Genomic DNA, 72,089 nt, shown 5'->3' with positions numbered 1-72,089 from the left:
GACTATGCATAAACTCTCTGCTGGATGCTAAAAGCTTTGTTGTGACAAAAGTCTTTCACTGTGTGACAATTAAGGCATGCATCTATCTTCCTAGTTTCCAAATTTTTCCATGAACTGATATGCCCCTTTGTCATCAGAGCCTCCACAGAAAATGTGCAATATCTTGTCACAGACACCTGCCCAGTTCAACTCAAACAAAAGGCTATATGAAAAGAGATGTTCCTCAAACACTGTTTCAAAAATGTGAGTGCCTTTAAACCAATTTAAGCACAATAAAGGGGAGAATTTAGAATTAGAATTAAACCCTCTGTCTAATATTAATTTGCCTAAGTTTTAACTGGTTTTGGTCTTCATGAATTAGATGATCTTACTCCGTACGCAACTTTCTCCTGTATGCAGTCAGTGCTGAACACAGACAGAAGAAAACATTAGGCAATGATGATATTCTCCATACCCAGCCATGGCTGACCTGAATTTTGCCCTGAGTTTAGTGAATGGGCTAAAAGGTAGAGCTGATTTTTCATAAAATAGTTACTTAGGCCCACATGTCAAGAAGGTTCAAATTGCTCTAGTTCTTAATTTGGAAAACAATCTTTTATTTAGCTTAGAGTCCCTTTCTTACAACAATGAAATCTAAGCAGGTATTTCCTTTTTCTTATATCTCTAGAAGAGCGAGAGAAAAGACATATGGAAAATTTGTAGGTATTTCAAAACTGTTAGGAAATCAACATTCAGAAAAAAATCATACAAGTTCCCAAAGTTAAAATGTTTTTTCTTCTTTAGTATCCTCTTTAAAAAATGTTGACTGTACCATTTCTTCTCAAGCTCCCAGAATAATTGAATTTTAAAATTGCCCCAAGAAAGAGGACAGCGTAATATTCAATTCTCACCATTACTAGCTTTCAGGTTCCTTCTGGCTTCATTAAAATTCTCCTAAATTAGTCAGTAAAAATTTTGCTACAAGGCCACAGACCCACATCACAAGCAAAGTTTCAAGCATTCCTAATATAAAGAGCTTGAGATAAAATCCAGATCTTGAAACAAGAATTCTGCAAAATCTTTTTTTACATCTCGGGTACTTTGCTAATGAAAAAGGTGAAACATGCCCTTTTTATTAGAATTCCTAGTGCTTTCAATTAAACTTGAAAATTCTAAAATTTCTGGGATAAATTTAAAACAAAAAAAAAAAAATACCCAGCAGCCACATGATCACAGTAGCCACAAGGTGGGTCAGGTATTGTGTATCAGGTCATTGACCAGTATTGATCTATTTTGTCTTGATATCCCACCAAGTAACCCAGTATTTTTTGTATCTGTGCCAGTTTACAACTCCTGTGCATGGTCCTGTCCCTGTTCCTGTTGGTCTCTCCCATCATAGAAGAAGAATCACTGAGGCAAGAGAGGTAATCATATTAAGATGATTTAGGTAAATCCCAGAAGAAAAATGTGAGATGAAAATTGCTAATACCTCATAAAAATATTATCATTTGACAGACAGAAATAACATTTTAATACACTTAGTACTAGGTTTTCACATTTTTTTTCATTGGGAGAAAAAATAAACATTATCGGTTGACTGATGCTTTCCTAATTATCTGCATTACAGGCATCCAAGTTTTTTATACCTCACTGTTGCTGCCAAATTAAAAAGGAAAGTGTATATATATAGATAGATATATCTATATACATACATACATACTTTATTATGTATATGTATGTATATGTATATGATTATATGTATAAAATACAATAAATGGTATGTATAAAATTATATTATAAAATTACAATAAAATAACTTATTGTATATGTTATGTATAAAATTACAATAAAATTGAGGCAAGTACACACAGAACAGTTTTAATATAATGTTTGTGAGCAAATTGGAAATGAGGAGACAGTGACATGCTTCAATACAAGATTACAAACTTGGTTCTTATCCAGGATCCTCCTTTTTCAGGGAACAAAAAAGGCTACTGAGTGTGTCCCAACACAAAGACTTGTACAGGGCATGGTTGAAATTTCCTTTGATAAATCTGTCAGAAAGAGGTGGAAGGTTGGTCTTTAAAATGTTTGTTTATTTTTTTTTTGAGACAGCAAAGAAAAATATTTCTTTTTCTCTAATAGTAAGGTCAAAGAATTTGTTTTCTTCCCAGCTAGAGACAAAAACAATAATGGGAAGCTCTTCAAACTAATGTTCAAAAGAGGAAAAGAGAGCCAACAGATGATTAACTTCTTAGCAGGGAAGATGTTATTACAGTCAAAAGACTTCAAAATCCCTTTTCTTATGTGATTCATTAACAGATTTCCAGACCTCTTTGCCCTCAGAAGTGGAGAGTATATTTTTCTCCAGTGGTGTGTCTTTTGGGGACTTGAGATTATCAGTGCAAATCCAGTTGTCCAATGATTTGTCTGGAAATGTCAGTGCTAGATGGGTATTAAAGTCATTCATCTGTGCATTCCTCTGAGTTTTATTAAACCATAAAAGAAAATTATACCACTGCACTCTGGAAAAACAACAAAACAAAAGGTAGCATCTTTGTTATTTCCTCACTACCCACCACATTAACCAAATATCTCAGGCATATTGTACATATTAATGAAACTTCTAACACAGTTAATGACAACACTGAAAATGGGGGGAAAATCCATCTGGTTTCACAAAAAAATCTCTCTTGAAAAAATATACTGTAGTTCCTATTGTGGAGCATTATTTTAGGGAGAAAGGGGTGGATGCATTTAATTTGCAGGTAAAAACACATTTCAAAAACCAACTTAGATTCTAAACTCTTCATAAGATTACCTGAATTTGTTTGTCAGGCAATAATAAGCCTATTGGTGTCACTTAATAAAGATATCCCATTCTCATAATTAATAACTATGTTATACTAGTCTTGAGCATTCTAAAAAAGAGTTTACTAGCTAAAACATTCATGGAATTTATGTTCTGAGACAACAAATACCTTTCCAATATTTACAAAAAGCTCACAACTATGAAGATTTTTACCAGGACTTTATTGTAAGTTACACTGATCCAAAAGGAAAAAATAAGTGGGTAAAGTATGCTATAAACAAAATCCAGATATAAATTTCACATAGGAATACACATAAATCACAGGCATGAAGAAACTATAATTAATATATTCAAAGGAATCATGATGTGATTAAAATCACACAGAAAGGCTGATTACATTCACGCAAATTGGTATAGACATTTGCTGTATTTGTGATATGCTTAAAAATAGCAGATTGGTTACCTCAAACACAATGATGAAAAAATGTCCCCTAGAGCTGACTCACTCTTTAAACCATCAATGGCGTCATTGTTTGCCTGATGCTGTATAAACTGACTAACAAGACATTTAAAATACGTGGATGCTTTACAAAGAAAAGGGAATTAAAGTAGAAAACAAGTGAATTTTGAGTGAGTGCACAGTACAAACAAATCATTCCTCCTGCTATCCAGTGTAGCATGCAATGGTAGCACATTCTGTAATGGTCAGATATGTCCCCTGGTTTTGTTTCCTACAATAATTCCTCCCAGAAACCAAGTCTGATGTATAATTTATGATTCTCAAATTTAAAAAAAAATTAAATGTGTAAACTGAAATCATAGACAAATACCTTTTTCAGTTCAAAAAGTATAATTCTACATTAACAATATAAAAGACTCTATCTTAAAAGTCTTAATTTAACTTTAATAATATTGCAGAACAAGGACTTTGCCTGTCACACAAACTTTCTAAGAATGGCACCACATACAGTATTTTAGTATAACTATGTGGCAGACCATAATAATTGGATCATAACAAGTCCATTTTTGCTTTGTGAGGGTGCACAAAGCTAACCCTTTTTTTATACCATCTCTGTAAATATTTTTAAACCTTTCAGGTTTAAAATACAGACAAAAAATGCAACGCTTTAGAGAAAAATCCTTTCGTTGAGAATTTTGAAATTTCTGAGACAGAGATAAATTTGAAGGCTTAAACCTTCCCACTGGAAAATTTTAGAGGCAAAAGTTGATTTCTGATCTGTGGAAATCTGTGAAATGCTTTATTTCAACTTCCTTTGTGTTTGGCCTCCTGAACTTCATGTGTAATATATTAAAATTCACTCAAGAAATCACTTCAAAGTCAAAAATTTTTCTCATTTACTTCTTGCTTAGAAACTAAAATACTCACAGAGCAGCTTCAACTCAAATGTACAATTGGATCCTCTTCTGTATCAAGGCAAACTGCATAGCCCCATTCAGTAACCCCTTCAATCCTGTATATTTGAATACAGCTGGGTTTATTCTCACTTCTGATTATCCCTGCTCCTCACTTTTCCCTATCTGTGTGCTCACCCTGCTTGAAGCTAAACCCATCAGCCAGCCCTGCCCCAAAGCTTAGTTTAGACCCAGGTCTTGCCTGTTTTACAGCTTGCTCCCTGCTCTTGCCACCCTGTGTGAGGTTTATTTCCCATCTGAGATCAAAGTCATGAAAAGAGAGCAGTTCTGCCTTTTATTCCCTGAGCCCTGAATTTCAAGCCCTGTGTTTCAAAACAGCCATATATTGCCAGCATTTTGTTCCCAAACACGGGATGGCTAGTGAGTGAGTGGCATTGGCTGCTGGGGCCCTTACAGATGGAGGAGTCACAGGGAAATAACATGGTTTCATGAGACAGTCTTCTGCCTGTCTGCCCATCTTCTTCTTCATACTATATGATGCCTGTTATGACTACATAGAAATCCAGAAGCCAAATGGACAATTATTGATATTTGTTTTGCATTTCCCTTGAATAAAAAAAATAATTCGATCACCTCAATTTTTAGAAATCAGCATTATCAAGCATGTTCCTAAAACTGCTAATCAGTTATTAATCAAGTGTTTGGGAAATCATGAAAAGAGAAGAAGACACTTTCTAAAGAAAAATAAAATTAAAATTCACCTTAGCAACAGCCTTCCTGAGCCCCCACAATGCCACTCACTGCGTGCTCCCTCTTGACAAACAGGCTTCAGGGTTTGTCACCAAAGTGGGCATTTATGGGAAAAAAGCAAGCTAGAATTTTAAAACACTATAAACTCCATGCTGGTTAGACCTTTCCAGCCCCCATTACTCATCTCTGGCTCCTCTTTGTTGCAGAGAGACAAGAGGCTCAGGAAGGGCACGTGGCAGAATGAGCAGGGAGTGGGAAGCCTCCTCTCCAGCACTGCACAGAGTTCAGAGACCTCTTTACATGGAATTGCAAGAGTACTGTAATCCAAAATCTGTCAAATAATTGATCAAAAAAGCCTCATAATTACTCTCTAACTATGGGTAGACCTGTGCAGAGTAGATACCCTCAGAGATGGGAGCTAAGAGGGCTCATGCTGGCATTTGTCTTGGAGGTAAATGTGCTCCCCTTATGGGATAAGACTACGGCTGTGTGGCTGCAGTTCTCTACCCTGCTGTCAGCCTAGGTCACATAAAATCACTAAATAGATGCAAAAGAATGTTAGAAAATGGAGGATTAAATTGCAGGGGACACAATAATACGGATTCAGCACCTGTCAGTGTTTCATCTTGTCATAGTTTAGGAGCTTTAGCAACAGATCATACTTAAGCCTGAATTCCTAGTCCTATTACTGTATTCATACAAAAAATACATAAATAATTTCTAATACAGCCTTGAGTTTTCCCATGTCTCTGCTAACAGGACATTGTACTGGGCTATTTCAAAGACATGTTCAGGGCTCAGAGAGAAGCAAACAGCCTCTTGGAAGAAAAAGCACCAGGAGCAAAAACAATTCATCCAGCTGAGCACTGGAGGAATGGAAGATATTTGAGGCTGGAAATAAAACAGTTAAAAAAATAGACTTTTATATGAAAAAATTGTCTAAATCAGTACCTAAAGCAACTAACTTTCTTTCTTTCTTTTCTTTCTTTTTCTTTCTTTCTTTCTTTCTTTCTTTCTTTCTTTCTTTCTTTCTTTCTTTCTTTCTTTCTTTCTTTCTTTCTTTCTTTCTTTCTTTCTTTCTTTCTTTCTTTCTTTTCTTTCTTTCTTTTCTTTCTTTCTTTCTTTCTTTCTTTTCTTTCTTTCTTTCTTTTTTTCTTTCTTTCTTTTCTTTCTTTCTTTCTTTCTTTCTTTCTTTCTTTCTTTCTTTCTTTCTTTCTTTCTTTCTTTCTTTCTTTCTTTCTTTTCTTTCTTTCTTTTCTTTTTTCTTTCTTTCTTTCTTTCTTTCTTTCTTTCTTTCTTTCTTTCTTTCTTTCTTTCTTTCTTTCTTTCTTTTCTTCCTTTCTTCCTTTCTTTTTCTTTCTTCCTTCCTTCCTTCCTTCCTTCCTTCCTTCCTTCCTTCCTTCCTTCCTTCCTTCCTTCCTTCCTTCCTTCCTTCCTTCCTTCCTTCTCATGGTTGTCTTCCCCTACAATGACAAAACAGCAGTAAAAATTCCCACCTCTGAATAATTATACATGCTGATGTGCTGTCAATTAAATCAAAAGGTCCTAAATGTCCAAGTAGGTGAGCATGCTGTCCTCAACCCTTGATGGCAGCTGCCTCTTGCTGCTGCTAACACCAGCCAGGTTGGGTCCAGTTGGGTTGAATGTGGAGGGAAGAAGAGATCTGTGGTATGGATGTCAGACTGCTAGGCTTTGGCAGAGCAGAACTGGTTTCCTCCAGCTCCCTCTTCAATTCCTTTCACCCCTCACAGTGTGAGCAGTTTCTCTGTATTTGCCTCACAAATTCACTCTGAGCAGCAGTGATGGACACACATCAATTTCTACCATTCCAGCACTACCCTGCTGCAGAAGGCTGAAGCAGACAGACTGCAACACATTTAGATTAGGATGCAGCAAATTAATTTTGCAAAATTCAGGGGACCTGGAATTGTGGCTCCTGTAAAATTATAAATGAAAATGTGATGGATTACAGGCATGGATGTGATGAGGTACAGGCACTATGCAAGTGAATGTACATTTACATTATGTACATTAATATTCACCAAACAGCACTTATCACTGGGTATACAGACTGTGTCTTCAGTTGTTCACAAAAGCTTACAGGAGGATATAAAATCTACCAACTACTGATTATCATAAAAATAAACAATAATTTCTAGAAAGTCTCAAGGCAAACTGAAAAGTGTGTGTGTCTTTCTCAACTAAGACACAGAGAATAGTCACAACAAAAAAGCAAACTCGTGGGCCCATTTAATATTTGAACTCAGGCTAAGTGTAAAGGAGCAAATAGATTTATATATACAAGGCATAAAATGATGAAATTGAAAGCAATGGCACAGAAAGTATGCCAGAGAAAGAAGAATTATTGGGGCGTTACATTTTATTCTCCTGTTTTCATAAAAGTTGTGCAATAAAGGACAACTTGAAAAATACAGAGTAAAAACAATCAATGTGATAATATATATAAGGGAAAGTTTATAGTTTATCAAGGTATTAAAGAGAAAATAGCCTCCTATCAGCTTTGAAATATCCCCTTTCAATTTCAATACCAATATTCATTATTAAAATCTCTGCTCCCCAAATCCAGGTATTCAAACTGTTCTGAAATCCTTGTATTTGTTTGATCTGTCAAGCCTCTCTGCATTAATCCATTTTTATGGGCTGACTAAGCATTGAAATTGATAAGAAAGCTGTTTTCAGGGAGTTTCACAGTGTCAAAAGTGACATGAACAGTGAGGGATGCTGCAACATATGGTCACAGTATGCCTGGGAGCTTGAGGTTGTAGCTGATGCTTCCTCCCCCTGAACAGGTGACAGATAAACAGACTACAAAGGATTTTTAACCCAAAGTTCATCAAATAGCAGTTTTGTACTTGTGGGTCCATCAGCTCCTCCTCTTCCACAACAAAGGTTTCCATAATCATGCCTCTCTGAGTCAGGATGTTGAAAATCACTACTCCACAAGCAGCATATTCATGTAACTGATGCTCTTTTCTTGTTCTGGCTGGTTGCTCTTTGTCTTCTAAACACCATCACAAAAATAATCTCTGTCCACATATGCTCCAGCACTTCACCTCCACAGCAGTGCTCATGCTGGCTGGCCAGTGCCCCAGAGATGACTGCCAGCTGGCTGATAAAAACCAGGGCTTTCACAGCTGCCCCTGCTTTTTTCCCTTTTTTTTTTCCAGTAATCTCATTCCCTGTTCAATATGCATTCACCAGCCTGCACAGAAATAGTGAACACATGGTTTGCAAACTTACTCAAAACAAATAAATAATCATTTCTCCTTCCTTTATTTAGAGAGAAACCCAGGCTAACACTGCTAGAAGTGAATTTATTTTTTTTTTCTGTCATTGAGCACAATTATTCTGACATTTACTTTTCAGGTTCTCTTCTTTGGCATTAAGACAGCCAAGCAATACACTCCTTTGTGTTGTAGGTAAGTTGGAAAACTCACCTTTACATGTCTGCCACAAGCCAGAGCATTAGCAACCAGCACTGTGAGTGGTGTTTCAATGGCACAGGCTGGCAACACCACTGTGCTGCACCTCCTCGTGTCCTGAAAAGTACTTTCATGGAGAATGGCAATTTTAGTGATGCTGGGGACTGTGAAGAGTGTAAAATATCAATGTGTGATGCGCGGAATGAGCTAGAGGGAAATTGAATATGCATTTATGTAAGCAGTTGTAAAAGTAACTATTTTATGCAAATAAATGCAAACTATGCAGCAGGGGCAAAATCTGACAGAAATTGAGAAGCAGAGAGAGACTGTAAAGATTTCAGACTAGAAAAGCTGGAGAACTGTGCCACAGAGCACAGAGCTGGAGGCCTTCAGTGTGTGTGGCTCAGCCTGGGAGCACAGCTGGTGATCTGACACAGCAGCTGCCCTTGCAAAGGACCAGCTGCCTGCAGGTGAAAGAGGAAAAGTAAACAGTGTTAGGAACATTGGCACTTCCACTGACGCTCATGTGCCAGGTAGCACTGGGAATGTGTGAAAGCAGTGGGCTCACAAAGCAAACACTTGAGTATGGGCAACTGGAACGCACACTGTGGTACCTGAAAATATGACCATACATTTATCTTTTCTCCTTGGTAGGGCACATATGACTTCATACTCAGTGAATAACCTGGGAAAATATATGCAGGGGTGATGCAAATAATTTTTACTTGCCTCTTCTGAAAAAAATGTATCTATTGTATAGTTACCCCAGCGCAATCCTTGCTCTCCAGCAGACTGGTAATTCAAGTTTTAGGAGACAGTCATAGAATCATGGAATGGCATGGGTTAGAAGGGACCTTCAAGGTCATCTAGCTCCAACCTTCTTGCCATGGGACACCTAGACCAGGTTGCTGGTCTTAAACATTTCCAGGACTGGAACATCAGCAACTTCTCTGGCAACCTATGCTAGTGTCTCACTGCTCTCACAGGAAAGAATTTCTTATTAATATCTACTCTAAATCTGTCCTAATTCAGCTCATCCTTTCACTACATGCCCTTGCATAAAGGGCATCATCATCAGGAAAAAAAACCAATTATTTGAATTATCAAAAGCAAAAATTGTTCATCAAAGTTGAGATCACTTGTACAACCTGAAACCTCCTCTAAGTCACTTCAAGAGACAGACTACACTTCAAATCTGTCCTTCAGCTATAGCCTATTTCATCTACAGGCTAATAGACCTATAGAAAGTAATCTTTAGAACAGAAAAGTTGCAATAAACAGGTAGAAATGGATCATCCGACAGGCAGTGGAGCTAGGCTCAGATGGTACTTCGCACTTACGCTTTTTAATTCCTTTTCTCACAGGTACTGGAATGATCAGTCTTGCTGGTAGGAGGTAGCCAGCATTTGCATTTCCTTGCGTGTCTTTTTCAGGAGGTTGGGGTTTTTTTCGTTTGTTTGTTTTCATTTAACGTTTCTTTAAGAACTAAGACAAACAAAGACATAGGAGCACAGGTGAATGTTTTCAAATGCACCTGGACAGAAACGGTGGTGCTGCCATCTTGTTTTGCTGCTGTGTGTGCAGGAACGCTTTCTTTGTGCAACTCACTTCTCAGTTCTCTTCTTTTACTTCACATATTTGGATTATGTTTTGTGAAAGAGATTCCTAGAAATTTATGCAAATATTGAAAACCTGGGATGTAAAAACTGAATCTTGCCATTACTGTTAGCAGAGTTTCCCATCTCTGTACACCTTCAAACAGTACTATAACCAAAGGTGTCGTTCATTCAAGATATGCCTCATAAGAAGGATTAAAACACTGTTACAGAAACAAATATCACTAAACAGAGACACTCCAGGGAAATCCTTCATCACTGAATCCTTCCTACAGGGAGTTAAGATTTGTCTTCGTGTTCATTAAAGGTGTTTTGGCTTGTGTTAGATAATTACTACTGGAAAGATCCAGAGACAATTCTACTTATATAAAAGAGGGGATAAGAATAAATGCATAGACATTTGTTTCCTTTTTCCACAATGGAATTAACCCTTCTCACAGTGCAAAATAGTCCCCAGAGTGCCTAAAATGATGGGAAGAGAAGAGGCTGTGCTGAGCTCAGTGGGAAGAGGAGGGAGCAGCCACTCAGCACAAGAGCACACGATGTACCAGGCAGGGTTTGAGTGAGAAGTTAAACATTCTCTACCTTTCCAGTCAGCCTTGGGCCTGGAAGACTGTGCAGCAGCCTTTCATTGCAGCTTTTAAAGCAAAGTATGAGAACTCGTGACTTCCTCTTCAGCATACCTACAGAGACAGCAGAGCTGTGGAGAGCCAGTCCTGCATTTATGTGTTCTCAGCACTACAGCCTGCACCAATTGCCTTCTAAAGGATCATCAGCAAAAGCAGATCCACCACTGTGGACAAGAGCCAAACCGTGAGTGAAGTCCAGCTTGTGGGGGGAACCTGCAGGCTGGACTAGACCTGGACCCCAAACACTGCCTGGTCACAACAGGCACTGATTTTAATCAGGGTACAGGTGTTATCACATGATGAAGACTTTCACACAAGGACATGCCCACACTCACAGCTGAAGTTAGCACCAGCTGGCATCACTCTGACTGTGGAGCACGTGAACGAAGAATTCACTTATGAGGAAACTGAGGTCAGGCACATGGCTGAGACAATGAGGCAAAATATTGGGATGCAATGTGCTGAGGACCAGCAGAAAGCAAAGGAGAGCTCACCATCATTGTGACAAAATGCTGGATCAGCAGATATCCACAGCTTTTCCCGTCTAATATCTCCTTCTAAAGTGACCTGAGCAATGGATTGAGTGGACGGGAGGAGATCCAGAGAGGCACAGCAGCTGCTCTCAGTAAGACAGGTGGGCTTGGAAAAGGCAAATCCAACATTGGAAAGTAGCTCCAAGGCCCAACTGCCTCTCTTGTGTGAATTATAAAAGGAATGAAGGGTTTGAAACAAACTGAAATACAGATTTTTGCTATGCTTATGTATTTGCTTAATCCATTCAAACATCCTGCATAAGATAGGTTATGTCATTTCTCAGCAGAGAAAATGTGAACTACTGCATTTGGTAACAGGAGAGAAAAAGGGATTTATATTGAGCTTTCCTAGGCCTCAAATTGCTGAGGTACTGAAAAATCTGAATGCATCTTAAAAAAAGATGATAGCATATCTCTCGATTCATAAATAATTAATATTTCACTGAAGATTTAATACAGATCAAAAGAGTTTAATGCAGATCAAAAGGATTTAATATAGATCCTGGAGGTGTTCAAGGCCAGGTTGGTTGTGGCCTTGAGCAACCTGATTTAGTGAGTGCCATCCCAGCCCATGGCAGGGAGGTTGAAACTAGATGGTCTTTAAGGTCCCTTCCAACCCAAACCATTCTGTGATTCTGTGATTCTAAAACAAAAATTCACAATGTAGAAATGGGAAAATTCAGTGTAAGTGTGCAATACAAACTGTATATGACCTTTCCAGAGTTATTAAAAAGAAAAACTGATAAACCTAACATGACAATGGCAATAGTCATATTGAATTTCAAGCAAATACCAGGTCACTCTGTGTGTGGGTGTTGAGTTTCACAGGCCATTCACTCTGCAGATTTTCCCACATTGCACTATAGTGTACAATCAAGTGATAGATAATGCCATGTAACCACAAAGCCTCAGGGAACCTCTGGTTATGATTGCCAGTGTCCACATCCCCAAAACCACAAAACTTTTCAATTATACAGCTTTGTATTAAACGTGCAATTGTCTTCTCACTGCACTCAAAGGAGAATTTGCCCACAGTCTGTGGGGAGCAGGCTGACCTTCATTTTCTCCAGCTGCTAAACTGCATTAATGGATTAAAAAACATACACAAGAGACATTCTTGAAAATACTTGTCAGTAAACAGCAGCAGCCCTGCCACAGAGACATTATGCAACAGAAAGTGTACAAGCCACAATATAGTTTCTGTATTAACAGGAGGCCAACACACTTAAGTGCCCCAAAAGCACCAAACAAAGTGGAAAGGTTAGTTAGCTAGCCTTGGTTATCCACACTTGCTCCACATTCTTCCTTTTGTTCATACCCTAGACAAATTACCCTGTTTCCTCTCTGCCCACACTGGTATAGACACACCTTCTTTGCAGCAGCTCAAATATCTGAACTTTCAGTAATTGCCAACCTGGAGTCATACCCTCTGCTCTCACAGGTCAGCTAGTTCTTTCTAAGGACAATTTATGTCCAGACAAAGATTTATTTTGCACATTGGTTTTCCCTATTTATTTCAGCTTTCTCAGGGGAGTAATCATAATATTTCCTCCCCTCTGCAGAGCCAGTCCCTGTATTCATGAAACCCCTGGGGTAAGATTTGCCATCAACATAATTTCTTCTCTAATGTTTTCAGGCTGGACTGAATGAAGCACAAATATACCTCAAATCCTCTTTCCCTACAGTTACCCAAGATACATGACTTTGACTGGAGAATCATCCCACTTCGTCCAAAACAGAGTGCTGCTTTAGACTCCATTAGGGTCCATCATCATTAATTGCTCTGCTCTCTCCTCTTCTGCGGATGCAGGTCAAGAGATTGACAAAAATTTGAGGCTCCATCAAAACTACTCCAAAGTCTCATTTGTGCATTCTCGTACAAAATGCTCCAGTGTCATCCCATGCATATTTAGCTACTAAAGCTGAAATGCCTGGAAATGATGCTAAAGGAAAGCTCCTTCAGCGTTCTGAGTCACCAAAACCCTCTGGGAATTATTACTAGTTTGTGACTGTGACCAGTCCACCAAGGTAATTTTTCTAGCTGCAAGGTCTAAGCAACAACAGCACCTCAAGAAACACATGATTTTATCTCTAGAGATCTTTGTTCAAGCTCCTGCACAATCTCCCAGTGCGAAATCACCCACCATAAGCATGGAGACCAGCAAAGAAGGAGAATTGGGAATGAATATGAGCATTTAAGTAAAAATCCTTCATGAAAAGACCACAACTGGAGTAGTTGACCCAGAAAGGTTGTGGCAATTCCACCCTGAAGAGTTTAAAAATTTGAGTCAACAAGGTCCTGGAGTGCCTTATCCTGCTTTGAGCAGAAGTCTGAACCAAACATGCAGAGATCCATTCCAGCCTTCCTTTTGCTGTGATTCTTTATTCTCATGTGCACTATTGTGCCTGGAATGGAGCCTACCTGCACAGCAGCAGATGTGCCACAGTAAGATCCAACAGGATTGTCTTGCCAGCCACTAGAAAACCACTTCCAGTTTTATACAAGGAGAGGGCACCATGAGCAGCACGGGAAGACACTTGGATTCCTGAAAGGTTCTGATTCCAGTCCCAAATACAATGTAGCGTTGAAGCTGTTGAGTACACCAACTTCTGCAATTTGTTGTAAGTCTGAGAGAGGAGCTTTGAAACGAAATGTTTCTAACTTCTGTCTCAACAAAGAGGCAGTAATGACCAATTTTTTTTCTGTGATGTTCAGGAGGGATACAGAAGGTATTAATAGTCTGTTAGACTCAAGTGAGAGACATCTACTTCATATCTATGGAGGGGTTTTTTACATTCAATCATAGAACAGTGTTAAGTCTACAGCCATAACATGACAGCATGTCAGGTGTGATGCTCTCTTCTTGAAAGCACTGACATGTTTTAACTAAAAAATTATTTTAAATACTTTTGGTGTTTCATTTCATTAGGTTCGTGTATGTGTTCTCCTGGAGGCTTCCTTTCCTCCCTCTTCTATATAATTATCCCATAAACTATGACACAACGTTGAATAATAATATGCAATGCTGAATTCACACAAATCAGCAGAGGAATGTATAAGTTATGTGGGTCACTATAATTTAGTCATTGTGCAGGAGCCTGTTTTTTCTGTTGAAAGTAAGCATTGTAAAAACTGTAAAGGATTAAAAATCTTTGAAGTGACAGCACTGCAAAATTTTCTAAAGACAATCAATTTGATAAAGGGCAGAGCTAATGAAACTTAAATTTGGGGTTTCTCTGACTTTCCTCTGTGCATTCTGATGCCTCGTAAGAGGTGAACCTCTCAGCACTTCTATCTACAAGGAGACATGTTCTCCTAAGACTTGTAGGAATTTAAGAGCTAAGAGGTTTCCTAAATTTTGTTGAGGGTGTTGAAATTGAGCAAGTTCAAAGCTTGCTATGGGTAGTCTGATACAAGTACATGCACACACAATAGGACTACAGAGATCTAATTTCCTTCAGAAATCTAGGTATAAAAAACAGGATATGAAAGTAAAACACACCTTTGGAAGAAAGGTGGAAAATTATGAGGAGAAACTCAACATCTTAATTCTGGGAAAAAAAAAACATAACTTAAAAAGGGAAAAAAGCAAAACCAAACAAAAATAAAAATTAAACAGAAGAAACCATTCTTGTCCCCAGAGTGACTTCAACCATACCATGACAGTGTGGTAAAAGAGAGTTATCTACACATGTTGAAAGTTGATGTGCTTTAAACTACACTTTGTCTAAGTGCCTGATAAGCAATCTGGGAAGAAGGGAATGGGGAATTTACAGCACCCCTTGGGGTTTCCTTTACCTGGAACGACTTTGTTACATCCCATTTGGTTTTGCTTTGTTTTGAAACAATGAAAGCTCTTGAAGACCTACTAAGAAATGCAGTCATCAGAGTATTTATTGTATGCCATGAGTGCTATTGAGTATGTTTCAAGATAACAATAGCAAAAAGTATCTCTCACCGTGACAGGCATTCATGGAATGCAGAAATAAGTGAGACAGCACACTATCAGCAATTACAAATACGCAAATGTGCCGTGTTGTACTGTGATACAAAGGGTCAGGGATCAATAGAAGTCATAAAAATTCTTGTTGATTTTGTCAATTTAGTGGTAGATGACAAAGCAAATAGAAAAAATAATTTGGGGTGGGGTAATAGATACATGTATATAACTGTATATCTAGCACGTCACACCAAAATGTAACATTACATCTCTATTTTACTCTCCACAATAAATTAGAATTTCACTTTCTGAAGAAAAGTAGTGGTTTTTACAGAAATAGAAGTGTGAGTGGCACACAAAAAAGAAAAAGAAAAAATAGGGTTAAGTGATGAATACACACAATAGGTTTATGTGATGAAATACACACAAGTTTTAAGGAATGTGAATCAGGGCAATAGCTCATTTTTCTTGCCATTACTTTTACACATTAGTCACTGCCACAAGATTTTCAACCCCAGGCATTACATCCCCCAAAATGAGTACACTGAATCACAGATCTTTCTGATTAGTTGCTCTTATTTAGCTGCCCCATAATGGTTTGATTTTCTCCATTCAAGTAAAAAACAGGTCTGTGACCCATCTGTTAAGTTATAGACCATAAGTTCCCATCTGTCATCCATGGGCCAGTGGTAGTCCCCAGACACTCTCTGTCTGTCTGTAGAGAGCTGGCTGCTCTTCTGGTGCTGCCATCTCCTCATCTCCAGCTGTTCAATCACATTAAAAGATGGGTTAAAAAATGCAGAAATAAAAAAAATTGAGTAACATTACTTTTCCCTCTAAACAACTGTTGTAACTGCCAAAGGGATGTTATACAATTGTGAGTAACACAGGAGAAAACCTCAGAGAGAACCTCTGCCTTTCTCAGGGAGAGATTTTGCACCCAGGTCCCTGCCAGAACCTGCAGCAAGGGCTGTAAGGGGCTCCTCCAGAAACTCAGAGCCCACATTCAAGGGCCACACCATTAACTGGTTCATTGCTGATTGCTTCCACAGAAATATCTACCACTTTAGGGAAGAAAGAGCTGGCTTCCCTTGAATAGGCTGGATCAGTTGCTTCCCCCCACAGCTGCTCATCTGGTCCTGCACCCGAAGCACCAGCCCAGACCACAGCTGAGCAGTCTTGTGACAATTCTGCCATTTGCACAGTTTACAGCCTGGGGTGCAAAACATCATTTTTGTTTACTTCAATCTGTTAAACTGACGTAGTTCAGTAATTGCTACAGATTACACTCCTGGAAATGAGGAACTAGTGGTGCATTTCAGTCATTCTAGTTCACTCTGACCTCACACACGAGGTGACTTTGCCAAGTACCTACTCCTCATTCTGACAGGCCACAGTGTGGCCACAGCAGCTGTGGTTTCTGTCCCCTCATCCCTAACCCCACTGCCCAAGGCTCCCAATCCCACCCACAGCACAGCTGAAGGTGCTCTCCAGCCCCCTCACTCACAGCCCAGCATGAGTCACTGTGCCATCAGTTCTGCTTTGCTTAAAAATCACTCAGGCCTTTGCATGCCCAATCCCCAGCAGATGATCTGACAGGGTAACTTCTTCAGCTATCACACTGAAATCTGACTGAGACCCTGAAAGCAATCATACAATCCCATTCTGTCTCACAGATCCTTGAGCCCATCCTGTCCTTCAGCCAGCACCCTCCAGGCTCTGCACACAATATTGCCATTACAGGTCAGGTTGGAAACTCAGGATGCAACCTCTTAACCAATCAATATTTAATTTCACCTAAGAGTACCTGAAGGGAAGATGGGTGTGGCAGTGGATCTGTTGTCAGATTTTACTCACATTTAACTCAGTGACGTTTCCCATTTCAATGTGTGCCAAAATACCTTAAAGAGTTCCTGTGCACCATGCCAAAGAGATACAGGCAAGAGCCGCTGGAAAAGGCAAGATTTAGGTGTTTGTTGAGCTGGTACATGATATTTTTTCTCCTCTGCACAAGAGAGACTGAACAACCTGCAGCCTGTTGCCTGCCTGAATCCATTTGGTACAGCAAACGTATTTCTGTGGCCAACAGCACACCACAGAGTAGTGCTGCTGACATCCATCATGACCAATGTACTGCTGGGTCTGCTGGGAGCACCCTTGCACACACAGCTGGGACAGGCTTCAGCTCATGCATGTGGGTTAACACAGAGCTCTGCTGCCAGTCCTCACAGCAGCAATGTGTCTAGACACAGGCTGTGGGAATACTCCGAGACAAAGTAAAATATCCCTTACTTAACTACTCCCAAAAGTGCTGCTTCAAACCTGACCTTCTCATTCTTGGAGCACACAAGCATCCACTTACTGCCTAGTAAAACCAGACCTACTGACTGTATTTGAATTACAGCATGAGTGAAGAGGAATAGACTGTTATAAGCATACACAGCAGTGTTTTCCTGGGGTCCACTGTGCCAGGCTCAAGGTTCTTTGGCCACTTCAAATTCAGCATGTGCTTTAGCACTTTATACAGATTAATTCTGGATTTTTAGGCGCCCGGAATATTCCACACACTAAATATGTTGAGCAACTGACAGGCGGTGCCCTCAGTGTCTCTCAGTTATTCTCTTGGAACAAAAGACTGTGCTTTTCCTGGGCTTTATGCTTTGCTAGCCTGGAATTAGCTTTTGCCAGCCCCTAAAGCCCAAATCTGACCTCATCCAAACTTTGGGAAAGATGGATCTGGCTCCAAGCCCTGTATTTCAAGGCCATCTTTAATCTAGAGCTAGCAAAGGGTTGGGAGGTTTTATGCCAATTCCCTGCTTTCTCATCAACTAATGGAACAAAAAGAAGGAAAAACTACCTGGGTCCTAGGAATATCATCTTCACTTTCTTTTGGAAATAGAGGATGAAGCAATCAGGCTGTGAATGATAAACAACTGTTTCAAATAGATAAGAAGCAAATAGGCAAAGAGAAAATAAGGTTATTAAGGGCTAATACTGGGAAACTGAGTGACAGATTATTATCTGAACTTCATTTGATTTCAAATTTAGCATTTATTTTATGCTCATTCCTATAATTTTTCTTTTCCATTTTGTTCACATGCACTTTCGGTGGAGGGGGGGGAAGGTAGAGTCAAAATACAGAATTTGTCATCATCTAAAGCAAAAATTTAATGACTCACAAAAAAATTAGCACCTTGCCACAGGTCTCTAGGATTACATGTCGGGACTCATGGAGAAGCCAGCAGTGGCTGATACAGGAACAGTTCAGTGCAGTTGGTAAATCCTGCCTTGTCTGCCTACTTTTCTACTTTTGAGACTTGCTCTGACTCTGTTCTCTGCTGCCCTGGAGCATGGGCAGAGCTAACATGTGGCTTTCTATCCCAATAATGCAGGCATCACTTCAGAAACTTTTGCTTGAACACACAAATGTAAAGATAAAAAGTCTCACCTCGATTTTTTTTAAATTAATCAGATGAACCTCACTCGTGAGACACATCGGTTCATTTTGCTGTTCATTTCCCCAAGAATAAAGAGGAAATTTGGTTAACTGAGATTGTCTTACCTTCATGGGCCTGGTTAGTGAGATCCTCTTTTTTCCACATACAGGGGAAGGGCTAAATGCTCTTCAAAATGGCTTTTGCCTCTCATGTGGAAGTTGTCTATTTTAAAAGTGCTGACCTGCAGCTCCATAACTCTGTCATACACTGCTCCTAAAAGAGCTGACACCAAACCTTCACTCAGCTCTCTCCTCTACATTTGGAGAATCCAAAAGCATCAGGTAGCCTCCATGCAAAAGTACAGAGCACCCCTTGCTCTAAATTTTGTCACCCTGAGAAAAAAGAAATCCTCATTCTCTCATCCTCCCCACTACCCTCACCTTACTCCATAGTGTTTGTCTGTTCAGGGATGAGTAGCTCACAACCTCTTTCAATAAAGTATTCATCAGTTTCCCTATGCATGGTTTCATTCACTTGGCAGTTTTACAGCTGCTAATGCTACTGTGGATACCATCCTTTTAAATAATGCCTGAAACTATTGTCAGTTTACCCTCAGAAAGTAGCAAGGTTATGTAGTTCTATTGGTTTGTACATGAACATGCCATTCTTTAACAAAAAAGGGTCATTATATTGTCTTAAATAGCTTTTAATCCCAGCAACAAGAAAAGTAAAAAAAAATCCTGCTTTTATACTAAATTAAGGCAAAAGACTCCTGCAATAGTATCTATGATTTTATGTGCATAGGGCATACAAAGTGATAAAATAAGCATCACTTCAGTGCTGATACTTTTCATCTAAAGAATAATTCAGTATGGAATGACATCAGCATTCCAACTAAGACTTCTTCATTGGTTTTTGGCAAAACATCAAAGAAATGCTGTGAACTGATTTTTCATTCTATTTAGTTGAGGTACCCAAGAAGCATCTTATGACTTTTCAGATAAGATATTAGCTAGTAGGAAATGTAGGACAGACATAGATAAACTTAACAATCATTGACCAGCACCATGGAAAACAACTTTTTCTTTCTGGAAAATTCACACTCCTAACAATCCTTACAAGGATTCAGCCAATCAGGTTGTAAAGAACATCAGCAGGGTTTTATTGAAATTAACCCAAAAACTCAGTACTTTTTGGTTTTTTGAGGGCGCTACTGTTTTCTCCTCATTCAGAGGAGATATTTTGCTAAATGTTATTTGATTTTTTTAACTGTGTAACTGTTCTCAAATTCAGCTAAATTCCACATGACTGTAGGCAAATAGTCCCTACTGTAATACAGAACACAGAAAAAAGCAGGAGAGGAGGGAACACTGCTGCACACTAGGGGAAATACATGTACCTTGCCGTAAGTTAAACTCTGTGGATTTATGTACTAAACGTACTCCAGCTCAACCACAACTCTGCAGATAAGATTGCAATATGGACCCTTTCTAGTTAAAAATTGCTTCATCCTAGCATCTCTTGGGAGTAACACTTACAAGCAAGTCCCCTAGCATTATTTCACTGGAAAAGCTTTACTGAGTTAGCTCATGGAAATACAAAACAGGCTAAATATAACCTCATTTGCCTTCTGGAAATTGTAGCACTTGTGTTCTTTGGGGAACCTTTTATATTTTCATCAAATTCTTTGGAAGTTAGAGCAAGAGAGAGATCCCATGTCCTCAGAGTGGAACTATAGAATAGAATTGAACCTGGATTTGAGCTTACACCTTTCTACAGTGAGAAAAATAAATGGGCCACCACCATGTCTTTCAGAACCCATCAAGTGGAAAGAAGCGCCAATGTAAAGCAGAACAGCTGCTGCTGACAAACAGCAGCACAGAAATTCTGTTGTGAGGGTAAAGTAAACCAAAAAAAAAAAAAAAAGGCAAGCAAGCTGATGTGAACAGACTGCTGTTCATTATCCTCTTGAGAAATAGGTTCAGAGCATCATACTGCCAGAGATATTGAAGAATCAGTAATGCTTTGACATGCCTCTACATTATCCTGCTTATAAAACAAGCACTGTTCTTACTGCCAGTGAAGCTTGGAATTTCATTTCCAATTATTCACTTTGCCTACCAGAGAACAATAAGGTAAAAGCTTATTACTATAAAGCTTGTGCAGGACTAGTGCCTAGTGTAAATCTAAATCATGTAACTACACTATCAGTTGTGCTATGGTGCTACATTGTCTGTCAAGTACAGCTACAGTAATGCAAAGAAAATCAATCCATCTACTCTCTTTATTTAACACAGCAAAAAGTCTATTCTGCACATTTTAGTATGCATTTTACTTTTTCCATAGAATGTCTTTGTAAAACAAGCATACATCTGAGCTGATATGAAAAACAAGTTTGCATTAATTTGCAAACTTGTTAACAATATTAATTTGTGCCAATGTATGGAGCAGAAGCACTGCTCATACACCTCTCCACGTGGCTGGAAGCAATGGGGATGATGGTGGCAGTAGCACAGAGCAGAGGGAACCTTACTGAGCCTGAGTGATGCTTTCTTGTACACATAAAATGTGCTCAGCAGTCTTTAAAAATATCTCAGCCAAAAGAAGGAAAAGATGTCTTCATCTTCTTTCTAAGCATATAACCAAGTACTTCATAAACTGGATAAAGGGTTGCATGAGTATATGCTGTTAGACACATGCACGATTTCCCCCTGGACTCCTGAAACAGCAATTGTGTATCCTCTCAACGTTCACATCCACGATTTCTTAAGGCAAATAGGAAAGCCAAAACAAATAAAGACATCCCTATAAATGTTGTAGGAGGAAAACTTTGCTATATAAATCTATGGTCCATCCACATCATGAACAAAACACAGTTCTGATCTCCTCATCTTTAAGAAATATACAGAACTAGAAAACTTTCAGAGCAGGGCAGGAAGGGGATTCAGGTTCAAGACGAGCTCCTCTGTGAGGATCTACTTTGTAAACCAATGTGTTTCCATTTGGGAAAGGAAATATTGATGGAGATACAAAAGAAAGCTGCAAAATCATCAGTGATCTGGAAACAGTGGATAGGATTCAACTGTTCACTGCCTCTTCTCATATCAGAACTGAAAATGAAGCTACTAGGAATCATTTTAAAAAAGGATTTGTGTTAGGGGAAGCTGGTGGTCCCTCATATATGGAATAGCAGATCTGCAGAGCTCCTGAGAGATGACCCTGTGAACACTAAAAACTGATGAAGTTGCCACGGAAGCTGCTCATGTGAGAGGAGTCATTTGCTATGGGACACACAGGCACCAATCCAGCTCAGGAGGTGCCCAAGCTGAAATAACTAAATGCTAAGAAAATATAAGAGGGAAGCATTACAAATGCTTGGCCTGCTTTTGCACTTTCCTAGAAAGTGATGTAACTGAGTACTTATGGACACAGTGGGATACTGGATTTTGAACTAAATGGGTTGTTGGTCTAAGCCAGGATGGCTCATTTTATTAGGATGAGAAAAGGAAAATGGATTTCTTCAACAGGAAAAAAATATCAAAAAAATTAGCTTGATTCATGATCATGAATTCTTGTGCTTTACTTTAAAGACGAGAAAATGCATCAGTATCTATCCAAACTCCTGCTCTTTTTAAAAATCTTTTTCCATCAAAATTTCACCAGTATTCAGGTTAAACACACTTCTAGTTCAGAAAACCAACATTTCACAACCACAGCTTCTCTTTAGCTCCTATTGATTTCAAGGGCTCAGCAGTTTTGAAATTCTGACTACAGGATTGCAGCGGTAGGGAGGCAATCAAGCAATTTTCTACAAATGTGCTAGAAAAAGAATAATTATAAAGATTGTCACAAAATAGGAGTTATTTCATCATGAATCTCTACAAACTTCAAGTGTTTTCTGGCTACCCTCCTTCAAAGAGTATGTTGTGATCTTGCGCTTTGAGAGCTGTTCTCAAACCATCCTCCAGGATTGTTTCCTTTCTGTCAGAGGGGTGGCTAGGGACCACACAGGACTCTGCACGTCCCGGGCAATGAGACAGATACAGTGCTCAGATCAGTGAAGTTCATTTCCTGAGAGGGTTTTGTTCAATATAAAGAAGCATCGATAAGCTTTGTGCCTTTTTCAGCTCTCGATAAATGCTATAAAGATTGGTTTTTTGTAGTATTTAAGTAGCAGAAACTGTGCTTAGCATCTTTCAGTCTGCCAATTGTGTAAAATGATTGTGTAGAATATAAACTACTTGGAATAAAATCATTAATTGTCTTGTTAAAAAGATAGCCATCAGCTACCTGGACATGGTGCCAGTGGATTGGCATAAAAGAGAGTTTTCAATGGGCTGGGGAGAAAGAAAGAGGAGAAATAGTCATGCTCTGTTCTAATTGCTTCAGTATTAAAATAACTGCAAAGGGAGATGAGCATGAGTCATTTTCTTTGGGGCCAAATTTTTCTAATTTTGAGTCACGTTGAGCAATTCCATTCTGCATGTGTAGTTCTGCAGAAATCAATGCAATTCTCATCAAATATTATTCAATGTTAATCAGAATACCTGCAGCTGGCTTGTAGGGTTTGAGAGTGAATTTTGAAATGAGCTTCAGATGAAGAAATAGATCATGGCATGGACAGAAAACTTTTCTCCTTTCAGTGGCATCTCCTGGCATCATAGAGGGCTCATATCTCATTCCTATCTTTGTGCTTTCTTTCTAAACTTGCAGATTATCTCCCAAGTTTTCACATTATTTAAATTACCTTTCACAATGAACAATCCCTCCTCCTTCCCTAAGGAAGAGGGTTTGACACACTTGATTTTAAGACATTTTGGGAGAGGTGAACTGTTGAAGGGGGAAGCTAACCACTATTTAAGGGAAGCTTGGAATCTGTTAGCTGGCAAGCATTTGCAATTCCAAGGATGTTAGAGGGGGGGGGAAAAATTGGTTATTTGATTTATCATAAATATTTGTTGGCATTCCTGTTTGTGCTAGAGACAGGGAGACTGTTTCTTCAAGTATGAGCCAAAATAATTGCAGATTCAATAGAAAACTAAGGAGAATTTACCAATAGAATAGCAGCTAACATTTGTCAATATGACAAAAAAATTATGTCAAAATGGTCTGATTTCCTTCTTTAAGATAACAACATTGATAAAGATCAGTGCTGGAATGATGTGTCCACTTCTGGGATCAATGTTCTCTAAAGGCATTAGGAAAACAGAGAGACTGCAAAACTATTTGAGAGTTAGACAAAATCCTTTACTGTGACAGGCCAGACAAGACAGACTTTAATAACTCATTTGAAAAAGTACATTTAGAAAAGATCTGATTATAGTGCATAAACACTGTCCTGGAAAGAAAACATCAGACAGGAAAGGCTGTGTAATATGCAGAAGGAAGATTACAAGGATCAAGAGCTGAATCCTAAGCAAAATTAATCTAAATTAAAAAGTAGACATCACTACTTAATTATGGGGAAAGAGGTTAATTATTGGAAAAAAAAACTTTGAAAATAATCTGAGCACTCTACCCCACTGGATACCATTAAAACAACATGCTTCTTCTAAAGCCAAGGTGTTGCCTTGTAACAGGGTACCTGGATGGAGTTGACTGACCTAGGAAGACAAGAAGGTAGGATTAGCCTTACTAGTCAATTTTGGTCTTAAAATCAGCAGTAAATAGCAAAAATAAAAATTTAGAAAGCTGAAAAATGTACTTAATAATTACTCTGTAGACTTCATGGAATCTCTACTCACCTGCTACTGAAATACCACAGCACTTAGGTGCAAAGTCACAGCCTAAAGGGAATCTGATGTAGTAATGCAAGAGAGAAAAAAACAAACAAAAAATGTTTCGGTTGTCTTTATGCTTGAAAAAAATGTAAACAAGTTCCCAGATATTTTGCAGTGCTCACCTTCAGGATAAGAGAATAACAAATTAAAAAATTAAATAACTTGCATCTTAAAGTCCTTTCAATGAATTGATGCATCCAGCTGATGGTTCTTGATGGATGTACACAGGAATGGAAAGTACTTCAAATAGAATCTGAGTCTTCCTATAACTCAGGGAATTGAAAGAGGAAATTTAAATAGACAGTTGTGACCTCACGTGACAAGATGTAAAAAGAAATGGTAAGGAAAGTTATTTCTCAAATCCAAGATTTAACACTTGAGGTTTTTAATGAAGTTGTGTCCAATTTCAATCTAACAAGACAACTAATATGCACTATTTTCATGGAATTTATTGGAGGGAAGTGATTCGAGAAGATACTTATTAGACCTCACCATTGATTTATATGATTATCTGAAAATAATAATTCCTACGTTTCTGATAGCTTTAAATGTCATAAATGGGACCTTTTTATTATTGGTAAAATTAATCCTTCCTGATATCTATGACAAGAAGACATTAGGTGTTTTTCTTCTTTTATTGCTATCATACTTCATTTTAAAAAAATATCACTCCTCATCATCTGGCAACAAAAAATAGGATACCTTTGCTTTTCAGGGCAGAAGAATGAGGTTGAACTTAAAAGAGAAGCTAACATTTCTATCTGTTATTTCATAATGAAAAGGACTTATTGAGAATAGCTTTAGCCCCATTTATTTAGCAGCTGCAAAGGCTTTGTCTCTTTAAAAACCAGCTAGTATGAACTCATTCTTGGGGATTCAAATAAAAATGTAAGAACTAAGTCCTTGGTTTAATACCTCTTTCATTAAAAAGTAATGTTAAATATCTTTATGTATATTGAACAAAGATAATGAGGGGAAAAAGCATTAGCAGAACACAGGGACATGTGCGCTGCATCCTCAGGGAGCAGTACAGGACAGACAGACACAAACTGCTCGCACACAAAAGCACCACTTCACCCACAGACTGCATTTCAGAGGGAGGAAGTAACTGCAATGTCTGCAACACTACATAGCACAGAACTGGACTGGAATTTCTGGTGTATTCATCATAAACTACTAAAATCTATGAAAAAGTTGGACGAAACCTAAATCCTTCACATGTTAGAGATGATAAAGATGTTCCTCAGCCGCAGAACTCCTCAAAAGTGTAATAATGACCATTCAAAATGCTTTAATCTCTGGGTGTTTCTGCCCTTTGTTTGTGCCTGCCAGCTGCTGTGCATAGATCAACACTTTGGCTACCATTTCCTTCTGAGCTTCCTGCTAAGTCATAGAGAGAATCTTCTGCCATTTCAGCCCTCCAACTTACAAGAAGGTTCTCTGCTCAATAGTGGCTTGTTTCACTAAACAGCCTGAGCAAGTTGGGGCTCTTGTAACTTTGTCAGTGGCCCATTTATTCCAGCACTTTTCCATGCCAGCAGGACTGAAGAGCTGCTCTTTCCTACATCTTTAGATGAGACAGGCAATGCTATGTTGCAGACTTCCAGGACTGCATTTCATTTGAAGACCCACACATAATAAATAAACATAGATTTTATACCTTGAAACTCAACTTTAAAATAAGAATAATCAACATATTTCTATGACCGAGATTTTTATTGTTAGGCAAGACTTAGCAAAATAATGCACTGCATAAATCTAGGTTACTTCCCAAAGTTTGTTTCCATATTGACCAATTTACTATACAAAATTTGCTTTCCAGTTTAAGGAGTACATACAACAGGCTGTGATGTGCAGTCTGAAATGGAGGAAAGCTATCCCTTGTGCAAGTAATGCTACCTTATCAAATCTGTCTTGCAATAAACCAAGATGCAGAGAGTGATGGATGAGAAATAATTTACTGCCCAGAAAACCTTAGCCCGACTGAGCCTTGCAAACTACAGCTTCAAATTATTTATCAGACTTTACAGAGTTTGTCTTGGATTTGACAAATGTAGACACATTAGGCAAAGGTCTAACTATTATAACTGAAATCTGTAATCACATATATTTATTTTTTGCTTCATTTGTTTCGCATCCTGCTGCCTCTCTGCTGCTTCTGCTAAAATGGAAAAGTTTAAAAATTGTGTTATGAAAAGTTTATATTTTCTGTTTCCTGTGCCTGAGTAGTAAAAGACATCATTGTCTAATCAATGGAAACAAAATTTTATATCCATGATGCTACCAACATTTTCTTAAATATAGCTCTCTTTTATTCATAAACAATTCCAGTGACAGACAGTTAACATTCTCTGATCATTATCTGCCATTACCTACATTTTTGAAACTTGTTTACACAATTGCTTTTGAAACTTCAAGAAATTGAAATAAGTTTTTTCCCTATCAACACAAAGCACGAGGAATCATCTGTAAGAGAAGCAGTAAAGCTGGAGCGTGACAGAGTGAAACTCAAGCAGCTGAGGGCTATAGATGACTTTAAAATAAACGTAAGTACCTATTTGAATATGAAGAATTGCTTTGCTTGTTTATATATATTTATAATAAATATGCAACTGCAATTTAGCTGAATTAAAATTCAGCAGAATCCGTAGCACATGTATTTTGTGTACAATACAATACAAGTCCTTGAAATCTATGCACATCAACACTTAGAAATGTGGCCACATAAACTGGGTTCTGTCAGCAAAGGAAATCATTGTCTATTCTATTATGCTGTCTGAGATGCAGCAATGTGAATGTTAAATGGGAAATGTCATCCAAGAGGATACAGAAATAGGAATCACAAAGTTCTGATCTTCTCACTACTCATGAAGGCACAAACCTGAGATAACCAAAAAATGTCAAATTTTTGCAAATGTCACTCTTGAAAGGTTTAGTAATCTGTAGTCACTCTTCAGGTAAAGGCTTCACCTCCCCCATATTTTAAGGACATTAGAGAAAATTGACAAAGTAACATCAGAAAAGTTCAAAGCATATAGGAGCACACAGAAGAAATTAATGCTATATGAAGACAATTCTAAATAGTTGATTCAGGAGGAAGCAATTCAGGTTCATGGCATCAATAGGAATTCCATTCATCCCTAAACCACATAGAGAGTAATGCCATTGCAAGAAGGAGACTGACTAAATCAAAGGCTTTAGATTCTTGGATGGGAAGAGTACAGATTTTAAAAAAATTATCAAAATTGTACCGAATTTTAAAATAAATATTTTTTTATTCTGTTAGGTTTGCCTTTGCCAATAGTAACAGAATTAAGTTTTTCAAGACTTCTCTTCGATGTTTTGGGTTTATGGGTACATTCTTTTACCTATATTTATGGGTTTATAGGTACACTCTTGTTGAAATAAACTGCGCATCAAAGCATCAAAATAAGAATCAAAGTGACCTTTCCTAAACATCAATACTGCACTGATAAATTGTCCCCCACTGCATAATTAAATCAACTGGATGAAACTAAATCAAGCCATAGGGGTGCCTCTACTTACCTCATATGCAGTTTAATTTGGGGGAAAAATCATTATCTTAAAAGGTTTTCCTGAAAAGTACATCAGATGTTAGCTCAGTTTAATGTCAGTGCTCACCATCCCACATCCCTCTTCTTCTTTTCTGGTGTTTTTTTCTTTATAATAAAGCAGTTATAAATCATTGTCTGCAATGGAATTAAATCAAATGATGCATAACAAGTAAAAAGATCAGTGCCATAAAAACTGGCAGACTGGAAAAATATTAACATGAGTACATGACACATAGACAAGAAAAAGTAGGTTTGAACTTCATCAAGAATACAAAATATGGCATCACAGTAGCTACATGAATTTGGACCAGCCAAGATATTGGCAGTAATTTCTAAAGGGTGACACTTTGTACTCCTCAGCCATGAAAGATTCCTCATGGGACTGAGACAACAGATCTTAATTGTTAGGTAGAGATTAAGTAAGATTAGCCAAGAAGATTGGTATGAACAGGCAGGGAAGGGTGGAGTACTGAAAATCTCTCATTGTTTCATGGACTATTTTATTAAAGAGTGAGTTAAATGCTGATATTTGGGGTCCACTCAAGATAGCCAGTAGATTACCTGTAACCCTTCCCCTTACACTCAAAAAAAAAAACCCAAAAAAAAACCCCAGAACAAAAAGGAGCGAGAGTAATATTTACCTGGAGAGTAAATATAGCAGGAGTAGTATTTCCATGAGTTTCTTTTCAGTACTGTAATTTCCATCTATTGTAATATGATGTTTGAGAAGCAATGATCCATAAAAGTAGCAGTTATTTAATACTTAGATCACTGCTCTTCAGACACTATTCCCCCACAGCTTCCTCACGTTCTGATTTGTAACTCAGGTAACTGCACAAAAGACATTAATCACAACTCCAACAAAGTGAAGAGTTTCTTTGCACGAGATCAAGGAAGGAGTACATGATTAAAACCAAACCTCTGTTTTTATCTGCCTCCTGGAACTAAATATCATACAGCCCCATAGAAAATAGCCATAAACCTCTGCAAAAATTAAATGCGGAGTTTTACAGAATGACATTAATTGTCTAAAGCATTTGCAAAATGCTTTAGAAAATACCAGATTCAGTTTGATTACAGTTTTCTTTCAGATGAAAATGTTTACAGGAATATTCTCATCCTGTAAAAATATGTGTGTTACTCTCTTCTGTGTGTGCATCATGGACATTATTGGATTCTGCACATTCATAGTGGTAACCTTGTAAGAAATTCCAATTTATAATTTAATTAAACTCTACTGAAAACATTACTGAGAGGTAAAGTCACCACCTTTCTTTGAACTTCATATCACTCCATATTACTTAAATTTAATTCAGCATTTTATTACCATAAACAAAAACTAATTAATCCATATCTGATTAATTTAAAATGTACTTACCCTTTAAAGAATTAAAACTTACTTCCCTCTTCAGTCTTCTCAACCCATTTTGTATAGTATTTGGAATGCCTCAGATTACAGTTTCTTACTTTGAAGATATGCAATAAGATTACTGTATTGTACTATGAAATATTCTCATAAATCACACCTAAGACACAGATGTCAAATAAATTAACACTGAATTGCCCTGCCTTTTGCTTTCATTTTTTTCCTTATTAACATAATGACCATAATAGCCTATAAAGGGTCCCTAAATCATAAGTTTTCAATTAGAATTTTGTTGGCTAAATTTTTGATGAAAAGCTTTGCAGGTGTAAAAAGGAAAGTGCACACTCCTGTAAATCCTAGCAGAGCAGGCAGGTAGCATGTGGGAGAAAGGAAGATGTGATTTGAACTCAAAACAGTGAGACTCAGAAATAAGTGTAGTTCATCACAGTTAAACAGCCAAGCCAGGCTCAAAACACCAACCTTGGATTTCAAACTTTGGTAATCTCCACGCAGAGCACATTTTTATTAAAAGGGATTGGTAATTATTTTCTTGGTCTCAAGTGCACATTTAGACTATAGAATTGCTTCTTTCCTCCAAAGCACCTTTCAACAGCCCATGAAAAGGGTAACACAAATACAGATATCAGACTAAACCTCATAATGTGTGGAAGATTTTCATAATAAGATTAAATAATTGGCAAAATTTGAAAATATTATGAGCCTTAGAATTTCTCTCATCTCTTTTTTCTATTGCTACAGCTATATTTTTAATGAGAAGTGTTTGGAGGAGATTTTCATTTGGTCATGGCACACCACACCACACTCCCTGGAGACAGGGAGCTCCACCTGGGACATAGAGAACCTGGAGGTCATCAGACATCCAAAAGACTAAAGGAAACAGCAGACAAGATAAAGCAGAAGTCACTGGAACTGTATGTGTCTAGCAGACCCACACAAAAATTACATTTTGAAAGACTTGGAAATTACATAAATGAAGCCTTTTCTCTGACATTCTTCCTCATGAGCTCTACCTTTGTTACATTTTACTGATTCATAATTATGGTTTGCTGATTTATAGTTATTTTACTTCACCAGGCCTTTCACTAGGCTTGCATGCATGCAAGTCATGTTGGGCATCCCATCTGCAACTCTGTTCTGAGTTCATTTAGGGTCTGAACAGAAGAACCAGAGGCTCAGCTTCTGAGTGCTGTCAGAGGCTCCATCATTCTCCTAAAAAAACCAGAAATCTACCATGGAGAAAAAAATTTGACATCTCACACATGTTTAGAAGGCAAGTGGCCTGCATTTTCTGTCAGTGGTAAAATCTGTTCCCCTGTCAGGAACCCCCTCCACTTTCAGGTAATTCTATATGCTTCTGCACTGAAATGGCACCAATGGCTTTGCCTAGCAAAATGCTGCCAAGCTAGTCACTATCAGGTCCTAATTGGTAGCAGTTACTTTACATTAGAAGGAAGAAGTGAATTCAGCACTTTGAGGTGGCACAGAAAGCTTTTGCCAAGATAGACAGTGCTGGTTAGCTGTGTGGAAATGTCATTGTGAGCATGTTTATATTAAAAATATCCTTGTATCGTACCCCCACTTTAGCAGCGGTTGCCACCCTAATTTTTCAGGCTTTCAAACTGACAAATGAAAAACTAGATATCATAATAACAGGGACATGTGACAATCAAACTGCAAGATGCCCCTTGGCAACTTTGGAAAGGAGTCAATCACAAGGCAATCTTATCCAATATATTTATGTCATCTCAAAATAATCAAAACATCACACCTGTGGTTTTCCTTTCTTGTGCACTGTCCCTGCACCTCCATTTTCACTCAACATGGTAACTCTTCTGCTTCCAAAGCCATTTGGGATCTCCCAACTTCTCCTTAAATTCTTCAATCTCCAGATCAAACCTAGACCCCAGTCAAATTCAATGCTTCAACCTTCATGAAATATTTTCACCAGTTTACCACAGAAAAAGCAATAAGGACTCAGCTGGCTGAGATCACTTTTTACTTTTTGAAGTGTTCAATTATGCAGCAGGAGAAATGAAATGACTTTCAAGTATAAAGCAAGCAGCTTGTAAGGAAAGGAAAATAATCTGTGAAGGGAAAGGTCAGAGTTCAATCTCCAGGTTTTTTAATAGAAATGCAAAGCACAAAGAGGTACAAACAATGGCCAGTAGAACAGGTCAAATATGTGTAAAATGAGGGAATGTGATGATAATGTTTCTTATTTCATTTTTAAATGCTCTTATGATTCTTTTTCTGTCAACATCTTCTTCCACTTCCTAGCTAGGTTACTTGATAAATTGAACCTTTCCTTCCCTATGGAAAACAGTTTCTGGAACTCAGCTGGGGACCCAATTCAAAGAAAAGAGCTGAAGATCATTTATCCTGAAAGAAAAATGATGGACCTTTGATATGGTACTTGTGAGAACCCTGTGCTTGTGTACCTTTCCCACTCCATTTTTTTTGCATGAACATCGTCCACTTAATATTTGCATTTCCACAGGGATTGCAACTGTGACAGTAGCTAATCTGGAGTGGACTCTACCTTCAATGAGTAAAATGTTGCTTTTGCAGCTGAGGAATTTAGCCTAGTGTTAGACCAAGGTATGTTGTTAGAGCACAAGAGGCTCGATGCTGCTTGCACAGACCCCAGCATGAGCAAGGGAATTTCCAGCAGAGGTGTAACAAAATGAAGTGTGTCCCTTATTGCTATGCCCATCACTCCTGGGGGATCCCTCCAGCAGAAGAGGAAGAGTAAACACAGCCCTTTGCTGCTCCCTACATGGCCCAGGGACGGCAGGAGAGAGTTGGTGCTCAGGCCCTGGGGGGGTGGGAAGGAGGGAGCTCAGTGATCATCTGGAAAACACACAAGTGTTGTGCTGCTGGAAATCACAGCAAATGCCTTAAGCTTCATTTCTGAAGCACCCAAAATAAGGGATTTTCAAGTCACCTCTGCCTGCCCTGCAGCACCATGCTGTGCCCCACGAGGAGGAACCCAGCCAGCCCTTACCCTGCCTGCATGTACCACACCAGGCTCTCCTCACAGCCCCAGCCTGCAAAAACAACTTGTTTTGCATGTTGTGCTAAAGTGTGAGCACAGCACTCCCCAGCTGGGCAATAAAATACTAGCAGTGAAAATGCAAGGCTGGAACTGGAGAAAAAGCTCCAAAATTCTGCTGCCTCAACGTGAATAATGAGAAAATAATTGAAACTCACACTCCAAATACATTATTTAGATTCTGATTGTTTGCTTTTCTTAGTATGAGTGAAGCGATCAAAACCTCTCGTTTACAATTTTCACCTAATCCTTCCACATATGCATTAGACACTGAAATCCTTTCCATAGATGGAGTTTAATACTTCTTTTGTAATTCATGGATGAATTTTCTTAATTGAAAAAATTAGGATAAATCGCTCCACTTACGTGGAGCAGTTATTGTCTTAAGTAATAATCACTGTGTCTGGATTCCATCACAATTTATTCTGCTACCCAGAACCCAGTTTTCTTCTTATTTTATTGGAAATATCTCTCCCATGGCCTCTGTGGAAATGAGAAAAACAATGCTTTTATAACAAATACATTTAGGGGAGTTTTTTTACAGCTTATTCTATTCACTCTACAGCACATTCTATTTACTGCAGTTCAGGACTGATCTCAGAAATCTTCATCAGTCTCTGAGAAACAGAGGAGAATGTAATAAAGTGAATCTCCATGTATTTTTATAGAACATTATAAAATTCTTTGCTTCATTGTTCCTTTGTCTGATACAATTCCAGGTAAATAAATGCACTAATAATTGCATTTGCTGTATGCTTATTCTGAATGCATGTCACACTCTTTATTTCACTCAGATAAAGTAGCGTGAAGCCTCCTCTCCCCTCACAAAGCTACATGGCATCAACCACCAGGCGGGGACAGTAGCTGTCAGTGCTCTTCCCGTGAAAATATCACCTTATTGCCACCAGATCTGTTCACAGCTTTGCCTTCTAAAAGAGGAGTAAATTGTTCAAAGGCAAAAATATTAATAAGAGCCAGCTTCATCTGAGACCCAAAGTTTAGCATTCTAGCTCTTCATACAAGATTGCCTTCAGCAGCTCTGAGCAGGAATGTCTGCATGATTGAGATCTTTCTTATTTTTTTATATCTTAAATGATACACCTAGACATTTATTAAGGAATATACAGATATCTGGGAAGCACTGGAACATTTCTGTCCTGCAAAGGTACATTTTAGGCAATGCATACCAGCTGTAATTGACTACCTCTCTTCATTACAGCTCCTCTCTGCTTACATTAGACATAATTTAATAAAGGTATTTAAAAAGTAACAATGCATGTCTTGTATATACAGATTATTAATACTTTGATTATATTTGGTATAAGAGAGTTAACCTGCAATGTCTTTCTTGGCTCTGATACCAGTTATGTATTTTCCCATTAAAAATTAAGCCCATTTAGGCTGAGCTAAATGGAACCCGACTGTTTGATCTTAAGAAATACTGTGACCTTTTACACTGAGCTGAAGAAAATAATCAACATGCTGCTCCTACATTCCCTACTCTTCAATTCTACCAAAAAGGCTCTGTGTTGTGAGGAGGGTTGCTTGAGGTGCTAAAAGCATGTTTATTTCATATTTATATTAATTCAGCTTCATTTAATGACGTTGTAGCAGCTTGATTAGCATGATGATTATTATAGTTTGGAAAGGCGAGCTTGTCCTGCAAAAAAGATACCAATGTGAATTCTAAGAGAGATTCCATTTCTAACTCAGCTGCTCATTTTTTGCTACAGTTCAGAAATTCACTCAGATTGTGTTCTTGATCAGTAAAATGAAGACAATTTCATCTTGGCTTCACCTTGTTCTACCTTAAGTTTGGGAGTTAGACAAAGCATAGGGCAATGGGGCCCTTGGCACTGCAAGCACCTCTGTTGTAAAAACAGTTTTCTTTTGGCTGGTATATTTTGATGGCAGATAAAAAGCAGTTGATGTCTGTGGTAATTCTGGATTATGCTACAAATGCTACAGTTTTTATCAATACCAGGACATTTTTATTATAACATTAGCAGCGAACAACAAGCTATTGTCTTTACTGCTGTGAAGTGTTCTCTTTCTCTTTCTGCCTCCCTATTTGTTTGTCGGTTCACCATTGCAGAGGAAATATTACCCTCCGTGCCTACAGTGAGTAATTTTCCTTATGTAGTTTTTGCTCTGTAGTATTTTGGCAAAATTTGCTAAATTCTCTCTTTGTTCCATCCTCTCTGTGCAAAGAATACCTTCCCAGTACAAAACTGAACTCAGAGAGGGAATTATAGAGCTTTCATCTGCTGACACTGGGAAAATTGAGCTCTTCAAGAAATATCTTCTACATCACTCCTTTCTTGTATCACATCCTCAGTGAATATTACCATCTTTCAGGAGGAAGGAAATGACTCTATGTAGCAGGTTCTGTAGGAAAGGGTAAAGCAAGAGTCCAGCTTCTTTTCTTCCCACTCTCAACTCTGCCAGGCCTTGGGGACCCCTTTACAACCTCCTTAAGGATGTAGGATGAGGACCAGTGGCAGAGAGGAACCAGGTAAAGATGCAAATGACAGATAGGAAGAAACAGATGAACCAAAGAGTCAGGGATATCTATAGTACTTGCAACAGCTACAGCTGGATTTCTTCTGCCCAGTGCTGGCTGTACACAGATACCTCTGCTCTCTCTCTCACTTGCTGAAAATATCTTTGCAGATGTGCATTTCACACTAGATCTCTTCCCATCTTTTCCCTGTTTCCCACCATCAGGCAAAAGGCTTAGGCACAGTAAAATAACCCTCTTCACTAGTTCACTTCTACACAGAATTTACAAGAAGCCTTTTATTTGGTCCTTTTATATGCTTTACTCTTACTTCATCCTTTATCTTTTCTTGTTGTAATCTGTATTTTACCCACAGGGATTATCTGCACCTCTGCACACTGTGAGATTCTAACACTGGCTGGTTTTCATCATGAACAGATTAAGCACAATGAGTGCCATCAAACAGAGTAGTGAAGGCTGTGGCAGGCTGAGGGGCTGAGTGAGCTGGCTGAGCACAGATGCTCTTGTGCAGAATGATGAAAGCAGCAGCCTCTCAGCCCAGGGACACGGTGTGTACACTGCTGCAGGCACAGTCATGGCACTACTGGGCTGTCTGTCCTGTCACACCATGCTGACTATCAGAGTGCAAGCCAATAAATGACGGCAGAGCTGAGAGTCAGTAAGTGACCCTAAGGACTACTCTGCTGATGTCCATCACAGAAAGCTCTGCTTGTACTGAGCAACTTTACACCAAAGGAGACATCAAATGTGTCACTTCTGGAGTTAGTCAGTGCTTCCCTAACCAACTCAGGAACAAACTTGAAAGCAATCCTGCTGATTCAGTGGCATAGCAATTTGCTCATTGTTCCAAATGTAGATCCCTCACATGCTAACACAAATATACCCACTGGGATGATTTTTAAAATGTCTACCTCTTCTCTTGAGGGTTCACTTACAAAGTTGGCTGATACTACTGCGTAAACAGAGAGCCTGATTCTCTTCTCACGTACACTGATTATAGGCAAGAACAATGCCTTTGGCTTGAACAGATGTATTTCTGAAAATCCACACATTCATTTGAGCATCCTTAACCTGAGTCTGATAGTCAATGTAAGACAAGGTGGCAAAAAATCACGGTTTCCATACAGTAATAGTACTGGATTTCCTCTTACTTCTAAAGGATAAAGATCTGGCTGTATCTCAGTGAGCGTGTGACATCAACGTACTGCAGCATCAGGAAAGGCAAATGAGACCTGGGGAGGTATAAATTGAGGTGTCTTCTTCCTCCAGGGAACATAATTACACATTATTGTCCTAATGAAATTTCAACTGACATACTGTGTTCTGTTCCCATCACTCATGCACAGAAATTATGAACTCCAACCAAAGCAAATGCAGAGCAGAACATTCACATGACATCTTAGGACAGACTGATGAAGAGCACAGCTTGTTCACTTCAGCAAAATGAGGACTATAGAGAATAATCCCACTCCAGAAACACACTAGCATGAGGGGAAATGCTCTTTTAACTGAAGAACCATGCTGGAAGAAAATCAAGTTAATATAGACCAACTAGAAATAATTTGGGGCTGGAAGTAGAAGATAGCATCTGATAGTCAAAGAAATGCAGCTGAGCATGGCTGGTGCAGAGCCCTCTACAAACAAGAGATGTCAGGGATCAGTGTCATTGCTTTATGCCTGTTCCCCAAGATGTCAGTCAGAGCACAACAGTGAGCAGCCCTAGCTGCTGTGCTTGAGAACCTTGTAGAAGGGCTTGGAGGTTTGCTTCTCTCTGGTTCATTCCTATTTGTGTTTTCCTGAGCACTAAAATTGTGACAGCAATGCAAAACTACCCACACTAGTGAATTCCAATAGTTTCAAATTACAACCCTTGTCCTCTTCCTTGGTCTAATAAATTCTGCAAACTGTTTTACACCTGAGGCTCAGGGAGAGAGGCAGAAGACGTGCAGCAAGAACTCTCAGCACCAGCAGCTTGGGGGTTTGGCGGAGTAGCAGAGAGGGAGGAAACAGAGAAGGAAAAAAAGAATTAAAAATAAACAAACAAAAAATCCCAAAAAACAACCAAACAAAAAACCCAACAGAAAACAACCCCATACTAAAAATTCCCAAACGCAGTCCCACTCTCCGCGTTGTGCGAGGCTCTTTCGGGAGCCTGCCTCCGCTGCCCCGGGGAGTGGGGTTACCTCCGAGGGGCTGCCGCAGCCTCGGGGCGCCTTTCGCGGTCCCTCACGCCCGCCCCCGCATGACTCACGGGCTGTCTCATTCCCCGCCCGCCCCCGGCGAAAACTTCCCCCGCTAACTTTGGCGGGGCCGGTTCCGCGCTCCCCCCTCCGCGGTGGCAGGGCACACACACCCCCTCATCCCAAGCCCCGCTGGAGTCACGGATGGCGGGGCGGTGGTGCCGGGGGGGATGTCGTAGTGGCCGCGTCAGCGGGAGCCCGACGGCGATTGGGGGAGGCCGCCTTCTCCCCGCGGTCCCCAATTATAAAGTGCCGCCGCCGCCGCCCGCACACGCTCCGCAGCGGCGCGCCCGGCCCCGGCAGCGGGCTCGGCTCGGCGCCCCCCGAGCCGCCCTCGCTGGAGCTGCCAGCAGGCCCGGCCCGGCTCGGCTCTGCCTGCCTCCCCCGGGGCTTCTTCGCAGGCTGCTCGGTCTCGCTATAAATATTAGTGGCTCCGACGCCGAGGCTTCAGCAAGGCGCAGCTCCTTTCTCGGCAACTCCCGGGAGCCCCGAGGGCAGCGTGTGTGAGTGAGGAGCTGCTCTGCCCGCGGCCGGGGCCGGGGGAGGGCCGGGGCTGGTGCCGGTGTCGGGGAGGCTGCTCGGGGCGTCCCGGTGGGAAACCCATCCCGGTGAGGGGCCGGGATCCCGTCCGTGCCGCTCCGCGGTGCGTCCCTTCTCCTCCCGCTGTGGTGCCGGCTTTTGCAGGCAGGGAGGGATAAAGTGTTTGGGGACGAACACTGTCACCAAACGGGATCCTCTGGGCGCTTCATCCTCCGAGTCCGCTCCCGATCCGAACGCAGGTCAGTTGCCTTGCAGCTGCCAAGCGCCCGCTTGGTTAAAGCTCCCGCTTACCTCGCAAGCGCCATCCCCCCGGCTCTAATAAGCGTGAGTTTAGCGGAGTTGGTTTGAACCCTTTCACGCCGCCTTTTCCTTGTCCGAGGCTGGGGGGCGGCCGTGCCGGGGGTGGGAGCGGGAGGAGGCGGCTGCCGGCTGACCTGTCCTTCTCGCAGCCCCATGGCGTTGCTCCTGAGACTCGGCTGCTCGCTGCTGGCCCTGAGCACCTGCCTGCTCCCGAGGGCCCGGGCCGACTGCGGCCGCGACTGCGCCGCCTGCGCCTACCACCTGGGACCCCGCGCCGGCATCCACCCCCTGGTAAGCGGCACCGGGGCCAGGAGCGCCCCAGAGCCCCAAATCCCCGCGGCCGGACCGCTTCCCCGCTAACTTTGGAGGGGGGAAAGGGGGAGAGGGGGAAAAACAGCGAAATAAGAAAAATAAATAGTGGGGGAAGTGGCTGGGGTCGCTTGGAAGACCCTTTTTCTGAAGAGGGGAGAGAGGGAGAAGAGGGTTTAGGGGCGCTGGGCAGAGGGCGAGGAGCGAGCGGAGAGCGCTGATACAAACCCAGAGCGCCCCGAGGAGCCCCCCAGCCCGCCCGTCCCTGCCGCTGCCCGACGGCGAGCGACGGCCTTCGGGGACGGGACAAGCGACACCGCCGAGCAGCCCCGCGGAGAGACAGGAAAAGGCCGCATGAAAACGTAAGGAGGAAGGGAAATCCGACCGGAGAGGGCATCTCTGCAAGGGAAGGAGGGGTCGCTGCCCCTCCGGGGCATTCCAGCACCGACAGGACGGGGGGAAACCGAGCAGAACGGGAGGGAGGGTCCCGACCCGGTCCCGACCTTTGTCCAATGACTACATGGTAAGATGAGCTCTCTCCGGGCAGGACGGCTGCCGAGCTGAAAACATCTGCCTGAAATCTCACTTAAAAAAAAAAAAAAAAGTGTGTTTAAAGCCTATTTGAGTAGCAGTACCTTCGCTGTTTCTCCTCTCCGCACGGTGCTGCAGAGCGTTAGGAGTATGCCTGTGGAAGATGCTGGCTTCTTAGACAAATCGTGCTAAGACCAGAATGAGGGGGACTGGGGGGTGGGGGTTATCTGTAATTTCTATGATGTTGAAGTAATTTTAAAGAATAGTCATAGAGGCAATTCAACTTGAAATTTAAAGATCGGGGGCCAGTGAAAGTCTGGGGTCCCTCATCCCTTCCTGAAGAAGGTGGGAACTCTGGCTGCCAAGTACTTTGCCAGTGGCATCGGTCATTCCTGACCTCAAACACACACACACATTGAGGCATCAGGCTCTCGGCTCATCTAAATGATCTTAAAAATTTGTTCCTCTCATGTCACTGGCTACTTGGGATCATGCAGAATGAAGGACTCGGCTCTCTAGCCTTGCACAGAATTAGGAACCACTGAGTACTTCTACTTACTCCAAAAGCTCAAAAGCTCTTAACCATAGCAGGCTCAAAAGGGCAATATTATTTGGACAGCTGGCCAAACAGTTCCCTCTACTTTTTTCTTTTTTCCTTTTTTTTCTCTCTCTGCTTACATTAGCTTTCAACCAAACTTTAGTTTTAATGTCAACTAGGGTAAAAAAAAAAGTGGTAGTTTGCCCTTATGGAGGGAGAGCTTTTCAGAGTATATATTCTGCATGTCTATTTTGACAGTCTCTCTTGCACACCTTCAGTAGTCATTAAAAAAAGAATCAAAGTTCTGTTCTGCAAGAACGTTTATTAACTAAACAGGTAAAGAAGCAATGTAGCATACCTTGTATTTGTCAAACATGTATGAACAATTCTTGGAAACTATTGTTTCTAAGTATTACTATCTAGTAACATAATAACTGAATTTATTACATTGTATTTGTTAGATCTCAGACATTTCACACTGTACCTGGTCACTCACACTTATGAAGTATGTTCATCTGACAGTAGGAGGTTATTAAAACTAACTGAGAAAGGGAGAGACCTACTCTTCCTTTGATTTAGAGCAATTCCAAAGTCAGACTGAAGCTGAAATCTTACTTTCTTTAAAACATGACTATAATATATAGTAATAAGCATGTAGTGGCAGTTAAATTATTGTATTACAAAATATATAAATCCCTTTAATTTTCTTGTGATCAAACCAAAAAAGTCATATTTAAATTTCTTAAAGTGAGGCTGAAGAGACAGACTGTGCAGTGGACAATAAGCTATCAGACAGAGCTGTGCTGGAGTTTAATTTCATATTTTAAAGCATGTTAGGATCCTTAGAACACATAATCTATAGTCGGAATGAGTGTTTCTCTTATTGAAAATATTGATGATTTTTCTTTACCTGTTGTGGAATGAAAAGCACAGGCAAGAAGACAAAACACTGGAATCGCCTTACTTTACAACTGAAGGGTATGGCTGCACAAGAAGTAAATTTCCCCTGACACAAGAGAGATAATAGTAGCTAATATCCATGTTATTATCATCACAAGACAGGTTATGAGATATGCATAAGGTACTGAAAGCTTTTTTCATGTTGTAGCCTGACAATTTTTCAATACAGTCCGAAACAATCATACAACAATCCTACAGCTTAGGATTTTTTTTCTTGGAATGATCTGTTCCACAATAAGAAACAAATGGCAGCACACAGCCTTTAAAGCTATGCAGTGTATTGAAGATACTGAACAGTGCAGCACAGCTGGCTTCTTTGCAATGACCATGCTGTGCAGCTTTTCTAAAGTTTCTGAATGATACTTTTAATTATGAAGATTGAATATGTTTCTACACTTCCATTATGAAGCAAACCACAATTGGTTTTTAGCTTCCCAGTAGTAAATTTTAAAAAATAAATCGTAACTCACACCAGTGTAAGGGAGATACAGGAACTGTACTTCTGGGTTCCTTTGAAACAGAAGCCTAGTGGCAACCTTGGCCTAGAGGACCCACAATTCCTATTACCTGGTAGTCTGTCTCTTGTAGTGGAGACTACTTTGTCCTTCAGAGAGGGATATGAAGAACTTCAAAAGGGACAGGTACCAAAATACCTGTTCTCAAAGAGCATTTCTTCCAAGCCACTCACAAAGAGAGGCTCACTCATGCTCTTTTATAAACAAGTAAATCTAAGATAAGGTCGTAGCGAGGTGATAGTTGCTATCAAATAATTCTCAGCAAACCACATCCATTTTTCAGGCATGTACACTAGAATGCGAAGGAAAACTGCCTTCTGCCAAAGCCTGGGAGACCTGCAAGGAGCTCTTGCAACTGGCAAAGCTGGATCTTTCTGAGGATGGCAACATTGCTCCAGGAGACAAGAAAGAGCTGGACGAGAACCATTTGCTTGCGAAGAAGTACGGAGGCTTCATGAAAAGATACGGGGGTTTCATGAAGAAAATGGATGAGCTCTATCGGGCAGAGCCAGAGGATGAAGCTAATGGAGGAGAAATCCTGGCTAAGAGGTATGGAGGGTTCATGAAGAAAGACTCGGATGACGATGCCCTTGCCAACTCCTCTGACCTGCTGAAGGAGCTTCTGGGAACAGGGGATAACCCCGAAGCGGCGCACTATCGAGAGGTAAATGAAAATGACGGCGATGTCAGCAAAAGATACGGAGGCTTCATGAGAAGCACAAAGCGCAGCCCTGAATTGGAAGACGAGGCCAAGGAGCTGCAAAAGAGATACGGTGGCTTCATGAGAAGAGTGGGCAGGCCAGAGTGGTGGCTGGATTACCAGAAACGATATGGTGGGTTCCTTAAGCGCTTTGCCGACTCGATTCTCCCTTCAGAAGAAGATGGGGAAACTTATTCCAAAGAAGTCCCAGAGATGGAAAAGAGATATGGTGGTTTTATGAGATTTTAATACCTTTCCCTTTATCCCTTTTGTCCTAAATGAGAAAGACTGCCTTATTTGTCATAACTTATTGTAACGTGTTGCTTGTACTGTACAGTTTTTTACTGTCCTTGGTTAATGATGCAAACTGCGATTTGTTGTTTCAGGTTCTGTGTTCTTTCAAGTCAAGTAACAACTTTCTGGTTTAGTCAAGTTTCAGTCTGTATTGTAATTTCCATGCTAGAACTATTTTGATTACTGTATTCGTTTTCTTTAAAGAGGAACTACATCTACAGTAGAGTTGCTTAACTGTACATACAATAAATTCTTCATCCTAACTGCAAAAATTCTGAAGTGTTATTTTTTCTTTGTCATTTAAGCAAATATCATCCCAATTTTTATTTAAGCCATCAGAGCAATGCCAACATTTTTTTCCATAATTACAGAATTTGTAGTGCACACACAACAGTTTAAATATACTTTTGTCTTTAGTTTTCTGTTTCTTAGAACACTAAAATAACAAATAATTTTAATCAGTTAACAGAATAAATATTTAAAGCCTAAATTTATAATTCACAGTGTTAAACAACTGACATTAAAAAAAGAAAAAATCACAAGTGTATTTGACTTTAGGCACTAAAATAATTTCTCCAGTGTACAACACAGTTATATTTTTGATTACTTACATCTTTGATATACATTCACTATAGGATTGTATACTTGGCCTTTAAAATAATAAACACTAATTTAAAAAGTGGTATGATAGTTTGTGCAAAATAAACATAACTTAAAATTGCGCAGAAATACTTGATTTTGCAGGGCATCTGACAAATATTTTTCCATGGAATAGTTTTGTGTTTGATTCCTCAGCTGCTATAAATCACTTTGGCACAACTGAAATATAGGAAAGTGCTGGTCAGACTTCTCGGTTTCAAACAAAGGCAGTATATCTGAGAACAAACAGAAAAGCCAACACTAGCACTGTAGTTCCTTTGCAATTTACACAGGTAGCACTTACATCAAAGGCCAGATCCCATCCCAGGGTACAACTCCTTCCATAATTCTGACTGTCCCTCTCTATTCCTAGTCTGTGAGCAGTTTTCCCTCACCTACTACTATTAGTTACTGGTCACTTCCCACCTAAACTAACATGATGAAAATCGCCTTGACCATGGCACTGCCTAAAACCTTCCATGACTGCTTTCAATATCTGTATCTCAGTTTTGCACAGTACTAGCTATTTACAAAAAGGGAAAATTAATAGTCTGACTTTTCTTTAATTTCAAGGCAATGGGATTGTCTAGGTGCTCATTGCTTGTAAAAATTAAGATATGTTTCAAAATGCACTTGAAGGCCTCATCACATACAATTAGTTATGATGATTTTAGGCTTGGCCCTTACAGGATGGTATAGGTGGTCTGAAGCGGTCAAAATCCTGCTGAAAGCTGACTGAAGTGTAAGGCATTCATTTTCCTTCAATAAAAATCAGGGCACCTATTTTCCTCTTCCTGCTGTACAGAACTGCTAATACAAAATTTTTAAATCCAGAAAATACAGGTGCCGGGAGAAGCTCCACAGTCTCTTCAGGATTCAGTTGTGTTCCCTATCACCTTACCATAGAGTTCTTCAAGATGCCACCAGCCACAGGAAAAGTATTCCCATTCTTTCCTCCTTCGCACCTGCCCATAGTGGCTGGAGAACAATGCATCATCTGAGTGGTTTCATCCACAAGAACCTTGGGCTGTGTGCACAAGGGCTGCTCTGGAGCACAAGCCCACACATGGGATGCAGCCATCAGCAAAAGGTTTGATTTAAATATACACTCCAGGAAGAAATAAATGATGTCCTTAATATTTCACTTCAACATTTAGTCACTTCTTTTCCCTAAAAAGTTACTCACCTGTAATTTAGCCAAAGGACCCTTGCTGGCCTTCAAACTAAAACAAGCATTGATGTACCTGTTGATGCAAACAGCTGACCAGCTGTTTTTACCCATCCTTCACAGTTAACAAAAACTTGGTAATTTAAAAAGGAATAAAACTCCCAGACATCAAGAGATCTAGTATGTATATTGAAAAATGAAGTGGTTTGATCAACTAAACTTTTAAATTTATATCAATATGACACCTTTGCCACAATCTTTGTCACCTTTTGAGCCCTAAAATCAAGAGCCAAACAAGGTTAGGTAATAAAATGTGGTTATGATTTTAATGAAGATCCCTCCAGGTGCACAACACACTGAAATGCACACCAAAAATGCGCCAAAGATGCACACGTGATACAGGGCATGTAGAGTTTTATAAGTTTAGCAAATTAGCATAATTGACAAGAGTCCTCCATTAGAAACACAGGTTAGGAATTCCCCCTATTGGTTCAACCCCTTTTAAAGCCACCTTCCTTGGTAGTTGTTAATGGGAAAGTGTCTTGGGAAGGTTTCCTGATCTTCATTCCCATAAGAAGTGAGAATAGAACAGGCCCTCAGGATTTTTTTTGTCTAATAGGAAAAGTACTGAAGTAACTGTATAACTATATAATAACAGTCTACAGAACTATGAATATATATGAACAATAAGTATAAAAGGAACAATCATTTTGGCATCATCTTCTATGCAAAAGCTCCTGCAAAAGCTGGCAGCCCACATCTTGGACAGGTGCACTCTTTACTGGATAAGAACTGTCTGGTTGGCCAGGCCCAGGGAGTGGTGGTGCTGCATCCAGTTGGCATCTGGTCATTCGTGGTGTCCCCCAGGGATCAGTGCTGGGGCCAGTCCTGTTTAATATCTTCACTGATGATCTGGATGAGGGGATTGAATCAGCAAATTCATGGACAACAATGAGTCGGGTGCAAGTGTCAATCTGCTGGAGGGTGGGAGGGCCTCTGCAGAGGGACCTGGACAGGCTGGATAGATGGGCAAAATCCAACAATATGAGGTTTAACAATTCCAAGTGCTGGGTCCCGCGCTTTGGCCACAACACCCTGCAGTGCCACAGGCTGGGGACAGAGTGGCTGGACAGGGACCTGGTGGAAAAGGACCTGGAAACTCTGTTTGTCAGCTTCTGAACATGAACCAGCAGTGTGCCCACGAGGCCAAGAAGGTCAATGGCATCCTGGTCTGTATCAGCAACAGTGTGGCCAGCAGGACCAGGGTAGTGATTGTCCCTCTGTACTTGGCAATGGTCAGGCTACTCCTTGAGTCCTGTAAGCCTCTCAGGTCAGGAAGGACTTGGAGGTGCTGGGGTGTATCCAGAGAAGTGCAACAAAGCTCGTGAAGGGTCCAGAGTACAAGTCTGATGAGCATCTGAGGGAGCTGGGGGTGTTTAGCCTGGAGAAAAGGCGTCTCAGTGGAAACTTTATTGCTATCTATAACTCCCAAAAATGAGAGTTATAGGGTTCAGCTTCTTCTCCAAAGCAGCCAGCAACAGGACACAAGAACATGGTCTTAAGGTACACCAGGGGAGATTTAGGTTGGATGTTAGGAAGAATTTCTTTACAGAAATAGCATTTAGATATTAGAATTGGCTGCCCAGGAAGGTGGGGAGTCACCCTCCCCAGAGGTGTTTAAGGAAAGACTGGATGTGGCACTCTGTGCCATGCTCTAGCTGACATGGTGGTGTTGGGTCACAGGTTGGACTCCAATGATCTCAGAGATCTTGTCCAACCTAATTGATTCTGTGAATTTATATAGAAAAACTAAAGCACTTGGTACAAACATCTAACTGGGATATATGCATGCAACCCAAAACTGGAGTAAGGCCATCCAAAGCAAAGTCTCTTCCAAGGCTGAGCAGGTAGGAGGCAATGTACCTGGAAGGCAGATGTGACTTTGATTCTCAGACTGAAATAGTAAAACTGAATAGTCCCCATTCCTTCCATTATAACTGAAAATATCTCCAGTCACACTTTTTCTTGCTTCAATAATTACAATTTAAAAGATGTGAAATTAGAATAAGATCTAATTTCTTCTGTTCATATAGAATTTCTTATTTTATGACTTTCAGTTATACCATCATTCAGGCCCTTTTTAACTCTAAAGTATTCTAACACTTCCAGTAATTAACATTTCAAGTTAAATCAGCTCAAAATGTGCCCGTGAATCAATCAAGGTTTCCTGAATCACAAATCAAAATAAAGTTGAAGATAGGACCTACTGAGCTGGGAGATGAAAAAAGGCATCTCCCTCTCATTTCAAGTTCTGAAAGGCTCCATTAATTTTCCTCTTACAATACATTCCTAGAACTATCACTTCATCTGAAGATTATTGAAATAGTTGCATTCCATTATATAAATAAAAGCAGAAAGGAGGAAAGCCTGATGTCTAGAAAGAAAATTAATTGCAAGAGTATTTTGAAGAAAGAAATGTCATTCTGAGACCAAAAACAGGATTATATATTTTCTTTTTCTGGCTTTCATCATTGTTCCAGAATAGAATCATTGGTCTGAATACTAGGTATATATAACAAAAAAAAAATTCATATGAACAATGTTTGCTGGAAGGGTCCAGACCAGTCAAAGAGATTCATGCCTCTGCATAAGGAACAAAAGGGGGAAAAAGATAGTCTAATTGAGGTTAGACAAGGATGAGTTGGGCTTTTAAATAGGAACTAATTACAGGAAGGAACAACAACAAAAAAAGTATTTCCTGAACTAAATGGAGTTCATATACAGGAGAAAGACAGAAGCTGATGAATACAGTGATTTCTGAATACCAAACTGCTTGCAGCTGAAGCTGTGCCTGAAAACCTAATCTTAAATCTTGGGATAATGAGCAAAGGCCATAAATCTACTTCCACATTTCAGCTGAACTTGGCATATTCTGAAATATGAGCTGAAATATGCACAGCATAACTTTGAATTTCCTGTTTGATTATTTCTGGTAAATGAAAATATAGTATGATATATAATAAATATAAATAACTACAAGGTTATTATTACAATCATTATTTTATAATTATTTCTAAATAGTTATAATCATTTACTTTATAATTGTTTATAACTATATCATAAATACAAGTAATTATAACATCTAATGTTGTTAGCTGTTTCAGATAATGTTTCCCAAGATAGAATCTTTAGAACAGAAACATGTTCTAATTTAATATACTGAAAAAAGTATTATTTTACTGTGTTCAACAGAGACTCTAAATATGCACTGACTCATTTTAATTCTGAAGGGAACTTAATTAAGAAGAACCTAAATTTTCAGTTTATGGTGTATAAAGGTCTCTCTGACATTAAGAATGGTTTTGGAGTCCTACATGTAAGGCAAAATGACAAATTCATTTGGCTCTGTAATTTATGCATACATCACAGTGCTCTGTAATTTATGGATACATCACAGTGTCTCAGAAATTTTTCCTTATAGCTTTCTTCCTCAAGAACTACAGTGATCAGCTGGACACAAAAAACAAAATTCCTTTTTATACCAACAAGACCATGCTAGAATTTTCAGTTTAAAAGGCAAACAAATGGTAAAGTTTTCTGACTCTGGGTTGCTGTGAGAATGAAGAAATTCCTGGAACAGGTTAGCTGGTCCTGAAAGCTGTGACACCCCAAGGAACACGCTGTATTTCTGGTCTTTTAAAGCAGCAAAGAGGGATCTTAAAAATCACACAGAGAACAGTGTAACCACTTCCCTATCAGAGTCATAATGCTTCCGTCCTTCTCTTCAGTTCCCAACAAGATGAGAGATTCAAGCATTCCCAATGAGACTCCTCTACATGACTGCACTTTGCAGTCAGGTCTTTCTCCAACAGCAGACACTTTGGCAGTGCACAGACTTCATCTCTTCCACCCCCTTTGAAATCCTACTACCTCTTGCAGAAATCCCTTTGTCAGCCTCCACTCACAGTCTTGGATTTAATTTCACCACACTGAGGCTTGCTTTCTGACTCAAACCATAAAAGACTACTTTAATTGGAGAGTGACTGAGACCTTCAGTTCCAACTGCTAGCTGTGGAAATTAGGCAGCTGCGCTTAGACTTCTTGCTTTTAGCATTTTGATCATAATTCTTTGCTCCATGCAATATTAAAAATTGTTCTCTGTGTCAACAGGAAGACACTGGCTTTATCAAACCTGTATCCTACCTGTATTTCATTCTATCACAACTATATTGCAGTTACACTAGTACACTGTTCCGTCCATCTGAGAAGGATAGGGAGTGATCATGAGCAGAGCTGTAAGCAAGGAACAGGGCAGCAAAACCAGCTGTAAATCATTAATCCCAGCATTCAATTACTAATCCCATCAGCCTCATTTAAAGCATTTAAACTGACAGTTGCATATCCAATTAACTGTTGCTATAGAAAATGAAAATGCTTAGAGGTATTTGACAGACAAATCTTTACTGGCCCAGCAGGGATTTGGACTGAATTTGTTTAATTAGATTGTGACTTTACCTAAATTGATCATTTACTCTAATCCTTGCTGAAACCATGGAACAAAATCTCTCAAGGTTAAATAGTTGTCACAAAAGCATATCGTTCTGCTAAAAGATTAGTTAAAAGCTCTGTGCTGTGCTGTACTGCTTCCTCAAGGAGAAAGATGGCATTTCCTTATGCACAGATCATGAGTGCTAATCCACGTCTGCTAGGAAATACATGACCTTTGCCTCTTGCCTCTCAACATACTCTGTTTCTCAACAGTCTTCCCCAGCCCATGTAGCTGCTTACAAGAGACCCTGTATTTTCCTACTTTTTAAACATTTGCACTGTTAAATGTGTGCACTGACTTGCACTCCAATTGCAGTGAGATCTGTGTGTGTTAGTCTGGTCTGAGCTCATCACAGTTCCGATCCATATAAAACTACAGGATACCAGATTAGGAATACCACTCCTACAGTCCTATGAGAATCTGCAACTTAACTTTTAGACTTAATGCCCTGCAAAATACTCTAAAGCCCTTCTTCAGGCAATGCTTTTTTCTTGAGCAGGAGAAAATGGCAGCAACAGCACAAATGATAGGCAATTTTCTCTCACAAGAGCAGTTGAAGCAGATAAGCCACATAAGCCTCTCTTAGTACATATAAACCAGTGTTTTTCAATCATGACCTGCAGTATAAATGGGTTTTACAGTGGGACCTTCACATTTCTCTACATTTTCATCTCTGCAAATAACTAGATGAAAAGGGCTGAAGTTTCAACTGCACCACATTTCTCTATCTAGAAAAATATTATGTGGAATTATACCATTTTAATTTTCATTTTTGTTAATACAGCATAGCTGTCATGCTATGACAGCAGTTGACACAGTTAATGTGACAAAGTCATTCTCAGAATATGATTAACTGATTCTTTGCCCATCAACCAGAAGAAAAGCTGTCAGCTTCCATCTGAACAGACTCAGTGGAAATTCATCCAAGTATAGAACTTCTATGGGAGTTATTGCATGCTTAAACTTTGCTAACCCAGCTGTTGATCAGCAGACTGAAGACAGGGGATATGTTTCACTCCCAGGTATCCATCATACTGAATTTCTCTGTAGTAACTGAGACAAAAATTCTGAAGCAGGGTTCTCAGGCTAGATGAGGTTTAGAAGTAATATCTTCTCCCTGTGGATTCTTCAGAGATCTTTTAGACTCCAGGAGTTTCACCATCACTGCATAAAATAAATCTGTTCCCAGCAACATGACCATTCAGAACATGTGGTGCCTGCTAATGCCTTTTGAACTCATCAACCTCACTGTCCCAGCACCAAACCTTGCGGGCCCTTGAAAGGCTGAGATCACTGGTGAAGCATGACCAAAATGGTGACAGCACGACAACAAATCTGCTCTACACTCTTTCTGTAAATGTGAATACCACCATCATTCAGCTTCTCAGTATCTGAATGAGAAAAGCAATTAAATTACTAAATGACCTTAACCTGAGGCAAAATAAATAGGCATAACAGTGATAAATTCTTAGAGGAAACCCTTTTCCGAATAGTACCTGTCACTACTGAAGACATCTGCTCCAGTGTTTGCACTGCTTTGAGGTCTTTTGTGGTTTGCTGGCACTGTTAGTATACTCCACTCTTCTGGTCTCCTGGTTGCACTTCTTCCTGGGGTATCATTCTTTGGTTAGTGATTTTCAGACTATTTGATAATTCTAGTTCAGCAGCTGCATTGAGTCACACCTTGAGGAAGCTTCGGCTTTTACAAAACAGCAGGTTGTCAGCTTAAGTGCCCAGACATCCATCAACTCATCCACTTTGTCTTCTGTCCTGTATTGCTGGAGTTCAAAGTCCCTAAGCCAACCCAGTCCCTGATATCAGAAAGTGGTCTCAGAATAAGGGACACTTCCTGACCAGGAATATCATCTTTCCTTCTCCTTACTGTCACTCTCCCCATAACTACTATTACTGTCCCATCACTATTAGGCTCTACAGCTGCACAGTGATAGTGAATATTTTTTAGTCAGGGCAAAAGACATCAGGTTACCCATTTTTGTAGTCCTTAGTACTACCATCACTTAAATAAGAACCCCTTTTTTTCAGTACACCAGAAAATATGCACATTATTTATGACTACATTCGAGAGTCATTATACCTACATGTAAATAAACAACCCATCCTAGTAAAATAGTCTAAATACTTGTTATTCAAGTTGAAAAGAGTTAAAGAGGGTTATTTCAGCCTTTCAATTAATTGGGAGGAAGGGAATACCATTTGACAGGAAGAACTGGTCAGACTACACACAAAATGACTGTCTGTCTGACTAACTTAAAGAAGACATCATTCTCCTCCCTGGCTTTTTTTGGGGAATATGTTATTTCTGCGAAGCGAAGCCAGTTTTCTACCTATGACAGAAAACTTTATCATTTTGTCCTCTCCTCATTTGCCTAAAATTGTCCCCAAGATACCTGTATTTTCCCTTGTGAAGAGCACAGTCAACATCAGCTTTTCCCCAAATGTTTCACACTTCCAGGGATGTGAGGCTCTGCAGCTTAAATTCTCAAGTGTCTTTACACACAGTAATGACAGGCTCTGTGCTCTGTGTCCTCTTCCCAGGGAATGCAGCATCAGCTGTGTGTTTTCACAGGAATGAAGCAGCAGACAAGCACTGGTGCCCTGCAGCTGGTGCCCTTACACCAGATATGACTGCAACCTCACAGATACCACACCTGGATGCTGCCAGGTCACAGGCTGCAGCTGCTGAGGCACACACTCCAAGCACCTTCTCAGTCACAGGGTGGAGTTGCCCTTTGACTGACATGGTAGTCACCAACTGGCAGAACATGGAGCAGCTGCAGGGTTAGATGTGGATCCAGATAAGCAGCGTCTCAGAAGATGGATGAGGCATGCACAGGCCTGCAGAGGGATCCCTGCCCATCCCCACAGCTCTAGAGCTGCAGGGTCTCTGTAGGCTCACTTTAGGATGGCTTAAAGTCGTTAGCTAAGGATTTTCTTTAGAGTATTGAAAGTTTTTCTCACATGCCTGTTAAGTACAAACCCTCCCCTAGCTGCAGTAGCCTATAGTTATCCCCTGGATCATGCCTCAACAGTATTACAACAGCTACCTCATACAGCAGCTACTAATTCTTAGTTCAGTGGAGATCAAATTAGTTTGGCTGACTGTGTGATGAAGTATATTGAACCAACTAAAAGAGAAAAAAAAAACAGGAAAGGAGGTCTTCTGTGCTCCATACTATTCCTTGGAAAGCAAGCAACACATACTTTGATCCAGGATACAAGATCCAAGTTTTGTGAGCTGGAACTCCTTTTCTTCTCCATTTATAGGGTATACAGCCACTTCCTGCATATCTCTGATCAACTTCATCTTGAGGTAGGATGGCAGATTCAGTGAGTGCTCCCCTGTAATCCTGAGTTTTGGCCAAAGCTGTTTGAAGGAATACACACAGATCCAAGGGATTCATTGAACTTGTGCTGAGGATTTCCTTCTGATGAATTAATAAAACTATTACTTAGATTTAAGACATAGCTGTCTGGTGAGATTTCAGGCTGATGCCTTTGACCTCTATGGATCAGAAGCATGTTTTGACACAGGAAACAATTGGAGCTTTTCCTGACATTCTGAAAGTTAAAATTATTAAAACTGGAGAGTTAAGGTTGTCACATACACTGTGTAGTAAGGGATTCCCACTTGTCATCTTGTATTCAACATTGGATTACTCTAAAAAGTCAATCACATGTCTTAATTCACTATCACAGACAGACACTATGTGCTTCTTTCTGGGTCCTTATATACATGGATATTTTGTTTTTATGATATCAATTCACTAACTTCAACAAATGCTAGTGACCTACAGAGAGGTTCTTTTCCTCACCAGTCTTTACCAGTGCTAAACAGTTCACCTTTTGAGGAATTATGTGCATTTGGGAGGTTTTCTGTTCCCCAAACACATGAACGCAAATTGCCACATGATTTGAACAACTACATTAATTGTTAGCACTGATATGATATAAAACCATTTTGAATGTCAAATAAAATTCTTCCATAAATTCAGCAGAGATCTAAAGAATTGTTAGACCCTGCAGAAATGAGTTTTGTTAGAAACTGTTAAAATATCTCTTGCCTGTACTTATCAAGGAATTTGTCATGTCTGTTTGCAGTATGTGAACGGCTTATATTAAGTTTTAAAAAGACAAACCCAAGTCATTCAGCTTCCCAGTAAGGTAATTATCAAGCACTTTAATAAAGTAATCTTATTCCACTAAATCCATATTTTTCTTTTTAGTTCAGTGGAGTTTTAAGTTTTACATGCTGATAATATATGAATGATTTATTAATATATTGAAAAATACTTAATATCCATTTATTAAAAGCTGTGGAATATAATAATTACCAGTAATTGATAACATATATTTAAAGCATCTATTGCAACTCAGCAGTGAAAATACTTTTCAGTACCATTCATCTCAGCACCTTGCAAGTAATCATCTTCACATTTTTGGTAACAAAAAGTACTAGTCAATGTATAATCCACCAGAAATATTCAAAAGGTCCAGATGGCTTGAGGACAAGAGTAATTATCTAACCCTAATCTTTAATACCAATCAAAAGGCCAGCCAACAAAATGAATTATACTTACAATTACTATGCATGGTCATTAGCAGCCATGACAATTTCACGTATCAAACAAGCACATACATTAATATACTGAAATACTGTCAGCTTTATCACCTTGACAATTTCAACTAGGCCACAGAATTTACACAATGAGAAAACCTCAGCCAAATCCCTCATTACATGGGTAGATTTTAGCATATGTGTTTTATTCTTACACACATAAAAAAAGGAGAGTGAATTATTTTAATAGACTTGCTTGGTAGACTTGATAGGCTTAATTTGACATGCTTCTGTGCTGGTTTTGGCTGGAGTAGTCTTCTTCACAGTGGCTGATTTGGGGTTTGGTTTTGGATTTTTGTGCTGAACATGGGGTTGATAACATAAAGATGCTTTTGTTGTAGCAGGACTTATAGAGAGCCAAGGCCTTTTCTGCTTCTCCTGCTGCCATGAGTGTATGGGAGTGCATGGGAGGCTGGGAGAAGACACAGCCGGGACAGGCAGCCCCAATTGACCAAGGAGATACTCCAGACCTTATGGCATCATGTCCAGTATACAATGTGGGGGGAAGAAGGAGGAAGGGGGGGAAGAAGGAGGAAGGGGGATGTTTGGAGTGATGGCATTTGTTTTCCCAAGTAACCATTACATGTGATGGGGCCCTGCCCTCCTGGAGATGGCCAAACATCTGCCTGACCATGGGAAACAGTGAATGAATTCCTTCTTTTGCTTTGCTTGTGTGTACAGCTTTTGCTTTCCACATTAAACTATCCTTATCTCACTAGTTTTCTAGTTTTTTCACTCCAAATTCTCTCCCTGATCCCACTGGTGGGGAGTGAGCAAAGGGCTGCATGGGGCTTGGTTGATGTCTGGGATTAAACCACAACAGCCTCTTATGACGTCTCTTAACTTCTCATAACATGGAGTATATACAAAGTGTACAGAGGTGAATAAACTAATTTACCTGGTTAATATATTGTCATTTTTAGGCATTCTTTGTTGTGTGGTTATCCCTGCTCTCAATATCATTAGTGATGCACTTTTAACTTTTAGATTGATCTATTTGTGCATTTGCCCTGTTTCCTATGTTTAATAGATTTTTTTATGATTAAAACAAATGACAGACATTGGAAGGTTTGTTACTGGAAGGTCAATAATAAAAATATCACTCACAGAATTATTTCTGTGGCTTCTCTAGCTGCAGCAGTTCTTTGGCTTCTTTTTTTTTTCAGTACAGTCAAATGTGGACAATTTCATTCCCGTGTTCTTACTACCACTTAGGAAATGAAGCTTTTGGTACCAATTCAAAGCTAATTGCAGAGAAAGGCAAGTTTGGGGCTAGAGACCAGTTACAGTGCATGCATCAGTCAGGAGAATAAGTTTCTGTTTGACAAAAATTCTATGTTTTGGAACACTGGGACAAAACTGAGACAAAAAGCCACACAAATACTTAATTTCAAAATGCTAAACAAGTCTCTAAATTAATCATCAAATCTAGCTGGCAGTGAGTGGAATGCAAGCTAATCTAAACCACTCTGTGTTCCCCAAGACTCTTGTCACTTATCACATCCACTCTTTACGTCAAGATAGCAACGAGCTGTAACATTCCATTACCACATCAAAGCCTCTAATTTAGGTATATAAATTATTAATCATCATTGTCATTTTCATCACATATAGAATGATAGCTGTCTGCTCCTTAGGTATGTTCAGCATAACAGCAAGGAAGTCATGTGTTTTCATACTTGCATAAGCACGTGCTTTGGAAACAGGCTCCTCCTGTTAACTCACAGCTTACTAAGTTTTGGTTGCAACAGCATTCCTCACCGATGTTGTTCACCTCGAAATGTCATCATAATAAACAAGCATCTTCCCTAAATTGTTTCATAACCAGGAATTCATTGCTGAATCATCTCAACTTCCCCTCACCGTAATCTGCTGCTTTTGCCATGTAATTACTGATTACAACCTAGGACACTTGGAGTCAGGTTACCCACCTATTTTGCATTTCTTGGCACCTTGTTTGGAACCACAGCACTGAGGCTTTGAGATCTGCCACTCTCCTCAGCGGGAGTATTTCAGCTTCCCTTTTGCTGGCACCTAAATAGAATATTCAACAGTTAACTGTGCATGGAACACATCCCTTCCATACAACTGGTTACACTGACAGCATACAGTTTTACATCATATTTCTTGGTGTAAATGACATCAAATTTTGTGAGCTATCATTTTATCTCAGCTCAACAGAAAAATACCCTATGAATTCCCATATACTATAATCTGAATGGTGTAAACAACACAGATGTGTACATCAGAGCACAGTGTGAGTTTATTCCATTTTTTTCCTTTTATGACTTGCCAATAACCAAGGCCTCTAATGTAACTCATTTGAAATGCAAAGAACACCAACTCAGTAGTGTTCTCTTCATTGCCTTTTTGCATAAACAATATGTGGAAGACATCATGGTGATTGATACAAGCTGATGCCACAGGAGAAGCACATTCTTATGGACCTAAGTATGTGTGTGGCTTTCTATTCAAAAATATTAATGACACAGTGGTGTGGGGCTGTACTTTTCAAGTTGGATAAATCATGTATGGGAAACTGAAGACCCATGAAAGTAATTTTAAAGGTGTGAAATTATAATCAGGGGATTCACTGTTTTGTGGGCCACACAATTATCATCTGCTTTTTTGCTCCCAGTCCAGTTACTGGAGAACAGTAATTGATTATATAAATAAAGAAGTGTTTAATTTGCTATCTCCAGCGAAGCAACAGCAGACAGAGGAGAGAGTACTTACTCTCTGAGCCCTCGGCCGGGCGGGATGGAGCCAGTGGAGCCTCCCCGCTTGCCGGGCCGGCCGGGGGCAGAAGGGCCACCGACGAGGCAGTGGCGGCAGCAGCAGCAGCAGCAGCAGCGGGATGTCCCGACGTTGGGATGCTGCCCAACAGGTGCCCTCGGGCAGGCACCCAGGTACCCCGAGCCGCAGAGCCGGGTGGTCCCGCCGGCATCCCGCACCCGCCCAGCCGGGAAGCGCCGCCCGCCCGGGCCCGCACCCCGCGCGTCCCCGGGCCGCCCCCGCACCGGGCCAAGCCCTCGGGGCGGACTGGGCAGGGCCAGGCCAGCCCTGGGCAGGCGGGCAGGCGGCTGCGGGACAGTCGGGAGCCGGCGGTGAGTGCGGGAGGATCGGGCTCAGGGAGGGGGCTCAGATGTGGCTGCTGGGGCAGGGCCGGGAGAGGCCAAGGGGCCGGGAGAGGCCAAGGGACCGGGACGGGACCGGACCGGACCGGACGGGACAGGACGGGTCCGATCCGATCCGCCGGGATGGTGCGGGCGATTCTCCTCCTGAGCCTCTCCTGTCCCGTGCCAAACATTGTAAAGGGAGTGGTGCTGCCTAAAGCAGGATGAAAACCAAGGCTCGTAAGTGCCAGGGCCAGGCTTTTCCCCGCAGCTCGTCAATTGCAAATGGGAATACGTGGTGTGATTTCGGCCGCACGGCACTGGAAAAGACACAGGGTGTGGGAACGCTCCTGGCTTCCGAAAGAGGTCAGGTTTCCTGCTAAGGAGGACACCTTCCTTCCGAAGGTTGATATCGCACCACTGCGTTCAGTACTTTTTGTTCAGCTAGTATCATCTTGCTGCGAAAACAAAGCCCTATTGCTGTAACATACCTGCCTAAAATGTATGTTACTAAAAGTTTTTAAAACCAGAGTTGGAAGGTGAGGAACAGGTCTGTAGCATCTAGAAGAAGACAGTTGCTTTACTTCTGCTAGTAAGGTAGCTTTCACAAAACAAGTCTTTAAAAATATATTTTGTGTCTGAACAGAAGAACTCTGCAGAAGAACTTGCTGTTTGAAGGTCAACCTCTTCTTTTTTTCAGTTAATATCCCACTGTTGTAATGTAGTGTTTCTGGGTTTGCACAACAGAAGAGTGGTGCTTGTACCTGAGAAATCATGTTCAACTTCAGATGCATCCAGAAGTTACTACAATACATAAAATTTTTTATTTTTTTAATTATCGAGAACACCTTCTGTTTATTTTCTCTCCGCAAAAAATATTTTGCTGGTGAAATAGTACTTATTACTGGCTCTGCAAATGGAATTGGAAGGCTGGTTGCCTTAAAATTGGCTCCTTTGGGAGTAACCTTGGTTCTTTGGGACATCGATGATGAAGGTAACAAAGAAACAAGCAGATTGGCCCAACAGAATGGAGCCAACCGGGTGTTTGTCTACCACTGTGACTGCAGCAAGAGGGAGGAGGTCTATGAACAGGCAGACAAGGTAAGATCTGCATTTTTGCTTCTTTCTAATAGAATATCCTATTGAATTTATTGGGTTTTTTTAGAAATTATCCCTAGAGGGAAGTAATCATGCAGGGCAATGTCTTTCTACTTTTGAATAGTTTCTAGATGGAACTTAAAATATGGTTGCAACAAAGTAACTGAGTTTAATAAGTTCTGTTGAGATTTATCCATTTCTATTCTTCGTTGTGAGATGGTAATGTTTATATTAAGAGTGTGGTAAAACCTGCAGCAGAGGCTATCTCCATATATTAATCTATATAGGTTTTATAGTTTATTTAAGATATTAATAAATAATTTTTAAAGAAAGGAATAATCAGTGGATGTTGTAAAAGGGGGATTATTTCCTTTGCCTATTTGTTTAGGAAGGAAACGGTAGTTCTTTAAGGGTGATGTGGGATGTAATGTTTTCAGACATGTCATTGGGATGTGGTTAGTCTCCAGTCAAATTGATGATTCAGCTTCAGTTCTTTTTTTGATCAATACAAGTGGAAAATAAGGTAAAGAGCTCAATTTTCAATGAAACTCTTCTGCTGTGCTGACCTATGCTTTGTAAACTATTACCTTATTAATATTATTGTCAGAGTTCAGAAATTGGACATTGAATTTACGTGATTAATTTTTACTTTTCCTTAAACTGCCTGACAATTCTTCTTGGTGTAACTTCACTTACAGTCCAGTTAGTCACTCAGAAACTTCATCCAGGTGTAAACTTCTGTTAAATTCTCAGTGTATGTTCTTATACACATGACTCTCCAGCCACATCTTTGACATTCTGTCTCTGAAGGTATACATCAGAGAAATTAGCTAAATTATTTTATGATGTGAATGTTGATAGATTGTTTCAGAATAGACTTGAAATGTAACATTAATTTTCTATGGGTTGTGGGTGGAAAGGTGGGGACATGGGCGGCCTCAGCTCTTTGTTTTGTGGTTGTTGTTTTTAACTTTAACCAAATCAGATTAAGTCTTTCTGAGCAAGGTAATGAAAGTTTGAAACACCTTTTTTCCTCAAGAAATGTTCTTGAGGAAAAGTACTTTTAAAAGGTAAGTTGGATTCAGGATCTGCAAGTATCTGGAACTGCAATTCTCATGCTCTCAAATCAGCAAGGGTTTCTTTTACCCATACTTGTAAGTAGCATGTGGGCCACAGCTCACTCAAACTGTAGACAAAAAAAAATGAACATATTGAAATTATTTGTTTGCTCTCACTTTAGCAGAGTCTCGAAAGGTTTGTTTTGTGTCCCCCAGTAATTTTCAATCTCCAAACACATTAACCAAATAATCCACAGGACTCCAACTTTGCTGTGCCCAAATCAGCAAACACTATTCTGAACTGCACAGATTGACCTGCCAACAGAAACCTAAAGAGCAGTTCAAAATTTAAAAATTGCTGTTAGGGTGTCAAATTATTCTTAACAACACCAACATATTCACAGATATTTGCATGTATTGTTCAGTGCTGGTGGAGATGGAAATTTTCTTAGATGACGAGCTTTTCAAATATGGGCCTCCTCTACTCTTGGAAATACCTGCAAATTTTTGGTTGGTAATATATGAAAAGACTTGAGCTTGGACACAGGAGAGAAAACAATTGCAAGGAAGTTAAATTAATTGGTTTTATTTGGTATACTCACTGCTGCAAAGCATAAGTATTTTCCTGTAATGTAACTTTTGCTTCTAGGAAACAAAAGAGACCATTGAAGTCTTTAAAGAAGAGGTTTTAGCACAAACTGGTCAAGTGAACAACAACTAATTTTCAGGAACAAGAGGTGTCAACCTGGGAATTCTGAAGGAAATCAGACATGGATCTGGTGGGCTAGAAATGCAGAATGTGTATTCTGCTACAACAGATGATCAAGGAACAAAGCATAGTAAAATAAGTAAAGCATAGTAAATTTACCAGTCTTAAAAGGCACTTGAGAACCTTTTAAAGTTCTCTTGAGGGCCAAACACACTATGAACCCATCTTACAGAAAACTAGTAGAAATTATGCTAACAGAAGAATAAACAGACACCTAAAATTATACATAATGTAGAACAATCATCTTGACTTATTTCTAAGTGGAAGCCAAGCTTCGCACATATTTTGCAGTAGTGAGTAAACAGGACAACCGATGCCATGGTAAATAAAATGCTGCCATTGGTGACGTTATGTTGTCATGTTAAGAAAAAGAGGATCATCATATGGACTGACACAGCAGTTAAAATAGTGGAAAGAAGGCAGAGATCAAAGTTCCTCAAAGGAAGAATTGAGGAATGCTGCCACAGTGAACAGTGTCTAGATTTGCATTCATTTATGTAGGTGGAAAGGCGCAAGTATCTGAGCCCTACTTGCCAATGAGAAGGCCTAAACCTGTCACAGCTGGAGAAATGTCAAACAAATCTTCACTGAATGCTAAGGTTCCCTGAGAGAGCCAAAGGAAGGTCAAATGTTGGTGCACAGATCCAATCACCTGTTTCCTAATTGCCAGAGAGCAGCACATGTAGGATTTTAACATTTTTGTAGTCATAAGATAATTTTTGAGACCACAGATAATAATCCACCTTTAGTAGAGAAATCTGTGAGGCTGATTCTTCATACTATAAGTAAATCTTGGCCATCTGCTTTGATACAAATCCAAATCATGGCACAAAATCTTTTGAAAACAAACCCAAATGGAGCTAATGATGATTTTATCTGTCTATTCCATGGTAGATGCTATTGTGCTCAGAGGATGGTATCCCCCAGTTATCTGAGCTGAATTCTTTCCAGTTCAGTAGAAATTATATGGAAAAATGGGAGCAGGCTTAGCAGAGAAATGCAGGTTCTCACAATGCCAAAAATAGGGGACTGGAAGTGTTCTGATTGCAGTTGAAGTAGTGCATACTAAAGCTGCATAACATTTTACCTCTGGTTTCTGTGGAAGCCAAGAGTATTCTGGAGTTCATGGAGCAATTAGACAAATTTGAGGAGGAGGGCAAGGTGGAGAATCACTGGGATATATTAAAGACAATGATATAGATATCTTATACATCTCAAAAGATCCTAAATTGCAGCATGTGAAAAGTTGAGCACACAGGAGAACATAGAGCCCGGGTCCTTTTTTCATTGCTTTCCACCATGAATTTGATCTGGTGCAATACAACAGTTCTTGCACACTTATGTTTTCACACATATCAATTATTGCAAATATTACTAAACATTTTCATAAATGAAACACAAGAGGCAATGATACCTTCTAAAGCTTTCTGTTTATCCTTTTTTTTTAATTCAGGTTAGAAAAGAAGTTGGGGATGTTACTATTCTAATCAATAATGCTGGCATACTGATTGGGAAAAAGTTCTGTGATCTTACAGATGAAGACTTTGAAAAGACCTTCAGAATCAACTTCTTTTCTCAAGTCTGGGTAAAGTTTTTGTGGGTTTTTTACTCCTGAGTGACCAAAAGGTACAGACAAATATTTTGGTGTGAAAACCACAGTGGTGGCATCTACCTTAAAAACTCAGCTGGGAATGGGGATGTGAAGGACCTTGATTGGGGGAATATATGTTTTCATGATCATCCTGTAATTTGAGACAGTCTCCCTAGTATGTCTCAGCAATATTAACACAAACCTGCCTGGGCACTCTGGTAAACCAAAGTTTGTGGAGCTGCATCATGAAACACGCCCTACCTGTAAGAGCTGTGCTGGAAAGGAGAGTGCTGACATGATGGCATGTGATTTCCCTGCTCCTGATGTTTCCTGAGCATCTGAACGCTTTGCCTAAGATACTTGCAGCATTCAGGGAGACACAACCATGGTTTGCTGGCAGACTTAGCAGTGGTACAGTTAGAGTTGGTCTCAATGATTTTAAAGATCTCTTCCAGCCTAAATGATTCCATGATTGTATGCTGCACGTGTTGCCCTTCAGGCTGTGCTTTCATTCCTAGTCACCACCTGATTGAAATACATAGAACACTAATCCAGCTAGTAAAAATTTGTTTTGATTTTTTTACCTCTGGAGGAATTTGCAGTTATTTGGCGTCTCAGTAGATTTAGGAGAGATTTTTTGTGAGAGAGTGTTACTATCGCCCCTCTTGCATTTTTTGTTTATATGCCTGAGTGAACAGCCTGCACCAGGGAACAATATAGCATTGCAACTCCTTTGTTAAAAGGCATTCCTCAATGGATAATCATTGCAGATAGAAGTTCTCTAAGTATTCCCCAGGCACACTGCATCATTCTTCCAAACACTTGAGGAAAATGGACTGGGAGAGGCGTTCCCCCTGAAAAGTCTGAAGAAACCCAGGGCAGGAGGACAGTGATGTACTTAGCACTCACATCTGGAGTCTAATAGGATTCCTCAGCTATTGAAAAAAAAATGTTACTGCTCTTGTCTCTTTTTTATATCTCCCCCTTTGTAAAACACTAGCATTCTTCCCAGTTAGTATCACCCACAGTGGTGTCCTGGAGAGCTGGAATTGTCAGGCAGTTCGGCTTGTAACAAAAAGGACCCACAGACAGCTGAACTCTCCTTAATGTGTTGACTTCTAGCTCCCTCTTGTGTACCAAACCTTTAGCAATAGACAAATTGTGTGGAACCAGGAAAACAGAGAAAATACAAACTTTGCTGCTTTTAATAAGATGCTTTTAATGCTGTTAGATCTTCAGACAGAGGCAGTCATTCAAGGAAATGTTGTCTTTCATTTAAAAATTGTTACAGAAATGAAATATCGTTTGGGCTCCTTGTATAATGAAGACCCAGAAAGCAAGTCAGGTTGCAGCACTTAATTTTGGAAAGAAACATTTTTGTTATGCCTATTTATAAAGGGGATTTTAGAATAAATGTATTTCTATTCTTTTAGACTTGCAAGGCCTTTCTTCCAGCCATGGTGGCCTGTAACCGTGGGCACCTGATTAGCACAGCCAGTGGAGCCGGATTCCTGGGATTGTACATGCAGTCAGGTAACTATTGTCAACTGCCATTACAAAATAGATTTACATACTAATCACTTTTCTTGGCTGCCTTATAAATGCTTGGCTTTAGCAGCCTGTACTGACAAGAGCCTGTGGGTGCCAGAGGTGATGGTGTACTGGAGTGTGATGGTGTCACATGCCTGAGCGACACAGGGAGCTCTCTGCAGCTGTTACTGTCTGGTAACGATCTTTTTTCCGCAAAAAAAGGACAATTCAGCTCGTACACGTGCAGTGGGAGGGAGCCCTGCATACAGGTTGTGTAGTGCTTTCTCATGACAGCTTTTCTGCAGGTGAATGTTCAGAGACCTGAGACACACAAGGCTTGTAACCTGGAAGTACACATTCAGTTGGTTTATCAAGTGCAGAAGGCATTCTGGCAGAATTTTCAATAAAATTCATTTGAATGAAATATGGTTTAAGCTATTTAAACTCAGTGTTCTCAGCTGTTTCCCTCAAGAGAGCAGTCTGCCAGCCTAGCCTATTTCATCAGTCTGGGTCTGCTTCCCAGTCTCTCCTCAAGCCTCTCTTACATGTTGATTGTATCTCTGAGGTCACTCTATGAGAACTTGAACTTCAGTGTAATAAGTTGTTTCTTCTGCTGATTGATGGTGTTACTGTAGTGTTTATTTGCCACCTAGGGGTTACCTTGATATATTGCCAGTATTTGGTATTGATAATAGAAATCACATTCAGCTTTCATCATATAACTGTAAGGCTCATGGGAGTGGGCCTTCCAATCCATGCATTATAACCTTTTACACCTTAGGTATATATTTTTAGGCTGTGTGGTCCTATCATTCATTTCAAGTGAACTCCTGAAGAATAGCAAATTACTTCTGATGCCAGTCTTTGGAGTCAGTCTTTTAGCAAAATTGGATTTCATTGTATCTAGCAACTATTTTCACACACATTTGAAAAGGTTTTATGTTGCAGATATTTCTTTTATGAAAAATCCTTTTTAGGATTTTTCCTGCTGAAGCTGAGAAGTTTCAGCAACAAGATATAAACAATTGTTATCTGCTGCTGTGGAATGCAACAGGTCCGTCTGGATTGCCCCAGCTTGGATGTTTATAATTAATGGCCAATCCAGGACCAAGCTATCTCGGACAGAGTCTGAGAGAGCTGCCTTTGTTATCATTCTTTCCTTGCTATTCTTAGCCTAGCTAGCGTTCTGGAAACCTTTCCTTCTTTTTCTTTTTAGTGTAGTTATAATGTAATATATATATATCATAAAATAATAAATCAAGCCTTCTGAACATGGAGTCAACATTCTCGTCTCTTCCCCAAATCAAGAATCCCTGTGACCACCGTCACAGTTTTAGGAAATTACATGTAAGGCACTGTATTAAATTAATTTCTAACAATTGGAAAACTGTAGAATTTGTTTGTGTGGGAAGAAATCTGTGAAGGTCACTTGCTCCATATCCCCAGATAAAAACAGGCTCAGCTTAGGTTAGGTTGCACAGGACTGTGTGAGGGCAAGTTTTGATTATCTCCAAGGATGGGGTTCCATACATTCATCAAACAATAAAAATCAGATGAGTCTTCCTGGGCAAACAAAACAGTATTGTAGTTGCAGGGCAAATCAGAAGTAATAGGCTGAAGCAGCATTTAAGTAAGGTATTTTTATTTTACTACTAGAAATAGTTTTGTCTGAAATGTAGCCTATGATATTAAAAATTGAAGACATTCTGAGCGGAAAGAATGCCTGGTTGGTATATGAGTATCTGGAAATTTACAGAAAATGCTGAATAAGCTCATTTGCCTATATCTTTCTATAGTGCACCGAAAAAAAAGAAAAAAACCTCCTCTGAAAAGGATTCATTTTATCCTTAGGCAACTGTGCATCATTCATGGGAAGAGCCATTAATCTCCAGAGCTGGATCACCAATATGCTTTAAATACTAATTATAAGACTGACAATAATAGCAGTAAATAATATCATGGCTTAAATGGTATTATAAAGAATTCAGTTCTATATATAACTTTTATTGTGGTGTTTTTAAAATTTTGGATATTTCTCTTTTCTTCCCTTTCTAGATTATGGAGCAAGTAAGGCTGCAATCATTACAATGATGGAAGCCATAAATTCAGAACTGTATCATGGAGGAAAACGTGGCATTAAAACCACAATAATTTGCCCTTATTTTATTAGTACCACGTTAAGCAAAGGCTTTAAAAGCGCGTAAGTAAAGCTTAGATTTGTACTATTTCATCTATAAAAAATAATTGCCACTCACTGGGTATATCATATTCAGTTTTTGGTTTGTTGATTTGATTTTCGATTCAATATTTTTGCCCTATTGGCACAGACATAAAGAAATGCAGGTCTTGCATACAGTGAATAACAAGAACTATGCAATAACCTCACAGTCAAGGAACAGCTGGGGATACACAGCAGTATTTAAGGGTTAAGGGAACCTTATTTGTCAGGAGAGTGCTGATGTTCTCTGCCCCAAGTAATTTTGGCAGTATAATTACAGTTATGGCTGTCAAGACAGCCATGACCTGTCCTTATTAACTGTCTGCACTGGCAGGGACTGTACTTTGAGTGAGAACAGCTGTGGTGATGGTATCTGCTGCGTGGCTCGGTGGCTGCACTGATGGGAGAGGCTGCAAGCACTGAATGAGTCATTGCAGGAGTGCAGTACCAGTGATCTTGGATTTTCAGTGCTCTGCTCCTGCTTGCACTATTCATCATCATGCAGCAGCATATGTATGCAGAGCAGAGCCCTTCTCCTGGCTGGTGACAAGCCTGGTCCTGGTCTTTTCAGCTGTCACCTCAGCACTTACAGCAGAAAAGGACTGCTGGAGAGCAGTGATGCACAGAGCAGCGCATACTATGGCTAAGCTTGGAAGTTTCCAAAGCTGCAATCAGTCAGGGCATCAACTTCATTGTGGTCAGCTTACAAAAAAGTCCTTAAATTCACAAAACCACCAAAGTGTTTTCAATTTATTTTGATGACAGCGGAGATTCCTTTTCAAGACTATGTGAGGGGAAGGGGGAATTGCATAAATTATTCAATTATGTATGTGTATGTATTTATCACGAAAGTTAAGTTTTATAATTTCATAACCCTTTTTTCTTGTTTTACAGAAGACCCTGTTTGCTTTCTGTTTATGATCCAGAGTATGCAGCCAGTAGGATCGTGGATGCAATTAAAAAGGAGAAATTTTATCTAATCATGCCTCCAGCTGTATACTTACTTGGTCTCAAAATGTAAGCACGTGACTTGTCTTCTAGCATTGCCTTCTTTCCTTTGCCATTTGCCTGTAAAATCAGCAGGAACATTTAGTCAAGCAGTCCTTTAGTTAATATTCCTGCAATCAATCCAGTTATATGTACCCAATTTTAAGGAAACAGTGGGTTTGATTTTTTAATAATCTAGGAGAATAACATTCCTCTGGCCTCTTCTGTCTCCAAGAAATGTTTTAAGCTGCAGTTGGGTGTAGAAACTTCAAAATTTTTCCTGAGATGATACACTGGGAGCAATGCCTGGTCTAGCACTGTCTGCTTCCGGTCCCTGCCACCACTGCAGGCTGGGCTTTCACAAAGTGTCTTGGTCTGTCATTCATTTTCCCAGTTCATAACATTGAAGTGCCAAATGTGCTACTACCAGACATTAGAAGTATTGACCACATATAATGTATTTGTCATTTCTTTACTTACAGAGTATCTTTATAAAAAAAAACCAGGTTAATTCAATGTTTGTCTCCTCAGTTTCCTTCCTAGAAAAGCAGTGCTATTCTTCGAGTCTTATGTCAAGTTCCCTGAGAGCATGGAAGAAGCCTTTGGTCAGAAGAAAAAGGATTGAAACAAAAAATATTCCGAAGATCTCAAGCGCTATCTAATTTAACATTTTTAGTAAAAAAAATAATTTTAAATCCTATTATTTCTTGGCAAAAAATTAACTTCTTTTATGCTATTTTACATTGGCCAGCATGCCATTTAATTCTTTACAACTATCTTTTAAGCCTTTATGTTTGGCAATTTTTTGAGAAATTTTAAAAAAATCACTAAAATCTAAAATAAATTAGGTATTATGTTGAATGACCAAGCAACAACTTTGCACAGACTGTACTGTTTTCAGACTGAAGTTTCAATGAGGTATCCTGTTAGTGTGGAACACAATTCTGTTGTAAATCGTGGGAAAATGAAGACAGGAGGATACCTGGAAAGTTATGAATGAAATCTCTCCTTGTATTTGGAGAGAAGTCAAACCCATGTTCTTCAACTGTCTTGGAATGAAATTGCAACATAAAGGTCCTAAAGAAAAAAAATTCCCCAACAGCAGTAGTTTGGGGATTAGTTACACAAAATAGGTGCTGGTACTTGATTGATAAACATCAATCCTTGTGACGGTGGTCACAAGGTTTTCAGGGTGAAGGAAGAGACGAGATGGGCTCTATGATCAGAAGGCTTGATTTATTACATTATGATATATACATCTATTATAACTATACTAAAAAAGAAAAAGAAAGAGGAGTTTCTAGAAGCTGCTAGCTACCTAACAATAGAAAGTAAAGAAAGAATAACAAACTAGCTCTCTCAGACTGTGTCCGAGAGATCTCAGTTCTGGATTGGTCACCAACTCTAAACATCTAAACTGGCCAATCCAGGCAGATTTGTTACATTCTACAGCAGCAGATAACCTATTGTTTATGTCTGGTTGCTGAACTTCTCAGCTTCAGCAGGAAAATCTTAAGAGAGGATTTTTCATAAAAGAAATGTCTGTGACAAATCCTCATGTAAATTTTCAGAAAATGCTAACATAAAATGTTCATAATTGTCTTAATTCAAAAACAAATAAACTACATAGCCAAATAGTGAATCTACAAAGCCTGATTCATAAAACCTTAAGGAATTACAGAAAACATTTAACAGTCATCTATTGACCACGTTTGCCATCATAATTCAATTGTACTTAACTAAACTCATACTTACATGCTCCCAGATACAAGTAGTTATTAAAGTACACACTACTGAAATCCCTGTGTTTCCAAAGCATGTATGCATTCAATAAATTCTTTCATGCACCACTAGATATTACAGAAAAACTTTCCTCTGAGAGAAGGGAAAAGCTATCTGAAGTTTGGCTCTTTGGAAAGCAAGGTTTATTGATTTATATTGTTTAAAACTCTCTAGGTGATGAGTAATTAAATATTATTTTCCTCTTATTAATGAGACAGCAAAGTCTAAATTACTTTCTGCAAATATCAATCATTTTCTCAATTGCAGGCAAATATGTTGACTATTGGGATTCCCTTGCTCTGCATGAATGTTACTATTTAGCTCTAGATCTATTATCATTTTTAAGTGTGATTACAGGAGTCAATGCAAATTGACATTACATTATGTTTGGGAATATATTGAGAGCCTGAACATCTTAATGCATAATTTCATTGCTGGTGCTGCAGAGCTTAAGAGCTTAAGAGAAGGGCTCATGAGGTGAGAAAAATGTATTTAAAAATTATTTGTGAAATGAGACTCCCACTTGTAGTGTCACATGCTAGTGATATTAATATATGGTGGACTATCCATCATTTAACTGTTAAAGGTTTCAGGATGAAATATTTGCAGGCAAAGATCTCATTGTGAGGGCTCACTTTTAAGGATGCCTTTCTTGTTTTCAGTTTTTTTAACTGAGGTGTGTCTACCTCACCACCTACATCTGCAGTTGTAAGTTCACCAACCACACAGGCAGGACATGAGTAGGTTAAGAATAATGCAAAGTAAATAATACCCTATTTTCTAAGCTGTATTTCAGCTATTCTGCACAGCCACCCTGCAGAACCTTATTCTGTATTGCTGCAACCTCAGCCAAGGGCACTTTTGGCTCCATATTCTTTTCAGGCTAATCTGCTTGTCTCAAGAAGGAATTTGTAAAGCTTATACTTTCTAAGTCTCACAGTGATCTGTTAGATCTTCTTATAAGTCCTAGAAATCAGTAACTCACTCTTTTCCATGAAAATACCAGGAAAAAATTTGCGGTTTGGGGTTGGTTGATGGTGGTGGTGTTTGGGGAGGGGTAGTTTCTTTTTCATACAGAAAAGAAGTGTGATAGATCCAGTAATACAATTCTAAAACTGTAAGCCAAAACCTTTTATTAAAGTTCAGAAGATGCATTTGAATGGTGTTCATGTTTTTTAATAGAAAATTATCTTCATATTTTGAAATATAGTGTGCCACTTAAAAAGTATCTCAGACTCATCAACAACTCCTGAGAATCCTGTCCTTTCTTTGAGGCTTTTATCTTTTTTGTAATTCCTCCATGACAAAAATATTTTTACAGGAGAAATGCTGTTACTACAGAAGCTGCAAATGAGACTGCAATAGTTTATGTTAATTTTTTCTCATAGTTTTCTCACTCCTTATTCTCTGCAAAACTGATGAAGAAAGGCCTGTGTTGCTGCACCAATAGTGAGATAATCTATGATGTCAGATTCTTGTACCTTTTTTATGCCCATTGGTACAGCATAGCTCTTCAGAGCCCATTTTTCATATTAAGGAAGTTGTAGTATTGTGTATCTTATGAAGAACATTGATCATGTTCAAATTATAAGCATTTTGAGAGAGAAACATCTGAATTATTCTGGGTCAATTTGTAATCTAAACCTTTGAATAAACCTTAGAGGCAATGATATGCAACTTTGATTTCTCATTAATTCATTTTTCTACATTACTTAGTTCCTCTTCAGAGTTTAATGTTTCCACCCAAATTCATTATTTGTTCCCTGTGAGTCATTATTACAGTTTTCATAGATGCTCAAGTTCTTCATTTATGTACCTAAGCATGTAATAAAAGTCCAGAGACACTGAAATGCAACTTGTAGGAAATCAAAGAAACAACTGGACTTGCCCAGAAATTCTGATAGCCTGTTCTGCTTTATCACCTGAATTGGCATTGCCCCATTAAATTTGAAAACATTTCCATAAAAACCTCCATCTTTCTGAAGGCCTGATCACCCTCTATTATTTTAGGATAGCTTTTATAGAAGACACTCTAAGAATACTCAAAGCTAATTCAAGGCAAGTTTCATATACTAAAATGAAAAACATACTTCCAAATCCTGCAATATTTGGAGTCTTTTTTATTAGTAACTTGTATTTTCTCAGCCTCTCTCTGGAAAGATATTTAGTTCACAGTTCCCACCGGTTATGGGACAATTGTGGAGGGACAGATTTGGTACTGGATGTCAGGAAATTCCCTGTTTCTCTGTCACTTACCTTTGTCTTTGACCTTTTCTTTACCCTGAGAAACAAAAAATAGGGAAAGCTGCCTAAACAATGTATAGACTGTCCCTGTCTTTCATCCCTATCCTGGGAAAAGGAGGCTTCATGATTATACAATTTTTCATGGTGACTAGAAAAAGAATTTTCATCTCTTTACTTTTACACCTACAGAAATGTCACTACTTTCTATATTGCCTGATGATTTTCAATATTTCATATAATTTAATGAGGAAGAAAGCTCTGAATCAATCCAAAGAGCCCAGTTATTAACAGATCAAAATTCTACATTGATTACATAATGGATTTTTCTAGTCTCTTTCTGCAGTCAATACAATACCTCTGCTCAATACTTCAGATTCTTCAGGATGCTACAGCCTGCTAATAAAGAATCACTGTAATTTAAAAAAGAATTAATTCAGCTCTAATTGCCTTCTACCATTGCACAGAACTGTTGCTGAAGCCAAATAAATGGTCAAGTGATCTTCCACTTCATTAACTAATCTCAGCTGGCAGCAGTGCCTGAAGTAGCAGTGACTTAGAGAGTCATGAGGCATTGCTCAATGCTTTCATAAACTCCACACTTCTGCAGTGCTCATGGATCAAGTGCACTGTGGTGGTGGAAGGGGCATTCCAGCAGTTGCTCTGTTGCTTCCTCCATATCTTCTTTCTCAGAAAAGTAGTTAACAAATTAAATGTTAATAGTTTCAATATCCATTTTGGATGGATATTGGATTTAAGGTCCAATTGGATATTGGGCTTCAAGATGCTTTCTTTTCTGCAGCTGAATGGACTGAGTAGAACTGGCCTCAAGAGTCCATCGTGTTGCCTGCCTGCCTGGGATGATATGCCAGGAGATAAGGAATTAGATATTCCTACAGAACAGGAAAAGAAGCCAGAGAGTGTGATAGTCCTGAAAAGATAAAAAGCTACTTAGAGTGTGACAGCAAATAAATTAAAAGTAGGAAATCAGGCTAGACCTGGTATCTACTTTGTTGTCTAAAGCCCTTCATTATCTATAGCTTGGATGTCCCCGGAAGACAAAGCAATATGAGTGTCTTGACTGCTAAACTGAAAAATCTAAAAGTCCCCACACAAACTAAGAGAAGACCTATGATTCTAACCATGTCTGCAAGAGCAGGAGATGAGAGACCACACTGTGGGACCACGAAGGAATGGAAATTAGAAGGAAATTGTTCCTCTTCAATATTTAAGCCATGTTGCATAGGATTCTGCTTGCCTTACACACATCTGTTTGCCACTTGGTAAACTGGTGGTGTTTATTTAATATACTTAATTCTTTAATATACCATTTCATGGCAGCTGATTTCCTGTTTTGCAAAGGTTTAACAATGACTTTCTAATTAATTATTTCCTTCCATTTGCATTTTTACAATCTGCTTTCTAAGCAAGGAACATACTTCTACACGAAAGTCAGAAGCCACTGCAATAACTAAAGTAAGAATCAGAAAATTAAATACCACTTATTTTATATATGGAAAAAATTGCAGAGGCAACACACAGAATTCCTACACAAGAACATCCCCCACAATTTGAGAATGCTGTTAGAGATGTCACAATGGAAAACTTAAATTACTTCAACCATTCATAAGGGCAACTTGATGCATTGTTGGGATAAATTTTCGTCACACATACTTTGTAAATGAAAGGTATTTCCACCTTGGAGATGGCATCATATCTAGTGACGTTGATGATAACAATTAGTTTTAGTGGTTTGTATTCCACCACAGCAAAATACCTTTAAAATAGCTCCTTCAATAGTATTGCAACAGAGATGCATTCAGATACTTCTTAACCTGATAAAATATCTAAAAGGGAAGCGCAGAAGTCTGCTCTTAGAAGAATTTGATAATACTACATTTGCAGCATTGTGTTGCTTTTGTAATATTAATGGGAAATGTCATCTTTCTGGGGAAATATAAGAAAGAAGCATTTAACATTAGGTGGTACTTCATGCAAGAGAAAGATTGTACATGTTTCATTCTTAAGTGCACGAGCCTTCTTTTTGCCTTGTATTTTTATGTTTCCAGATTTTTGATTCTGGTTTCTTTGCTTTCTTATTAGAAAATTATCCTTAGTAATTTTCATGTGCAACTTCAAAATTTTCTCAGAGAAAATTTTGCCAGTTCAGTCACTGGAAATCTTTGAAGCTTTTGTATCATTCTTATTTTCCCCCCCAAAACAAAAACCAGAACTTCAGGTTGTATGAAAGGCAGTTTTCCTTAAACTGAGACACAGTTGGACCTGCCCTAGTGCTCTAGGTCACTGATAGAGAATACAAAAAAGAACATTAGGTTATCTGGACAAAATGATGTGTAAGGAATGCTTGCCTACTAACAGAGCTGCAGGAGTGAGGAGGAAGGCCACAGAGAAAGGACAGGATTTCTTTCTTGTTATTGTTGTTATTATTCATTAAAGCAGTAAATCTTCCAAAATCATGTTTATTAAATTGTGACATTAATTTGGGAAAGGGGAGTAAACAAACAGGTCTATGATTTTTTCTAATTCAACAAGAAAGATGTAAAAAAATATTTAAACTGTGTCTGTAATAAATAGCCTTGGAACATACTTCACTTTAAGTTTTTCCATAAAACATATTAGCTGCTTTGGTCAAAAATCAGAATTAGCTGTAAAAATTGAAGTTTTCCCTATGTCTGGATCAGACTCAGAGTTTCCAAAGGGTACCAAAAAAGAAAAAGGAGCAGGAAACTTCTGGTTTTATCCTTTATGTTTAGTCAAGTGTGTACGAGCAGCAGTGCCTGGTACACTGTGGTTTCAGGGTGTGTCTAGGATCCAGGACTGTGTTAGCTTCTCACAGAGCCTCAGCCTTGCTGCTGCCTTCTGCCTGGGTGGCACAGCAAGAGGAAAGCTCTGCTTGTGGTGTTCACCAGAGCCACAGCACAAAGAGCCGC

At 39.5% G+C, this 72,089-nt stretch overlaps 2 protein-coding genes across 4 annotated transcripts; both read left to right on the top strand.

The window, feature by feature from the left end:
- Positions 1-37,342: 37,342 nt before the first annotated feature.
- PENK (proenkephalin) lies at positions 37,343-42,028 on the top strand. Of its 3 annotated transcripts, none has more exons than XM_030971311.1 (3): positions 37,343-37,572; positions 38,059-38,200; positions 41,046-42,028. In XM_030971311.1, the coding sequence occupies exons 2-3, from the start codon at positions 38,063-38,065 to the stop codon at positions 41,709-41,711; spliced, it is 804 nt and encodes a 267-aa protein (XP_030827171.1). In that variant the 5' UTR covers positions 37,343-37,572; positions 38,059-38,062; the 3' UTR covers positions 41,712-42,028. The 3 variants fall into 3 exon arrangements, with proteins under 3 accessions (XP_030827171.1, XP_030827173.1, XP_030827172.1); XM_030971313.1 differs by having other exon boundaries at positions 37,356-37,576; XM_030971312.1 differs by lacking the exon at positions 37,343-37,572 and adding an exon at positions 37,604-37,848.
- Positions 42,029-56,638: 14,610 nt separating this feature from the next.
- On the top strand, positions 56,639-65,770 carry LOC115901004 (epidermal retinol dehydrogenase 2-like). Its single transcript, XM_030943260.1, has 6 exons — positions 56,639-56,965; positions 60,243-60,374; positions 61,814-61,913; positions 63,966-64,110; positions 65,023-65,145; positions 65,647-65,770. Exons 1-6 carry the CDS (start codon positions 56,639-56,641, stop codon positions 65,738-65,740), a joined length of 921 nt encoding a protein of 306 aa, XP_030799120.1. The 3' UTR covers positions 65,741-65,770.
- The last annotated feature ends 6,319 nt before the right edge of the window (positions 65,771-72,089 follow it).

This window comes from Camarhynchus parvulus, chromosome 2 (genome assembly GCF_901933205.1).
Source record: "Camarhynchus parvulus chromosome 2, STF_HiC, whole genome shotgun sequence".
Taxonomy (NCBI): Eukaryota; Metazoa; Chordata; class Aves; order Passeriformes; family Thraupidae; genus Camarhynchus; species Camarhynchus parvulus.
This window is presented reverse-complemented; position numbering and strand designations above follow the sequence as displayed.

Excerpts from the sequence above, each read along its gene's own strand:
- PENK (XM_030971311.1), top strand. The coding sequence starts at position 38,063 with ATGGCGTTGCTCCTGAGACTCGGCTGCTCGCTGCTGGCCCTGAGCACC. Across the intron at positions 38,201-41,045 it reads GCGCCGGCATCCACCCCCTG|GCATGTACACTAGAATGCGA; the intron begins GTAAGCGGCACC and ends TCCATTTTTCAG.
- LOC115901004 (XM_030943260.1), top strand. The coding sequence starts at position 56,639 with ATGTTCAACTTCAGATGCATCCAGAAGTTACTACAATACATAAAATTT. Across the intron at positions 56,966-60,242 it reads TCTATGAACAGGCAGACAAG|GTTAGAAAAGAAGTTGGGGA; the intron begins GTAAGATCTGCA and ends TTTTTAATTCAG. Across the intron at positions 60,375-61,813 it reads ACTTCTTTTCTCAAGTCTGG|ACTTGCAAGGCCTTTCTTCC; the intron begins GTAAAGTTTTTG and ends CTATTCTTTTAG.